At 42.1% G+C, this 60,948-nt stretch overlaps 5 protein-coding genes across 5 annotated transcripts; 1 reads left to right on the top strand and 4 right to left on the bottom strand.

Annotated features, from left to right (window-relative positions):
• Positions 1–1,507: 1,507 nt before the first annotated feature.
• On the bottom strand, positions 1,508–8,877 carry LOC133019425 (T-complex protein 1 subunit theta-like). The gene is made up of 15 exons (XM_061085909.1): positions 8,827–8,877; positions 8,300–8,390; positions 8,123–8,202; positions 7,890–8,039; positions 6,553–6,733; positions 6,091–6,152; positions 5,871–6,009; positions 5,410–5,587; positions 4,958–5,024; positions 4,790–4,877; positions 4,567–4,682; positions 2,329–2,400; positions 2,052–2,216; positions 1,716–1,835; positions 1,508–1,615 (listed from the first exon to the last, which is right to left on the bottom strand). Exons 1-15 carry the CDS (start codon positions 8,845–8,847, stop codon positions 1,508–1,510), a joined length of 1,638 nt encoding a protein of 545 aa, XP_060941892.1. The 5' UTR covers positions 8,848–8,877.
• A 2,586-nt stretch (positions 8,878–11,463) lies between these two features.
• Positions 11,464–16,211, bottom strand: LOC133019693 (uncharacterized). The gene is made up of 5 exons (XM_061086251.1): positions 16,152–16,211; positions 14,491–14,809; positions 14,037–14,344; positions 13,829–13,924; positions 11,464–12,494 (listed from the first exon to the last, which is right to left on the bottom strand). The coding sequence occupies exons 2-5, from the start codon at positions 14,797–14,799 to the stop codon at positions 12,335–12,337; spliced, it is 873 nt and encodes a 290-aa protein (XP_060942234.1). The 5' UTR covers positions 14,800–14,809; positions 16,152–16,211; the 3' UTR covers positions 11,464–12,334.
• A 2,314-nt stretch (positions 16,212–18,525) lies between these two features.
• On the bottom strand, positions 18,526–25,774 carry tmigd1 (transmembrane and immunoglobulin domain containing 1). Its single transcript, XM_061085437.1, has 6 exons — positions 25,741–25,774; positions 20,809–20,893; positions 20,383–20,673; positions 19,335–19,622; positions 19,136–19,239; positions 18,526–19,044 (listed from the first exon to the last, which is right to left on the bottom strand). The coding sequence occupies exons 2-6, from the start codon at positions 20,870–20,872 to the stop codon at positions 19,033–19,035; spliced, it is 759 nt and encodes a 252-aa protein (XP_060941420.1). The 5' UTR covers positions 20,873–20,893; positions 25,741–25,774; the 3' UTR covers positions 18,526–19,032.
• Positions 25,775–25,786: 12 nt separating this feature from the next.
• slc47a1 (solute carrier family 47 member 1) lies at positions 25,787–37,617 on the top strand. The gene is made up of 17 exons (XM_061085435.1): positions 25,787–26,068; positions 26,416–26,517; positions 29,743–29,811; positions 29,902–30,050; positions 30,494–30,536; positions 31,480–31,524; positions 32,012–32,109; positions 32,629–32,726; positions 32,902–33,015; positions 33,163–33,230; positions 33,472–33,580; positions 34,113–34,188; positions 34,270–34,339; positions 34,449–34,581; positions 34,732–34,826; positions 35,262–35,366; positions 35,466–37,617. The coding sequence occupies exons 1-17, from the start codon at positions 25,862–25,864 to the stop codon at positions 35,838–35,840; spliced, it is 1,956 nt and encodes a 651-aa protein (XP_060941418.1). The 5' UTR covers positions 25,787–25,861; the 3' UTR covers positions 35,841–37,617.
• Positions 37,618–38,340: 723 nt separating this feature from the next.
• Positions 38,341–45,934, bottom strand: LOC133019079 (multidrug and toxin extrusion protein 1-like). The gene is made up of 16 exons (XM_061085436.1): positions 45,737–45,934; positions 44,598–44,699; positions 44,349–44,417; positions 44,033–44,181; positions 43,854–43,896; positions 43,709–43,753; positions 43,444–43,541; positions 41,712–41,809; positions 41,012–41,193; positions 40,762–40,870; positions 40,493–40,568; positions 40,220–40,289; positions 39,985–40,117; positions 39,795–39,889; positions 38,961–39,024; positions 38,341–38,864 (listed from the first exon to the last, which is right to left on the bottom strand). Exons 1-16 carry the CDS (start codon positions 45,932–45,934, stop codon positions 38,623–38,625), a joined length of 1,773 nt encoding a protein of 590 aa, XP_060941419.1. The 3' UTR covers positions 38,341–38,622.
• Between the last annotated feature and the right edge of the window lie 15,014 nt (positions 45,935–60,948).

Genomic DNA, 60,948 nt, shown 5'->3' with positions numbered 1-60,948 from the left:
TCTAAACAAAATAAACCGAACTGTTGAACTTTAAATAAACAAGTAGAAAAGGGGTTTGTGAATCCACGTGGAAGCAATAAGGGTCAAAAGGTGCATCAGCTGGACGTCGTCTGCTTTTAAGGCCGGCGCATGCTTCTGCGTTTTCACAGGCCCGGAAGCGTAAGAGCCCTTCCGGGCCCCTTAAGTACTTTCTTACGTGCTGACGTGTGTCGCCCAATTTTTCTAACTAGACGGCAAAGCTCACATCTCCGGTTCATGCCCAATAATACCGGCGGAAACCACGGAAGATTTAGAAGGAACAAATATGGACCAAATAGAAGAGCGCTTGGCAGAAGAGATCCGAAACTATGACCACTAGTATAACCCGTCACTGACCGGCGGATTTGTCCGCCAGAAAAAGGCTCTGAGGAGCCGCTGTGGCGATGTAAATAAACCGCTCTTCTTCGTGCCACACACGAAGAAGAGCCGACTTCGACAAAAAACATTACTCCGCCTATTGTTCTGGTGGGGAGTTGCATGGCAACACGCGCAACGCTTGGAAAACCATGAATGACAACGAGTCCTGCGTCACAACTACGTGAAAAGCCGCAGACGCCGTTGCAGAAGCATGACATCAATGACTCAGTTTAGCTAATATGACGAATGAGTTTTTCATTTGATAAGAAAATGTTTGCACACAAAAAAAAAGAAGAAAAAAAGGCGTTCACTATATTCAAAAGTAAAATAGGTGATTTAAACCCCTGGGGATTCCATTAAAGGCCATTTATGGCGATGAAATATACATGAGCACATATAAGAATTTGCTCCACAAGGAAAAATTATGCAGCACAGGCAATTCAAGTATTTACAGGGGGTAAAAAAGGGGCGATCGGACGGCTATTTTCAGTGATGAACTAACAGCACTTTCAGTATATATTAGAAAATCTATGACAAAGTTATGAATCCAGGAACAACCTTCATTTTCACTGATGCTGAAAAAAATGGATGGAAACACCACTGAGGCCTTCAATGTAACCAGAGCAGCTTTAAAGCTCCTCAGTTAGAAAGCAGGGGACAGGCAGTGGAAGCTCTGGTAGAGGGACGATAGTTTATAAATAAGAAATACTTTCATCCAGGAAGATGAATGTGGTTTTAATAATCTCAGATTCTACTGGTATCTCGAGACATGGGCTGCGATCCAAACAGTACAGATTACTAACGAACTAAACTAAAAGGCCACCTCAGCCTCCGAAGCGCCGCATTTCATCTTATTAACATGCTCTCTTCAATTTCACATGCAGCCTGAGGACGTTCACTGTAAGGAAAAGTGTTCATCAGTGCATGCAGCATGCCAACACACCACACTGTATCCACTCGGTGCAGGTTTAGTTTGCCGTTGGTGACACGCTTTGTATTAATAATAAAAACACACGTGAACTGAAGTGAGGGCATCCGTGTGAGTTTTTCCAAGTCAAAAATCGCACACGCATTCCAGGACCTACTGACAGAGGGCGTGTGTGTGCACCCTTTAATGGTGAGTTTCAAAATTCTCTGGTGCCTCGTCCAAATCGTCTTTGTCCCAATGGCCGCTCTGCTTGGGAGCCTTGGGTCCCCCTGCAGCCTTTGCCATGATGATCTGGTTCGTACATATGTACACACACACAAACATTAACTACCTGAGCTTTAAATACATGTAAATGTAAATGTAATGAGTATTTGTGTGCTGGTGTACGTACCTGGTCAACTCTCAGTACTGTTATGGCAGCGTTGGTGGCCAGTTTGATGCCCCAGTATTTGACCAGGTAAGGCTCCAGGATGCCGGCTTCCAGCATGTCTTTGATTGCGGGGCCTTCTCCCTGAAGTCATCACATATGTACATGCCATTAGTCATCAGATCAAGACATGCTGCCTAACAAGAACATTAACATTGCTCTGCAGATTTGATTCTAACTTGACTGTTATGCTAAAGCCTGCTAGAAAAACATAATTAATTTAAGATATATTTTGTGGACAACACACCTGTTGAATATGTTATTAAATGTGATGCAGGCATTTTTTGTATCCATACTGACCTCAATGTCAAAGCCCATGTTTTTGTTTCCCTTGTGATGTGCAGCGTACAACTTGGAGATGAGCTCGCTCCCCTTCACACCGGAGTTCTCAGCCAGTGCACGGGGCAGCGTCTCGAAGGCTTCACCAAACTTCTTAATGGAGTACTGCTCCAGACCAGGGCAGGACTACAGAGGGGAAGTCAAGAAGTCATGACTCTGCTAATTGTAAGCCAGTGAGCAGCAAAACCAAGGAGACAGTCTTAAACCCGTCTCATATAATGTAGTATAATCTGCATACCTCTCCATATGAAGTGAGCTGCTTGGCCAGTTCGATCTCAGTGGCTCCTGCTCCTGGTAGCAGTCGCTTGTCCTAGAGAGGGAATCACAAAGAAACGTCAGCTGTTGTGCAGGATAAGCAGTAAAAGGGGAAAAAAGTTCTCAGCTTTAACTCCTTTTTTTTTTTTTTTTTTTTATGAAATTCTCTTTTTATTTAGAAATGCACATTTCCATCACATACATTAAATACAGCTGATTTTGTTCATACTGCCTTTCTGGGTTTTGTTTTATGGACCTAAACTACTCAATGTAGGAACAATAACAGAGGTAAAGAGAACACAACCGGGGAGCGCACTTCACATCAAAAAGAAAAAAGTAGGATCAGACAAAACACAAGTATATTCAAATAAAATCAGATCTAACTGGTTTAACATACTCAGTCCATTTGGTCCAGGTCTTATAAAAAATGTCTTTCTCGACCTTGAGGGAAAAAGAGATCTTTTCCATAACATAAATCTCATACACAATTTCAATCCATTCATCACTGGTGGCAGGGTCCGCTTTTAACCATTCCCTCGTGACACATTTCTTACTAGCTGCCAACAGTATAGCGAGCAGTTTTTTGTCTTTTATGTTCCACGTTTCAAACAATATATTGCCCAAAAACTTTCACATTTTAATGGGATGTTCACATTAAATACATTGTTAATATGTTTGTGGATCTCTTCCCAGTAAGACCTCATTGCTTGGCAGTCCCAGAAAATATGGAAGTGGTTGGCTCCAATAGATCCACAGAGCCTCCAACAGGCGTCTCCGCTGCCTTGGTGTCGTTTTTGTATGGGTGTATTAAAAAATCTTGTTATATTTTTCCAGCAGAACTCCTGCCATGTATTTGACCCGGTCGAGAGCCAATGTAGTTGACATATTTTCTCCCAGCTCTCCTGTGAGATCTTTAACACTATTTCCTTTTCCCATTTCCTCTTTATGAATTCTGTATTCTCTTGTAATAATAATAATAATAATAATAATTGTATGGCGGTATATAATTTGGAGATAATGTTATTGCATGTTCTAGATTTAGTCAATGCTAAAAATAACTCCATGAACCCTGGCTCATCTTTTCCTTACGCCTCTTTAATATTTTTGTTAAAGTAATGTCTTTAACTCATAGTTTTATGTTAATTTTATGTTTAGAACAAACCACCTTTTCCTTCCAACATATAAATATTATTGATTTAAGTATCAGTAATCTTCAACGTCTGTATTGGAAAAATTAATTAAGTGTGGTTGAAACTATTTTGTATTTGGAAAGAAGTATTTTGCAGCTCTGTCTAAAGACTTTTATAACCTGAGCTGTTTTATGATCTGAACTGTTTATGACCTGACAACTGTCAGAGCCTTTTGCCACTTGTTTACCCCCCACAGGAAGGAGTGCATGTCTGCTTATCACCTTAAGAAACACATGTGATCAGCTGTTTTCTGTTAAGATTCCTCTCCTTCCCGCACCTACGGAACCAGTCTGGATTGGTTCAGAGCAGGGCCGGGTCTAGACAGGCATGTATGAGGGGGCAGCAACAAATCTTGAGGGGGCATTGTGCTTTATTATATTATTACTATTATAAATTGGGATTTAGTTTGAGGGGGCACAACATTTATTTGAGGGGGCCAGGCCCCCTCTTGCCCCTGCCTAGACCCGGCCCTGGTTCAGAGAGACAGCCCTCAGTCGTCCCATATAAGATCCTTGTATTTGACTGTTCTCTATCTTCACTCTGAGATCCTTGTGACTCCCTGTGTTGATCCTTTCTACAGAAAGCCCCTAATTAAATACACGTAGATAACTTTGGTGTTTCCAGCCTCTTGTATTTCCAGATTTTCTGTACCACAACGTTTCTTATTAGTTTTATTCAAGTTATAAATTAGAATGGCCCTCAGTAGAACTCATACCTCCGCAAGGAACCAACAGATCCCTCAATTAAATTCAATTCAAATGTCACTGCCTAAAACATGCCAGATTTAGTTGATCAATATCCATAAATCATTCCCTGGGAAATGAGCCAAATATTAGAAAAAGCTCTAACACGCAAGGTTTAAGTAGGGGGGAAGAAATCCTGGCCCTGCCCCCAAAACTAATGGGGTTTGTGTAAATCTGTTCAGTTATTTTTGTGCAATCTTGCTTGCCTGTTTAATCAACAAACAAACAGACAGGAGTGAAAACCGGCAGAGGTAGAAAAAACTTTAGGAGTTGATTGTGCTGACTCACCCTGACCAGAACCTTGAAGGTGTTCACTCCATCATCTACGGCCCTCTCAATGTCGTCCAGCAGGTTGTCAGTGGAGCCTCTGATCACCACTGTTGAGATGGCACATTCTTCTTTCTCTGTTTGAAACAACCAAGACCAAACAGTGTTAATCCTACAACGCAACGTGGAAAGAAACACTGAATTAAAATGAAAATTCACAAAACTGGCGCAAACAGTGATTTACCATGTTTGAAGACCACCACCTGTGTGTCGGCCACCTCGTTCAGGTACACATTTTCACAGTGACCCATCTCCTCGGGGGTTGGAGGGACCTAGGAACAATAATTTTATAGATGACACATATAACAACTGTCTCATTTATGTGACCTGATTAAAACATGTCTGCACTCACCAGCCTGGGAAGTGCAATAGCTCCCACAGTCTTGCATAACCTCCTGAGGTCCCATTTGGAATAAAGCCTGGGGGGGGAAAGGAAGATTTAAGGTCGGGAAGAACACTGTGAGAAACAGTACAATACTAAGAAAAGAAAGACAACATTAAAAACAATTGTTCATCATAAATGAATAACATGAGGAACCCATACACTATGTTGACAATATCTGATAATAGTATTCAGGACATTTTATTACAAGGACTGACAAAATATCTAGATCTCACTTCATCTGAAGGTTTTACACAAAAGAGAAAGCCAAAGAATGAATATCCCGCAGATTTTCCAGTGTGTTAGATGCTGAAATCTCTCCCTATGTCCTTCAATCTATTGTGATCATTTAAAATATGCAAACCATCCTGAATTCAAGTCAGTAACTGGGATGGGATAATCACAAGTCTTCCCTGTCTTACCTCACCACCATGAGCTTGTACTTGTTGGCATAGTGCAGCGCCATGTCGGCCACCTTCCCTCCAGTGACCACTAGGTTGGCACCAGAGGCCTTGATGGCCTTCACCTGCTCCTCCATCATATCCTCCTCTCCCTTACTGAAGTCCATGAGCTCCTTAGCACTGTTGATCAGCACGGTGAGACACACAAGATCAATGTCAGCACAACTACAATGATAATTTCTTCTCTTTTCTTATACACCCTGAAATGTGGCTCACACACCTGTTCTTAGTTGCATGATGTTTTAATGAATACATCATACATCATAACACATACATATTACAAATTAATACTTTGCTATCAAGATAACACTATAAACCGATTCACATCATGCGACACTGGCCAAAATGAACTGGAAATTATAGCATGCCAGAGAATAAAATTCCTGATGTCCTTAAGAATCTGTTCAGTACTGCATTCATTACCTTGGTCTCTGTCACCATGGAGTCAAAAGGACAGGAGTAGACAGCAATCTTTGCATCTTTGACAGATGTGACATCTCCCTCCGCCTCCCTCTTGAAAACCATGCCATGTAGCATGGTGGACGCCGTCACTCCACAACCCTGAAAACACCAAAGACATCAATTTAGACAAAAGCCAACACACTCACAGAAAGAATCTAGTTGACTGAGAAGGCTGCTTACCAAAATCTTGCAGACTCTGACGCAATCAACATTGAAATTGCCGGTCTCTGTGAAGATGGACACTGTGGCACATAATGGTAAAGAAAAGACATTTAAAGAAAGGAAAAGTTAATATTGTAATCAAGTGGATTCTTTTTGACAGCTGAAAGGCTCAATAATAAAACGCTTTCATTTGAAAATAAACTGCTACACCTGGTGTCCACACTACAAAAGAATTATAGAGCTGCTAAATCTGGAAGTTTGGAAATGCTTCCTGTTTACACCGGGACGCCCCGTGTACCCGAGTAGCCACCTCATATGTGTTTTCAGGCTTGTTACTTTGGGTGGGGATTAAAACTGTTACGGAGCCAAAACGCTTGTGTGGATCGGGATTCTTTTAGTTTGCAAATGCTGTTTACAAATAAGAACAGGGTTATGGACATAGCCTCAGTTTGGTTTAGGTAGCCTAGACTGCTGACTCACCGCAGGCATCAGAGATGAGGCCGCCGAGGAAGTCTTCATTGCCGTACTGTTTGCTCATGACTGCTGTACGGATCAGTGACGTGGCCTTCTTCACATCGTGGAGGTCTTTGGCTGAGGAGCATACGCATTCTGGGAGGATCTCCAGCGCCTTCTTGCACGCCATCTCATAGCCTTCAATCACCTGTGGCAAAGACACATGTACACTGAGGCCGACTGCAACCAGCTCTCAACATTTCTGAAAGATCTGCCCAACGTAAAGGGGACGATGACGAGCAGTGATCACGTGTGTTTTGTTGAGATTTCTAATTTTAGTTTCTCTCTGTGTCTGACCGAACTCTAAACAATAAAGATAGGTTGGGACAGAAGTAGTTTTAGCTATATATTAGGCATTCATACAAATGATTTTAATAATAACCTTTCCTTCCTAGGGTTTAATCTACAAATTAAGAATGGATGTTTCACTTGTTTTTCATTTCTAACTTCTGATATTAAAGCGTTATTCCCTCAGATTCATTAAACTCACATAGAGTTCCAGGAGCTGTCTGATAAGTCTCGAGGTTGGACAGAGCGACTTTGTTGACTTCATTTTGTGACATTGTTCAGTTTGTTCCGAATGTTTACACAGTCAGGATTGTTTCGATGAAGCGGAAAACACAATAATAGTTTCTCCAATTACAATGGCACTCACTCTTTGCAATAAAGGCGGGAGGGGAGGTAGGAGCAGTTTGAGTCAGGTATAATCCTTATACAAATCATTATTTTAAACCTTTCTCTTAAATCTTTTTAATATTTGGAATTTGCTAGCAATGTGTGTCACAACGATGGTCAGTCTCACAGCTGTCCTGATAGGAGAGTCTAGAGAGAGTTTCTATGGCTCACATGCTGCAGCCGAGATGGCCAGAGCAGGACATTTTCTACTCAAGGCTAAATTACAACAACATCAGACTGTCAGGGTAGGGAGAGTTGCCCTAGCAACCGGCAGAGTAGCATAGAAGCATGACGGAGAGCGGCTCCCTGTCACTTCCTGGATTCGGTGACAAGAGGCGTGGGACTGCGGCTGGACCAATAAGGGAGATCCAAAGTGATTTGCGGTGACACCCCTCCAAATTTTTCATAACCAATCACATCAAATCTACTGTTATAATTATACCAAACCCCTGCTGTTCGGGGCCATTATTAACTTCCTACTGCTAACTTAATTAGCATAGGCTGTGATAATTGTCCATAGCTATGAATAACAGTTCATTGTATCTTTAAATAAAACACTTTATTGAACCAAAACCTTGGATCGGCTCCTCTCATATTTTAGGATAAACGAACACGTTCTGACAGTTTACCTCGGACACGGACAGGCCCATCCTGAGCAGCTCTTCAGCCAGGCCCAGCAGAGCTCCGGCAAACACCAGCACAAAGTTAGTGCCGTCCCCGACCTCCTGCTCTTGCATGTGGGATGCCATCACAATCATTTTTGCTGCTGGATGTTGCACCTTTGAGAAAATAAAGCGGTTAATTTCCATCATGTGCATAGTATTCCAGTTTCCAGTATATTTTCTTTACGGTTAGCCCTCACCTCAAGCTCTCTGAGAATCGTTGCTGCGTCATTGGTGACAAACAGCTTCTCCAAGTGGTTGATGACCATTTTGTTCATACCTGAAAGGCAACAATGTGGAAGTTTAGCGCTCACTGATTACTCTGGAAAAAGGATTTAATAAAAAAACATATTGCTAGTGGGAGGGGTGGTGCTTACCATTGGGCCCATAGGCGGTGCGAGTGGTCTGAGACAGCTCCTTACAGGCTTTGATGTTACGGTAGACAGCCTCTTCAAGCCCAGAGTAGTGCTGCAAACATCAGAATTATAATTCAATATTCAACTTCAAGTAAAGCAAAAAAAAATCCCATCAGAAAATGTGATGGATTTATCAGGGCATGTGTGCGTAGGAAACAGGAACCAGCATCATCATCATCCATGAGCTCTGGTGGCCATCAAAACCTCTGACAGTTAGCTCAATGCTAACTAAGTGCGACAGTTATCACTTTCTTATATATAGAGTGGGACTTGGCGCTGTAGTGGACATTTAAAGATGCAGATCCGTTATGTGGTCCATGCGAGCAGCCGCGGCTCCAGCCCCTGCGACCGGCCTGATGCTTCTAGAACTCTCCCACATGACTGCGAATAAACGTGCTAATGCTAGCTAGCATGCTAGCTAGCATGCTAACTCCACATTGCTTCACCCGGGGCTAGCAAAGTAGCCGGACGCGCTGGTTGATTCTCACCTTGGCGCCATCCTTCAACATTTGGGCAAAGCCCGGTGCTTTGGGGACGTGGAGAGCGCGTATCGAGGCTTGTGTTGATGACGTTTCTGAATGATCATCAAAGCCGAGGATCATTCATCAAAGCCTTGGCTTTGAACGTCATCACATACGTCTCTTTCAAAATCCATATGATTAGAGCAGGGGTCTTCAACGTTTTTCAGGCCAAGGACCCCCAAACAGGTGGAGAGATGGAGCAGGGACCCCCTACTATATATATTGTATAAAATTGTGTTTTATATTACATTGGGCCTAGTGCCATGTATAAACATAACTACCCTGATATTGTGCATTCAATACTAAGCTATTCAAATATTACACAGGTTCATATATTCATGTTTTTAATTTAAACATGTGCAAGGTACAGGGTGGCCATGCCACTGCCATTTATAAACATACAGTGGGTACGGAAAGTATTCAGACCCCTTTAAATTTTTCACTCTGTTTCATTGCAGCCATTTGCTAAAATCAAAAAAGTTCATTTTATTTCTCATCAATGTACACTTAGCACCCCATCTTGACAGAAAAAAACAGAAATGTAGACATTTTTTCAAATTTATTAAAAAAGAAAAACTGAAATATCACATGGTCATAAGTATTCAGACCCTTCGATCAGTATTGAGTAGAAGCACCCTTTTGAGCTAGTTCAGCCATGAGTCTTCTTGGGAATGATGCAACAAGTTTTTCACACCTGGATTTGGGGATCCTCTGCCATTCTTCCTTGCAGATCCTCTCCAGTTCCGTCAGGTTGGATGGTGAACGTTGGTGGACAGACATTTCCAGGTCTCTCCAGAGATGCTCAATTGGGTTAGGTCAGGGCTCTGGCTGGGCCAGTCAAGAATGGTCACAGAGTTGTTCCGAAGCCACTCCTTTGGTATTTTAGCTGTCTGCTTAGGGTCATTGCCGTGTTGGAAGGTGAACCTTCAGCCCAGTCTGAGGTCCAGAGGTTTTCTTCAAGGATATCTCTGTACTTGGCCGCATTCATCATCCTTCAATTGCAACCAGTCGTCCTGTCCCTGCAGCTGAAAAACATCCCCATAGCATGATGCTGCCACCACCATGTTTCACTGTTAGGATTGTATTGGGCAGGTGATGAGCAGTGCCTGGTTTTCTCCACACATACCGCTGAGAATTAACGCCAACAAGTTCAATCTTGGTCTCATCAGACCAGAGAATCTTATTTCTCATAGTTTGGGAGTCCTTCATGTGTTTTTTGGCAAACTCTATGCAGGCTTTCATATGTCTTGCACTGAGGAGAGGCTTCCGTCAGGCCACTCTGCCATAAAGCCCCGACTGGTGGAGGGCTGCAGTGATAGTTGACTTTGTGGAACTTTCTCCCTTCTCCCTACTGCATCTCTGGAGCTCAGCCACAGTGATCTTTGGGTTCTTCTTTACCTCTCTCACCAAGGCTCTTCTCCCACGATTGCTCAGTTTGGCTGGACGGCCAGGTCTAGGAAGAGTTCTGGTGGTCCCAAACCTCTTCCATTTAAGGATTATGGAGGCCACTGTGCTCTTAGGAACCTTGAGTGCTGCAGAAATTATTTTGTAACCTTGGCCAGATCTGTGCCTTGCCACAATTCTGTCTCTGAGCTCCTTGGGCAGTTCCTTCGACCTCATGATTCTCATTTGCTCTGACATGCACTGTGAGCTGTAAGGTCTTATATAGACAGGTGTGTGCCTTTCCTAATCAAGTCCAATCAGTTTAATTAAACACAGCTGGACTCCAATGAAGGAGTAGAACCATCTCAAGGAGGATCAGAAGAAATGGACAGCATGTGAGTTAAATATGAGTGTCACAGCAAAGGGTCTGAATACTTATGACCATGTGATATTTCAGTTTTTCTTTTTTAATAAATTTGCAAAAATTTCAATATGGGGTGCTGAGTGTACATTGATGAGAAATAAAATGAACTTTTTTGATTTTTGCAAATTGCTGCAATGAAACAAAGAGTGAAATATTTAAAGGGGTCTGAATACTTTCCGTACCCACTGTACATCTTGCATACAACACGGAGCTATTCAAGTAATTCACAGATATATGTTTTTATTTTTAACATACATGTAGAAGAGACAGTGAATCCTCAAGTTATCTGTGGATGGCACACATAGTCCCACATTAGTGAGATGTCGGACCCTGATGGGTAGCACACAACTTATCTAACCTTGGATGGATGGAGGTTGTCAGGCAGAGGGTCAAATCAGCCTCACCATATGTTGGATGCATGTTAATGTGTATTGAAAGACATTTTAATTCGTGAAAAAAAAAAAAAAATTATACATTTTTTTAAAAATTGTCTAATCAACCAAAGATTTCGCAACAACAAGAACAAGAAACAAAAACGTTGTTTCCAGGGCCTGGACAGATGTGTCCGGCAATGATTAGGGCAGCAGTTTAAATGCACTATAGAGTTTATTGATATCAATGCATCATATATTTCATGTTCTCCATTCATGTGCTTAAATATTAAATGAAAACGTGTGTGTCATCAGTTTGAGACAAAAATACCAAGAGTTACATCAGCAATGCTGTTGACAGGAATTGTGTAAATGGCTCATATTACAGGTGTTGCGATAAAGAAAATTAGGGCATTCACATTTAGGTTGATGGAAGATTACAGATTTTATTTTCTTTTTCACATTAAAACACTGTCTCTCTGACAGAAGAGACGTTTTGCTTCACTTGAGGCTGTTTGCTTGACAGTCTCTACATAATTGACCTGCTGGATATGGCTTCATAACATCATCATCATCAGATAATGAGCCATTACATCTTTCTTATCGCATTACAAGATGATTTATGCGAATACTGTTGGTGCATGAATCATCTACAGGCCACCAATAGTGTGGAACTCTACCTCAAGGAAAGAATATAAAAGGAAAAGAAACATACAATTCAAATATGTCTATGCTTGTATACAATGTCCCCTTTCATAGAAAATACACTTCACAATTTGATATAATCCAATGAGATATAAAAAAGGCATAACAAATGTTAGTAACATCATTGCATATGTATAAAGTACAGGAAAGGGTATCTTCCCTCAGTCAGTGAATTTAGTTTGTTCTGCAGATACAAATTTGGTCTCATACAGCGTTTCTTTAAAATAGATTTCAGGAACTAGAAAAAAGTTTCGATGCAGAGTGTGAACACAAATGACATTAGTAGTTTAGTGAAAATGTAACTAAGACATTTGGTTGTAGCAGCTATGACACTTACATACACAAAATAAAGAAATCTCTTTGGTAGCTACAATGAGGATTATTCACCCACAGCTAGCTAACCTGAGACATGTAAACTCAAGAATTGCATACTATAGATATACTGTAGATACAAAAGGTGCTGCTAACTACACACAGCTTAAATATAAAAAGAGGCCATGTAACAATCTCCCAGTATCATGACAAAAAGATAAATGTGTAACATGGCTTCGAAAGGTCCTGTGTTTTACGTACACACACACACACACACAGCTTAGTTGGGTTTGCGAATGGTGTTCACAGCTGTGTGGGCCCAACCTCCCAGTGTGTCTGAGAGGTTGCTGGCTCGACGGTTGAGGTTTGAGCAGCTGAGTTTACCACTCGGGTCCAACTTTCTCATCAGCACTCCTCCACTGCGTCCCTGTGGACCGGTACTGCAGAGAGAGACAGAGAGAGACAGAGAGAGGGTGAGGGGACTATTTATTATACATTAATACCAATGTGAAATGAAAACATGCACTTCTCTCCTACTGTAAAATGTATCAAATTATTTCATCGCTGTTTAATCAGTCTACTCTTTCCTTTTGGTTTATGGTTTGTTATATAACTGCCATGGACTTTTAGCCAGAAAAGATTCTCGTGTATAGAAAGTTGCTATATTAAGTTAAAACAATAAATGAAACATAATAAATTATTGTAAGTGTACGTTGTGTATTCCTTTTTAGCTATGAGCAGTGAATGAAAAACATGTGATGAACAGTGAAACACATTGTGTTTGCACAATGCATTATATTGATACATGTTGAACTTTCTTTATTTTGCTATGAGCTGGCAAGGTAACACGAGTCGTTACCTAAAGCAAACGGAATTAGAGGAAGAAGGAAATGTGAGCCTGGCAGAGGAGAAAAGCATCCTTCGATTGGACAAAGCCAGTTATTCATCATTCAGAAAAGCTTTTCATCTGAAAGGGTCAGAGGTTTTAACGGTTTCATACGAACAGAAGTTCATGCATCAGGCCAACCACTTCATGCCACAAAACTTGTTAGACTCAGAACATATACTTCCATATCGCACATTTGTGTTGATGTTTGCATTTACCTTGGTCCCTACTCCACAATATGTGAATAGTTGAACTGCCTGTTGTAGGAGGAAAACAAACTTGTCTATAAATACCCAGGAGATAAGGTGTGGATACAGTGAGGGAAGCATGTGGCTTCAAGTTTTTCCGACTGATAACAGACAAGGCCGCTGTTCATGAGCCTTCCTGCCTTTAGCATAGTATCTCATTCCTTATTGATTCATGAACATTTTAAACGTCAACACAGGAAGTGATGCAACTACCCACGAGCTCGCCCAGTACATATTTGTCATTTCATCTGGCTCAAGTTCCCACACCCTTTCCCTCTCCCTGTCTTCGCCCCCCGCTCGCTCCCTCTTCATCCAAATACCAGAAACACGGACCCAGTTTTAAACCGAGGCGGGAAGAATGTGTTTCGGGGGGAGGGGAGCCTGCAGACCCACAAGCTGCACAGCAGAGTGGGATTCTTTGGGTGGGAGGGTGAGGAGGCAGTTGGATTCTGTGGTGGCCTCTATGCAGAATATACTTGAACGACAGGATACGGCCCAGTGGCTTCCTCAAACACAGTACTTATCATGCATTTACTACAACAAAAACACACACAAACAACACTTCTGAGAAGTACAAGAAACCGACACAGCTATGTTAAACGACTACATGTCTTTCCATACATCACGAGGATGCATTTACCTGTTGTCTCTGCCAATCATGTCATCAAAGGCCTTAGACAGACGTTTGAGCCTCCGGAGTCCACTGGACACAGACTCCAAGTCCTGGTCAAATGCTCTATTACAACAGAGAAAACAAACGCTCAGAGCAGGGAAATCTGCTAAGAATTAAAGCTACAACAATATGAATAAATGTGACTTTGCAGCAGCTAAATAATAAAAGGACTCACTGCCTCTGATTCTGTGTGTTTGGGGAGGCAAAGGGACTCCGTAACGCAGCCATCCGGACCAGCTGCCTCCGGCCTCTGACCGCCTTCACCCCACGAACAGCAGCCTCAGGGGTCTTTCTCCCTTTAGAGCCTGGAGTGCGCCCAGGGGTGGCTGATGCCCTGGGGGTGCGTTTGGGGGTCGCACCCCTGCGAGGGGTACGCCTGGGAGTGCGAGAATTTGACACACCAGCCTCTTCTTCGATGCAGGACTGACCAGGCGTTGAAACCAAACACTCCTCCCTTGAAAACTCCTTAGTCCTCTGCAGCCTCTGGGAGGGAGAGAAATAGGACACAAAGGAATGATGATAATGAGGAGGAGGCAAATGACTGTTAACAGCTGTTGATCCACAATACATCAAAAATGAGGACAACACAATTGATTGCCGGGGATCTTAAACACACAAAACCCATGTACCTGGTACACGTCGGTGATGGAGTTCCGGGCACTGCGAGTAAGCTTGCGGACCGTGCCGGTTTTTGGCAGCTCCTTCAGGGCTTCACACGTGGGTTTCTCCGGGAGGGAGCTGGCCTGGACAGTATGTAGCGGGAGCCGCTTGCGCAGAGACATCCGCAGAGAGTTGAGTGAAGAAGAGGACCGGAGCTTGCGGAAGCGGTCCGGCACATCGGGGGAGCCCTCTGCCTCGTCAGACTCATCCAGGACTGTGTGTGCACGCCACACCCCCACCACGGCTCTACCGACTCCATCCATCACCGAGGACGACATGCTGACTGAACTGAAGCACACAAATAGATAAAACAATAGAGTCTATGACAGTGTATTTGAAAGGATTAATGTGTTTCTCAATTTACTTGAATAGACGTTCCAGCAATTACACCTTCAGAGATATTTGAAGATATTTGGTTTCTCTCTGTTTATCATTAGACTGAATATCTTTAACAGTTTTTAGGGATTCAACCCCCCAAATAGTATAATAAAAGTGAAGGGGGTATTGATTTGTGCTCATGCCGCAACATATTATATGGTGCTATAATGAACCTGTTATGTTATGACTCATTTGTACTAATCTAATTTGTGTGGTTTTAGCTCAAAGTGAACTCCCTTTTTAAGCTTTTGTAACAGTTATGGCTGAACAGAAGGATCCGTTGCAAAGCTACTGAGGGACACACGTGTAAGAGAAAAGGGAGTGGGCACAAAGCAAAGTGTTTGCAGTGGTTTGTTTACAAGGTTTCAGTGGTAGACCTTCATCAGGCAAACATCCCAAATAAATCACAGACAGTAAAAAAGTATGGCTAAAACTAAAAATTTTCTATTTGGCTTTAATTTAGGAAAATCATTTGACAGCCCCTCCTCTTTGCATTGCGACCCCTAGTTTTGGGAGCCACCATTTCAAAACCTCACATTCCAATCCTGATGCAACGATAGATTCATCAGTGATAATTATGGTGAGTTGCAGCTATAAATGAAACAATAACTCCAAAATGCATTTGGGGTTTGGGGTTAATACAAATTGACAGGTTTTTTTCTTTTTCTATTGAAATAACAAGTAACAGTGAATCAACGAAAACGATTCAAAGACATATTATTGATGCGTTTGCCACAGCGTTGCACACCACTGAAGGAACTATTGAAATGAAATGAGCTAAATGTGATTTATAAAAGTATCGGTGTTTAAACACGAGATGATAACACGTCACACTACATGTAAAGACGTTGATTCAAAGCAGAAACAGCTAAATATTAAGAAAGATACAAAACAGAATTAATTATTTATTGTCCCTCGGGATTAATAAAGTATCCATCTATCTATCTATTGTTAGATGAGGTTTTCATGCTCTTCCCGTTTGAACTTAACTGACTCCATTGAAAACCCCGAGAGTAGCAGTGATTTAACGGTATTAAGGAACTTAAATCACATTAAGCAATAACGACGTTTTACGGCAGCAAATGAAAAGAACTTCGATAAACAAACGGAGGCTTGTTCCTGAGGAAACACGACGATCACAAGTAACGACGTTAGCTCCTTGACGGTAACGCGAAATTGGATTAACGTTGAATAAGTGGAAATAAGAGAAATAAACGCGGTTAAATAACAGCGTGGCGTGTCGTTAGTTCACCTGGAAGTTATGATGCTCGGCTGTTCTTCTTCTTCTTCTTCTTCTCCTGCTCCTTCTGCCTGCTGCTCTTCCTTTCTTTCTCTATTTGAATTTGGCGGCGGACACACAAACACAGACGCAAAACCACACACACGCACACACACACACTAGCATTGACCACGCCCGTCACGCAGAGGCACCCAAAGTGACGTCATACGCTACGTCTCTCGGAGGCACCATGAGGACAAGTTCCTTAAAATTGTTTGATTATATAATGTGATTAAACTCATTTTGTTCTCTAATTTAAACATTATAAACTAACTAAATTCACTGACTGAGGGAAGATACACTTTCCTGTATTTGATAAGCACGCAATGATCTTACTAACCTTTCCCCCTCATTTGATTATAACAAAATTAATTCCAAGAATGTAATGAGGCGACATGTTCTTATTTTGGACAAACAATTTTATCGTGTCAATGAATTTGTGCGTCTTAAATGAAAACAAAAATCTTCAAACAGTCCAGCAATAAAGCTTATCATTGGGAAGTTTATAATGTGGCATCTTTATTGGCTTGACGTGAGAAACATGTTGATTCAAATTGGTTTGAGGCCAAATAATTCTGTTTTTGAATTTCAGCTTACTGAGAATGTGTACAATTCATAAGGGAGACACAATGTGGCAAACACAATCTCACATGGTCCAACATAGCAGGGTCACCATGTCAAGATGTTAATTTCAATTGTTTCTATTTAACTGTGTGGGATTGTCCTAATTATTTTTCCACTTATTTATCATATTACTTTCCTTTTATTTAAAACAAAAACATATGAAATCACCAAATCCATATCACATTTAGTCACATTTATACTGATGTCATCAACGATAAGTTAATATTTCATCATGTCTCTATATTGTCTATTGTCTTACTCTATCTCCCTCTCTTATCATGGCACTCACTATAAAATCATTAAATAGAGAAAGAGACAGCCATGCTCATAGGTTACATCATTTACATAGAAAATATATTATTTGTCTATTGTCACAGACAGTGAAGCTTTGTCATTCACTCGCATTCATATTTAATAATGTCTCTGCACATTTACACTAAAATGTCATCACCATGGACAGGAAAGGATTTAAAGTAAAGTGTCCAGCAGATGTCACTGTAGACCTGCACATGAACCGCTTCAGAGAACAAGTGCATTGAGAACTGGTCTGTGTCCTCTTTTTTGTTTTAGTCTGAGGTACTTTAACATAAAAAAAAACGTTAATAAACCTACGTTTTCACTCTTCATACATTTTGAATCTAAGTGTTTTCGTCTTGTGAAAATCATGATGACCCTGGGTCTGGAAAACAACTTTCAACTTGACAAAATGGGCGGCTACATTGCTGTTAGACAGTGTTAAACATTTCCCCAGCATGACAGCAGAGCTACATGACACATAGCAAAGATCTGTGTATTGAGAAGGATAAAGACGGACATTTTCTCCATGTCTGCACATTCATTAGTTTGAGTTTATTCAAAAAAGTAATTTGTCAAACCTTCTTATCCTCATTTTGTCGTATTATTCCACTGCAGGTGTGTTTTACAGCTGCAGGCATTACCTGGCAGCTTCTTTATTTTCACAATAAAAGCTGTGACTCAGACAATAAGCCCGACTTCATACTGACTTAACATCTGCAATCCTGTCAAATGTGCTCTCATCCCTGATGGGAATTGCTCTGTTTTATGTGTTTTCATTTTATTGCTTAAGAACCTCGACCTTGACCTTCACGACTTGGTAGTCACGGTCCTTTTTGTCTCATTAAGAGTAAATGTATAACACGATTTTAACGAGCCTTGATTGTATTGTTGAGTCAGGAGCTAAAGTTCAGATGTGAAAACTAGACACAGAGTTTTTGACTCTCAGTCCTTTCTTTGATTAACATGCATAAGACAAAACTTACTTCTTCTGTTGTAACAGTTTGAGAGATATGTCTCTGAAACCTGCACCTACTTTTACAATGAAAGTTCTTATTCTTTTAAAAGAGAAACTACTATTCTTTTGGCTTATAATATGAGTTAAGCTAGATTTAGGTACAGCAGACAGACACAGAATGTGGACAAAAACGACCAACATTCTTGGGCAGGATATATGCATCTATTATACATTAGCAATCAGAAAACAGCAGTGTTGAATATGTATGTCAATCTGTAAATTAAACCCCTAAATTAAAATAAGCCTTGATGGCTACAGTAACACCACATATCCTGCCAAGTGTCAGGTAATGTTGCTCTGCCATTTTAATTCACTGCCGTCAAATTATATCCTTAATATCTGAAATCACTGCTTTTCTGTTCCCAGTGGGGTCCCTACATTGTCAGGGAGCTTTCAAGCTTGGTGTGGGAACAAAAATACCTTTATTGCAAAGATATGAATAAGGATACAGGTGATGGAGTCTTATAAGCTCACTTCTGCATCACAGGGTCAGGAAGCATCACAGTATGACAAGTAACCAGCACAAAAGAATCATGTCAAGGCTCACTGTGGAACGTTTCCTGGATTCCGCTGCCATTATTAATGATTTCATGACAAACATGGTTACAGTTGACAGCATCACTTATCAACACGTCATATCTCTTGTTTGAAAACCACTCATGGTTTTAATGGGGATTTCTTCTCGACACAGCCTTCCTAGCTGTTTCCCTTTGATTCCAGTCTTTAGGCTTCCAAACTTTCAGCAAGAAAGAAAATAAGTGCTTTTCCTATGATGTTCAACCTTTCCTCTAACAATGTTATTGTTGACAACATAATCCAAAATTAAATACAAGGCCTACGTAAATGGTTATTTGCGGAGAGGTGCGACGTCTTCAGGGCCTCATTTGGTGAAGTCGAGAAGAGCAGCTGTTTTGGACACTACTTGCAGCACTGTCAAGAGATAACACATATTAGTGGGTTAGGTTTGTAATGAGGCACGAGCCGATCACTGAGTCATGAGTCTATGTGTTTTGTTTGTTACCTGTCTGATTTTTCTCCATCGTGCAACCACAGCAAGAATGGCTGTGAGGCACACAACCACCAACCCCGCTATAATGGGCATCAGCGGGAACTTCATGAGCTTGTCTGCAGATGAGGAATCATCAGGAGATCATCAGCCCACTTTTGGTCGAATTCATAATTTCAGTAAAATAACATCATTATTGACTGTGTGAACGGACCTGTTACTGTGACTTGGAAGTTCTTCTCGAACTCTCCATAGAGGGGAGAATTCGCCAGGCACCGATACGAGGCCGCGTGCAGGCTTCTGTCCACGCTGTTGGCAATCAGTTGGCTCCTAACGCCGTCATTGGTCAACGTGAAGCCGCCGGTCAATAGATCCACTGTGCTTCCATTCACTGTCCACACCAAGGAGGAGACTTGTGGATTGGCCAGGATGTCACACTGCAGGACGAGCACTGACTCCTCTTCCACGACAAGCTCCTCTGCCCCCATGATCGGCGGGGGGTCTGAAGAGGAACATAACAGAGAAAAGGTAAATACAGATAAAGTGCGGTTTTAGAAACACTTTGGATTATAGTTTTGTTTTTAAAGATAAGTGAAGGTGTTTCTTGTAACATTTTTAGACGCTAATGGCATGGCTCCACGTGCTGGTATATCTTATGTCTGTTGGTCCACAACTTTGGTGCAGACTGGAATATCTCGGTTTACCATCAAAAATTGACATTAACACTTATGTCTTTACAACAATTTGCAACAATCCATCTAAATGTTGTTGAGATATTTACTCAAGTGGTGCAATGACCAACATGGTCACAGTGGCTGATCTAGGATTCTCCTCAGTCAGGAGCCATGAAGGGGCAATGACTGACACAGAGAGACCAAATATACATCCACCATCCATTCACAACTCCTGATTCATTAAGATGCACATTTAAGTCCTTCCCTGTTTGCTCTGTAGCTTTGAGCAAAGCCACACATACTTTGAAAATTGTTCAAGCACATTTTGTACTTCCAAAAAAAGTTCAGAAAATACTAATTCTTAGCTAATTGTTGCATTAACGTTTTGTAATGTAAGTGAGTGACTATTTTTTTTTTTTTTTTAAAGCCTACTGACAGGGGCTAATCAGATTGCAGCTGGGGCCAGTGCCCCCCTGGCCCCACCCCTGGATCCGCCCCTGCATTGACACCCTTGCATGGCAACAAATCAGTTAACCATAAATGTGTTATTTAAATGATTAATCTCTGCATTTATTTAAAGGGACTCACATGTGACGTTCAGGGTGACTGAGTCACTAATGGAGGCATTGCTGCTCAGGTGGCAGGTGAACGTGGCGGCGTTATCTTCTTGGAGGACAGGTGTCACACATACTCGGCTGCCATTCTTTTTATTTTCTGCCATCAAGCTGACCATGGCGCCATTCCTCAGCCACACCAGGTCTTCATCGGGCTCAGTCTCAGAGTTGCCGTCAGACAGGCAGAGCAGAGACACAGTCCCCTCCAGCTCGATCTGAATCAAACCCTCACTGCCAACGACTGAGTCAGACTGAATCCTGACGCCTTTGCAGTGATGGAAGTTTAAAAGGTCATTACGTGAAGCAGTAAAATCGCAATTTATACAAAAGGACTGGAAATAATTTAAATGAGATTCAGATGAATTGTAGGTGACCTGAATCACAAATCAGAAACAGTTACCTAATGTCTGCGTTGCACAGAAGAGGAGGAAATGGAAAAGATGGGGTGTGGACATCAGCTTCATTTTACTGTTGTGCGGATGAACCTGTTAATAAAGCACAGATGATCAGAAAGAGCTTTCATACAGATTTAATGTCAAATTCTCATTACCTCCGCCAAGGAAGTTATGTCTTCCCCCCCGTCCGTTTGTTGGTTTGTTCATGAGCAAGAAAAGGCAAAAACTACTGGAAGGTTTTCCACAAAACTTGCTGGAAATTCGAAATTATGTTTCACTTTCTTTCTAACATTGCGAGATAGTCCGTTTCAAAATTATCAATGATTTTTACCAGGGAATAAGTTTTCTTTCATCTGAAATTCGTCAGAATTAATAAACTATATTTATCTTTCAGTGTATCGAAGTTGAGCCCAACCTTAATCGTGTGCCTTCCTTTTATGCCCTAAGCAATGGAATAGGTTTGCAAAAAATAAAAAAGGCTACCATTCTTCTTCTGTATTTAAAATATTCAAAGTATGACAAAAGATATGTCAAGAATACCAAACAGCAGTTAAAAACCACAGGTTTTGTGACAATCCTTGTCATTGAGATTTTTGTGCAGAGTCCTAACGATTAAATTCTCCCCAGTGTTTCAATTAATTCAGACATTTGGAGAAGTCTGTTTTTCTACGAAGACACAGTTTGTATTCTACAGACAGACTCTTATTACTGATAGATAATAGCAGTTGTCAAAATAACAGGTGTTTTCTTTAAGATATCATTCGAGTAACTTGTTCCTCTTTTATACGTTTTATTTAACAGCACACTGCCAACGCTCTGCGCTCATAAATGCGCTACATTCATAAAACTACTCTATAAAAAGTACCTATAAAACTAATGATATAAGACACCTTATTTGTATTCATATATAAAGATTATACATTTTTTGAATTGGCTGAGAGGTTCTTACCTGACAGTGTTACTCTTTCCTTATTCTTCTCTGCGTTTTATGCCTGACGTCCCCTCAGTGTGAATATGAAAATGTGGAGGACTTTCTACGTCTTGAGCCGCTCTTATATGCTTCACAAGTCGATGAGGACACTTTTATAACCTCCCTCGCTCATTGTTAAATGGCCTTCTCATCATTCCAGTTGCCCGTCCCTGTCAACACCCTTTTAATCTTCCCACGTCCCGTCTCCCAGTTTAATGTGTGAACACAAGGAAACGTTTTTTAGGGGCTGTAGTCATAATAATGGTAGTAAAATGTCTTGGATGTTGAGGAAAGGATGATTGTATAATGCATTGATAATTTTGGCTCAAATGATATGTGCTTTTAAATTAGCATTTTATATATTTAGAGTGTTAACTCTCTTTAACGTTTAACGTATTTTCTTTCTTGCTGAAAGTTTGGAAGCCTGGAATCAAAGGGAAACAGCTAGGAAGGCTGTGTCAAGAAGAAATACCCATTAAAACCATGAGTGGTTTTCAAACAAGAGATATGACGTGTTGATAAGTGATGCTGTCAACTGTAACCATGTTTGTCATGAAATCATTAATAATGGCAGCGGAATCCAGGAAACGTTCCACAGTGAGCCTTGACATGATTCTTTTGTGTTGGTTACTTGTCATACTGTGATGCTTCCTGACCCTGTGATGCAGAAGTGAGCTTATAAGACTCCATCACCTGTATACTTATTCATATCTTTGCAATAAAGGTGCGTTTGTTCCCACACCAAGCTTGAAAGCTCCCTGACAATGTGGGGACCCCACTGGGAACAGAAAAGCAGTGATTTCAGATATTAAGGATATCATTTGACGGTAGGGAATTAAAATGGCAGAGCAAAATTACCCGACACTTGGCAGGATATGTGGTGTTACTGTAGCCATAAAGGCTTATTTTAATTTAGGGGTTTAGTTTACAGATTGACATACATATTCAACACTGCTGTTTTCTGATTGCTAATGTATAATAGATGCATATATCCTGCCCAAGTATGTTGGTCGTTTTTGTCCACATTCTGTGTCTGTCTGCTGTACCTAAATCTAGCTTAACTCATATTATAAGCCAAAAGAATAGTAGTTTCTCTTTTAAAAGAATAAGAACTTTCATTGTAAAAGTAGGTGCAGGTTTCAGAGACATATCTCTTAAACGTAAAGATTATTCTATTTGATAACACAACTGAAAAATTACGACCCAAAGCCCAATAATGACCCATGTCAATATTGGTAGAATTGTGGTATTAAGAAATACATAATTAATACACTGTCCTCCGGTTGTCCACTGGTTCAGATTGTTATGCTTCAAGTGACATGGAAGCAATATCCTACACCTACAGCTTTTAGAATGAGGTTTAAATGATCATAGGAATACATCTGAGCAAATTTAATGGATTATAAAAATATAATTATAGTCAGATCTGCTCATGTCGTTAATGGGGCAGTGATATTAAAAGCCTATTAACTATTGGGCATCCCCACATGGTCTGCTATTTATTCATTTGTGTTTTACTTTTCCAGATGTCCCTCCAGCTGCCGCTGATGCATTTAGACTTAAGATTATTTCCGTTTGTCTAATGTAGTTTGTTCATCGTTTGTGACGCCGTTCTGCTGTCGGTGTGTGAATGTGGGATTGTGTATATTTGGTATGTTTTAATGAAGCCAGATAATGAAAAGTTAACCTGGGTTGATTTGGCCTTGAAGCCCACTGGGGCAGTGCTTTGCCTCCTTACAACCCAAACCCACATGTCAGATCAGCTCAGTCCCCTTCTGCATAATATCAGCAGCTGTCGACACCGTGGTACGAAAAACTATCAGACACTGTCTCACTCTGGCCAAATGTGGATTAAACCAGCAGTAGCAAGACGCGGCATCATTATCTTACCAAACCTTATTAACCTCAAAAGTTTCCCTGCAGAGCAAAGGAGCGAGCTGCCTCCCACAGATATGATCACTGATCAGTAGGAATGTAATGACTGTGTACAACAGCCGTCCCTCTCTCCCCCACTAGAGAGAGACGTTGATCAAGTGAAAACGGTTTCTTCAGCTGCAGTCACGTATAGGTTCAGAGTGTAAGATTTAGGTGAAAGGGACCTATTGGGAGAAATTGAATATGTTTTCACCAATGTGTAATCATCTAAATTTGTACGAACGGTTGTTGTCTTTACTCTAGAACGGGCCCATTGTATTTAAATACTTGTTTATTATTATTATTATTATTATAAAACTAAACACCATTTGAGCTTTTATGACTTCTGAGAGCTTCCACAGTTTCTCCTTCATATTTGGAAGGGGAGGGTGAGGTGAGGGGTATTCGACGTGCAACTTCACCACTAGATGTCCCTGAATTCTATAGGCTGCACCTTTAATGAGTCTCACAAGTTATGATTCTAATCATTCATGCTTCAGCGTATCTCGGTGTGATGTATACTCATACCCTTTATTTCATTAATTTAGTTATTTAATATCTGCTGTATGTGTGTGCAAGTGAGCCCATCTGAGAATACAGCAGGGGAACGTCTGTGAAATTCACAGCGAGTGAGTGGGAACGTTGATCACATTATAACAGACATTGACATATGTGAAAATGTCCAGACCGAATTCTCTGGATTCTTGCAGAGCTCGTGTCTGAAAATGGCTTTAAAATGTTAGGCCTGTACCTGCCTTCCCCGATTTCAGTCTTTATCAGCTTCTTATACCTGCTCTCTTAACTGAGCATAGGGCTCCTTCAAAAGTGCATTTTAAGGCATTAGAAGCAGTGGATCTAAAAAAAAGTTGGGTAGTAATATTCAGCCATTGACAGCTTCTTCTAACTGCTCTTTAAAAGATCAGTGGGATCAAAGATTAAAGGTTTGCAGCTATTGCAGCACATGTAGGAAGAATGTGTTCCTTATGATGTTGCACAAGTGTCGAGCTTGTAACCCCGCCCCTCCACACACACACACCTAAAGTGTCTTCAGCTATACTATCTACGCTGATCGCTGCTTGTGACGTCCCTTATACTAAAGGTCAACAAGTGTTTGATCGCCTTGTCTTTACAACTGAATTAGACTGACGGGGAATTGGGCCAATGCTGTTTTTCCAAATGATACATGATCAACTCTGCGCTTCCTGGTCCTGCCTTTTTTCTGAGAAGCTACAGCGAAGTACATTGTAGATAAATGAATAAATGTCTAAGTTACTACGCTCTGTTGCAGGAAAACATTTTTGCGAATGCAGCTGGTGAGCATGTGACCGTGTTGAGGATGGCAACCCCATGTCAGTGGTCAAAGTACACTGAGAGGCAGATATGATAAGTGGATACTAAGTGTGCACACACAAACACAAAAATGTATATAAAACCCGTAGGTATTTATCAAAGCCTTTATAGTGTTGATGCCAGAGCTGCTTGTGTACAGCGTGCAAACAGGCATTCCTCGTCAGATTACTGCTGAGCCCTGCACACACACACACAACTATCCTTATTAGGATTTTGCCTTGACTTTCATTGCTGTGGACAGCCTAACTTAAACCTTAACCTCAACCTCAACCATCACCAATTCATGACTTTCCCTAACCTTAAAAACTCTTACCTAGCACACACCCACAAACACACGCATGAATCATGTTAAAAAATCACTTTCATTCACTCACTCACTCACTCACTCACTCACTCACTCACTCACTCACTCACTCACTCACTCACTCACTCACTCACTCACTCACTCACTCACTCCCTCCCTCACTCCCTCCCTCCCTCCCTCACTCACTCACTGACTCACTCACTAATTCACTCACTCACCCTATGTGTCCCCCTTGTCTCATATCAACAAACATTCATCCTGTGTGGACCCCCTTTTGTCCCCTCCTGTATTCATTCTCTCAACCCCCCCCCCCCCCCAAACCACATAATTTAATCAATAACACTGCAGAAGTGCATGTGTTGTGTTTCTAAACCCAGACAGGCCGACTGACCCTCTTACCCTTGCTCTCTCTGTTCCCTCTCGCTCCCTCCTTCCCTCCCTCCCTCCCTCCGTCCTTCACTCCCCATGTCCCGTAGTTTTTCTCCCTTCTCACTCAGCTGTCTTCTTTCTCTGTGATTAAATGGAGAAGCTGGGTTCCCCGGACCCTGCACCACCCTCGCCGGGTGCAGAGCCCGTCGCTGGGCTTTCTGCTGCCAAGACGGCCGACGCTGAGGGAGACGAGGCAGCAGCCAGTTCCAAACTTTGTCAGTTGGCATGGGTGAAAAGGTGGCTGCCACTGGAATACAGAGTGGAACTCTACCACCTCTTACACCTCACGGGCCCACTGGTGAGTAGGGGAAAGTTGAAGCTCTGGTGGGGGGATTGGTATGTTTGTGCCTCAACTCTAAAACAACTGTATTTGTTGCAGAGTTTCTGTTGAATGTGCACTATTACATAATATAATCAGTTCGATCATTTAGCAAGTCTGAAATGTTTATGCAGTATGCAAAAGCTGAAATAACATGGTTTCTATATGCTGCATGTCAGTCAGCGCTGATTGCACAACACTGCTCTTTAACTTACGTTAACAGATAAGCTGTTTGAACACAGTTATCAGCTCTACTTTGCTGATTCGATCAGCTTCTCCTGATCAAAGATGTGCTGTTTGGAAACAATCTCTGTTTGTTTCTACAGCTTCTGTCTCGGATTCTCAGCTTCCTCCTGATGTTTGTCACCACCATATTCTGTGGTCACATTGGCAATGCAGAACTGGCAGGATTTGCACTGGCCTCAGCGGTATGACCTATACTTCTTTGCAGCATATAGACAAATTGTAATTATAAGTATATGAATTCTCCTGCATATAAAACCACTACTTCTACATCAACTAACAGTTGCTATCGATAGTATACTGAGATCACAGATCTTCAATAACTGATCATACCTCATCATACATATACAATACTCACTAACTGTTATGCAATAGATGTACAAGCAGAATGAAAGTATTTTAACTCAGCACACATTTTCTCAATTAAACCTATAAATAAAATGAAACACTTATTCAAACCTCCTCTCAGAAGTCCAGAGTATTAAAACAGGACCAGATGTCTATACGAAACAAAATGGAGGATACTCCGTTGTTGATATGCCACATTTGGCTGTCCTAACCAATCAGCAACCTTCCAGCGACACACAAACTGAGGCAATGGTTGTGAAGAGCAGCTACCTCAAGCGTTAACGAGGTGTATCTATCTACTTTTGCTTGGTAACTAATTACTGTGTAGCAGAACAAAAACAACATCTTCAAGCTGTTTATATAATGTGACTGCAAGGTTACGGCTAGCACCTTGGAATGATGTGTTAATGGCCAAATAAAAAGTCTGGCTCCATTTTCCCTGCCTCAGGCTGCTTATGGTTTGGTACATACATCAATGTCAGTGTGTTTGATTGTTGGATTTGTTCCTATTCCTCGTAGCATTGGAGCTCACAATTAACGGCCACCACTTGTGATTTGGCAAAGAGTCGCCAAAGTACACATCCTGAAAACAAAGTAACATGAAGGTCCTTTTCCCAATTGTCACTTATATTTTTAATTGTAGTTTCTAGTAAAGTAGGTTTTTTCATTACGATTGAAATGGAAATTTCTCTTATGCGAGACCCAAGAATGGCAGCAGAAACATGTAGAGCAAAAGGACATGACAACAATGTAATTCAATTGAGTTGAGACAGATTCAAACAATAGAAGAAGAAAAAGAAGCAGAAGCGTTTCTCAGGATTGCTCACAGTCTTAGTCTCCAATATATAACGTTTAATCAAGAAGGACTTTCATTTGGCACATTTAAACTAGTGTTGAGTACTGTACCTGACTTTGGTGATGCTGGTGTTACTTATAGAATCAGACACAGACAAACCAATCAAAGTCAAGTAAAGTCAAAGCAACCCACGTAGGTGATAATGACAGAACGTACGTATGTCACACAAAGTCCTAAGTCCCGCCCCTAGATTGGAATGGAAAATCAAAACTAACTGGAGCAGGTGAAAACAATGTAACAAAGACAATAACCTTGGTTGGGACCTTGTTTGGGACTTTCTGGTGTGAAAACTCCCTAAAACCCCACACTAATGATGCACATGGACTTTGTCAGCCCCAGTTTGGTTGGCCATCTTTGTCTGTCTTTGGCAAAGTACACCACATGTTGAACTCTTCTCAGCAGAAGCTATTATACTTTGGCTATCTTCCATTCGGCATTGGAAAGATGGCATAACATTTGCTAGTGTGAGCATTTGTTTTGGCGGTGGGTGCCGACAGTTCACATGAGGGAATTGTGAGAGCAGAACATAACATATAGTGAGGTTCAAATGTCTGAGACGTATGGTCCCCACCTGAAAATCAAATCAGTGAGTTTAAAATTGCAACAAGCTGCAGTGTGGGGATGTTGACTCCCAGCAGAATGGAGTGTATCAACCCTTTCACATTAAAGGTGCAAAATTAAACACGGACTACCCGAATGAGCAGACCTAGAATAAGAGCAACACATTCGGCAGATTAAACTAACAGACAGGGTGGCAGCCCCAGTGTGTCTGTACACTCTCTGCTGAACCTGTGCTTGACTGAAGCTTAACAACCATCCAGTCTATACTGAACAATCAAATCGTGTGTGGCAATCTGAGCTTATCGCATAACAAGCCATTGAACTTGAAATGCTGAACAAATTATGCAATTTCCCCCTAGCTGTCTGCATGTAACCGCGCCACCTTTTACTTTGACAAGGTGTTTACCCTCAGGGGTATTTAAGTCATGTACAGGGAAAGAATCAATTCAGTAATCTCCTTTCCATATCTCTGAGGTATTTTATGCCTTTCTTAGAAATTTGAGTCACAGGCAGGAAAGGCTGTGAGAAATGAAAATGTAATAAAGTTCTAAATGTGGGATGTTGTGATGTATGGTCAAGCTGCTAAACCCCGACACCACTTCATGACTGCAAAAGTCTTAATTATCTCTCCCATGGCAACATAAGAGCATAATGAGCTGAGCCTGAGGGGTGCACAGTTTGCACAACATCTGTAGACAAGCTCTGACGTACTGCCTGGTCACTGTCTACAGAACCCCTCAAAGACTGAACCATGTAGGCTAGCCTGGATTGCCACAACAGCAGTTTATGACAGTCATGCCTGAATGCTGGAAGATTTGAGTAAGTGAATACAGATAAGAGGCCTTGCTGACATGGTGTCTCTTACCTCCAACTGGCTGTAAACTCTTATCTGGTCAGGTGACGGACCAATTGAGATTTGTGAAGAATGGCAAATACAGTAGATTTAGACATGATATTCAGGAAAAGTTGGTCTGAGCTTCTTCCTGGACTTCCCAGAGTGTGACATCCATGTCCACTTGTAAGAGCATGATGGTCTGAGGTCAGACACACTGACAGTGGAGTAAATAAGCTAGCCAAAAAGCCCTGTATGCAGGGGATGGATCCAGGGGTGAGGCGTTTTTTGAGGAACACAATGTGCTCACGTAAACAAACTATAGCCCCTATTTTAGAAAGATTCTAGACCTGCTACTGCCTGTCCAGGCCATACATTACTTAAAAGCTTGTGCTCAGCCAGGAAAATACCAAATATACTGTTTCAGCCAAGAAAAAAAAAACTTACACAGCATTCCACTCCCATCATCAAAGTGAAGCCCATCACACTGTATGTCAGAATAGGTAAAACATAATGGGCAGACAGAGTATCTTCCTGCTTTGCTTTTATGGCAGCATATCACCACCATGCACAGCTATAGCCCCTTGTATTTTCCTGCCGTATAGCATTGATGTGTGTGAACATAATGCCTGCTGGACTATTCTGCCTGAAATCCTTCACATTAGCTGCAGAAACAGCGGCGGTGTAAAAAAGCTGGGTGTGTAGCAATAACATAAATGTATGTATGGACAAAAAAGGAGAATGAGGAAATCTATTGTTACAACTAAAACCTAATGTACAGTTTTTGTTTGTGTCTGATTTCCCGCATGTCAGACCATTAACGTGACCACCACTTCAACAGGCTATGGCCTTTCCCTGGCTTGTGACACGCTGATTTCTCAGGTGAGTAAACCGCCGTATCTCCACCTTATTATTTTTTGTTGTGTATTGGAAAATATGCAATCAGATTTAATTGTGGTTTGTGCTTTGCAGACATTTGGTGGCAAGAACATGAAACGTGTGGGAGTAATCCTACAGAGGGGTTCAATCATCCTGCTGCTGTTTTGTCTGCCCTGCTGGGCCATTCTCATCAACTCTCACAACTTACTACTCATCATGCACCAAGAGGCCGAAGTGGTGAGGTACACTGATCACATCGTCTTCCTAATCCATTGAGGGCAAACTGTTGTTTGTTTAAGGATTCAAAAAAAAGCTCATCATTACCTTTATCTTTAGTGCCTTGGCTTTCATTATCTAATTAACTGTATCACTGTCACCTAGGTTAGTCCAGGTTAGTGTTTACAGAGGTATGGTGTTTGGATGTGTATAAGTTCAGCTATGTATCGGCATTTATAAATGTATATGTAAACATCCATAACATGCATTGCATTTGTAGTTTCAATACATTTACAAATATGTGAATATTACACATGCATCTCCAGGGAGTAACATTTTATTCATGCCATTGTATGTATTTCATATTGAGGGAACAAAGTAAGGTAGATACAAAGCTTTCATATAGACTTGTAGACCGATTGTCAAAGTTTTCACTGCACTAAATCAATGTTGCTTCCTTTTCCTTCAGAATTGCCCAGCTCTACGTGATGGCCTTTTTACCAGCTGTTCCAGTAAGTGCACTAAACTAAAACACTCCAGGAAATTGTTGTTCTCCCAGGGGATCATAACTTCTATTGCCGTATGCAATACATGGTGTATAATGTTATATTTCTGCAGTTACTTGAGCCACAGCATTTGCATATTTGAATCAGTCGGAGGTTTAGTACTAAGCGTAGAAATGCAAATAACGTTAAGGTGTAAAGAGAATCCTAGAATATGCAAAGTGGCGAATGAGGCAAGGAATCAACTCCGATCAAGTCTTTAAGGTCATCAAAAAACGGATGTGTGTGCCATTGTTGTTCAGCTAAGATACCAAAACACAAAACTCCCTGGCCTCCTATCAAACCATGCACTCTCTCACCCGACCACTGTTAATAATCTAACCAATGTTTGCTTAAAGCTTTGATGTGACCCAAGTTCAACTATAACCTGAATTTAAAACCCGTTTCGGCTGTTGTGTAAAGGATGTGAGGCAGCTAAGCCAATATATCTTTGGAACTGCAGCATAAATACAGAAACACAAAATAATGGCATGACTAAATTTGAATCCTGTTGAATTCAGTTCTCTCTATAAGCAATAATGGAAAAATGTGAGCAACTGTATCTCTGCAATGCAGGGCATAAAAACAGCTGTAGATAAGTGTGTTGAGTCGTGAAATGTTTAATTCTTGTAATCCAATGAAGTTGTATGAATGCCAGAGTGATTCAAAATCAACACGAGTAATCCATCATGTTGTATTTATTCCAATTACTGCCTTCATTCGACCCAGATAATCTAGTAAAAGTCAGGTGGCGTAATTGAAAATTCCACATTAATATTTTCATCATGTTGTGAGCATGTTAACCCGATTTACACACAACATATCAATTATTGGACATGTATACAGTCGTGGTATCTGAGAGTTGTGCCATTTCTTTTCTTTAAACTGTTCCCTTTGTGTCTCCCTGCTCCAGGCCATGTTACTTTATAACCTGCAGGTTACCTACCTACAAAACCAAGTAAGTCCACGAAACCGCTGCACTGAATTTCAGTAAAGGCTCTCTTGCTTTGTTATATGTTATATGTCATATGTTATATGTTATATGTTATATGTTATATGTTATATGTTATATGTTATATGTTATATGTTATATGTTATATGTTATATGTTATATGTTATATGTTATATGTTATATGTTATATGTTCTATGTTAGAGGTTATATGTTATGTTATTTTTTTTAATTTTGTAAAGCCCTTGTCCCATGTCCCATGGCAGGCAGCATGGTGCATGTGACAATAAACCATGATTTGATTTTGATTTGATTTAAAAATAATTAAAAAAAAAGACTGTTCAATCTCTGTACCTCAGAACATCATAGTTCAACAAGGTGCTAGCACGACTGTGTTTGTCTTGTTATTGTAACTTTTTCCTGGAATAATACAAATCAAGTTAAGTTTCAGTTTGTTGTTCATGCAGTTGATCATGTGTCCTTTTTGTTTGGCAGGGGATTATTCTTCCTCAGATGTACACCGCAGCAGCAGCAAACATTTTAAACCTGGGGGCCAATTACGTCTTAATCTTCAGCCTCCAGTTGGGCGTCATGTAAGTGCTGCCTCTCTGCTGACCAATGAAATCTAGTAGTTAAGTCTTTGAAAACAAAAACTCTGTCGCTCCTCTGATCATTTCACTGTTGTTCAGAGAGGAGAGGTCCTGTGGGTGGGTTCGGAGAGAAGGGGACAGGAGGTCACGGCGCTCATTAGACTTGAAAGTTGATCTGAAAAAAATCTGATAAAATTGAGTCAGTTCAACACTGATGTTTATTATCTTAACTTTATTTAGAGAGGGAGCCCGAGTAAAGAAAGGAGGGTGAGCTTTGACAGGAGTGGATCCAAGTCCAGCTGGACAAACATTTGATTCATTGGTTTTTCCTCTTAGTCTTCAAGGATAAGACCCTCAGACATGAAGTGTGCTCAAACCACAATAACTTCAACTGTCTCCGTGCTGATGTACTATGACTCCTTCCTCCCCCTGTCTTTGCCTGAAGAGAGGGTTGGAGTCACAGTTAGACGTCAGCAGACACCTCTCCAGTATGTAAAGATGTTCTGCCGTGTGTGTTTGCAGAGGATCGGCGATCGCCAACAGCCTCTCTCAAATCACCCTCTGCCTGCTGTTGTATGGCTACATCAGATGGAAGAAGCTCCATCTGCAGACGTGGGGAGGTGAAGATATACACACAAACGTGAATATCAAATCCTTAATGACCACGTCAGAATTTACATTTATAGAAATTCATCTAGGCCAAAAGGCATAAGAAACGTGTAAGCAGTCTTCAGTCATCTGCCGTCCTCTACAGGCCATATTGAGTATGTTTTCTCTCTGTGAAACCATCTGCAGGCTGGACCACTGACTGTTTGCAGGAATGGGGCTCCTACATGAAGCTGGCTATTCCCAGTGTGTTTATGATCTGCTTTGAATGGTGGATCTGGGAAATTGGCTCTTTCCTTTCAGGTCAGTGTTTCTTCCATCATCAGATTAATAAACCAAATTCCTAGGTGCAGTTTGCTTCCTGTGTTTGATCAATTTCTTCCTGAAGCGTAGGCATGATACTAAAGTCTTTGTTCATTTCTCTTGTTAATTTGACCTTTATCATACCAGGTGTACTTGGTGAGGTGGATCTTGCTGCCCAGCATATTATATTGGAAATAGGAACCATAACATATATGGTATGTATCACCTATTAGTCATATAATTTACCAATTACTTGCAATTATTTACTAAAAAGTTTTACTCCTGTAAGGAGCCAGTCAATTTATCTTAGCTTAAAACTTTATAAAATTTCTGTTTGTTTGAAGATTTATTCACATGGCTTGACAATAGTGTTGATAAACACTCTCTACAAGAATAAGCATTTCTAGCAAACAGTTTCCTGAATGTGTAAATGACACTGAAGCCGGGTCTTTGCAGTTCCCTCTGGGTATTCAAACAGCCACCTGTGTACGAGTTGGCAATGCTCTGGGGGCCGGACACACCGCCAGGGCCGTAGTCACCTGCAAAGTGGCCCTGGTTCTAGCAGGTATGAAGAGACACAATTGTATTATGGCCAGGTGTATAATTTTTAATAATACACGCTAGAGTGCTTTCAGACATGCATTGAATTCCAAACATTTTGCCCAAATTTTCTCCAGTGGATGAGTGTGAGAACGCGGAAGATTGAATCAGTTGCTCTGGACATTTTCCAGAACTTGTCCTGCCAGCACCTGAATAAAATGTTTGGAAAATGTCAGAGTGAGCTCATTTGAGAATACAGCAGGAAATGGGCCTGAAATATATTTTCTAAGAGTACAAAAATATCAGGATGACAAAGAGTTGCCACACACGCCATCCTTCGCCTGAATGTTCCTGTTGTTGTGAACACGTCTGACCCGGACCATCTCCTGCTGTGTTCTTCACATGTGAAAGAAGCTGATCTTGACACAATTTTCTGGACTTCATGTCTGAAAATGGCTTTAGTTAAAGATCTCAGATACAGTGCACACCAATGCAACCAGATCTGTTTAACGTGAATCTAAAGGTCTTACATATCGTATCCTATGTCTTTGCGGCAGGACTGCTTGCCGTGCTTCAGGGTATCGTCCTTGCTGGCTGTAAGCCCTACCTTGGCTACATATTTACCTCTGACGAGTGAGTTTCACACCAACATCCATTCAGCTCTGCACCATGTGATGACAACTCTGTTTTCTAATGATCTTCTACTGTTTGTAGGAACATCGTGAAGCTTGTCTCAGGGAGCCTCACGGTCCAAACATTTCTACAATTCTTTGATGCGATCCTGGTACGTTATTACAAAACAGAACAGCCCATCTTGTCTAAATACTGAACCCTCATGTTGAGTAGAACGCATACAGCTCTATACTTCTTTGTTTCATTGTGTGTTTTTTCAGTGCGTCTGCTCAGGGATTCTTGTCGGATCTGGGATGCAGAAAATTGCTGCCTTGTCCCACCTGGTGGGCTACTACATCATCGCTCTGCCAGTAGGAATAGCTCTGATGTTTGCTGCCGAGCTCAGAATATTAGGTAATATTCACTCTGTCTGTATCTTGGAGCTTTTTAAACAAAATACTATGTATATTTTCTCTTGTTATCAAGTTTTTACTTGTATTTATGATATGAAAACACTGGAGATATTTACTCAAATCATCTGTATTTGTGTGCTTCTCCTGTTAGGCTTCTGGCTGGGTCTCCTAATATGTCTTGTCTTTGAGACGGGTTTGTTCCTCGCTCTCATCTTCAAACTAAATTGGAAGAAAGTCACACAAAAGGTAGGATCTTCGTATCATCCTGTAAACCAAAGTATTGAAACATTCTAGACAGACAGGACTGACTATAGGAGTGTAAATGTGATCAACTGAAATGTCTTATCAGGTACATTTTCTGCGGCCACTAGGCGGCAGTCCCATCACTACATTGTCACGTCCTGACAGCACTTTCCCTGTAGCAACTGAATTTGTCAGAGCTTTGGTTTTGAAACATTTTCTACAACATTATTATTGATCTAAAGTCTTTTGTTTATATGATTTGTATACAGGCACACACACACACACATCAAACTTGTCACAAATGAATCTTAATAAAGGCTTTTGAAAGGAAAAGCGGATGTTATTAGTGACAAATCTGAAACCTCTGATAGAGATTTGATTGTTTTTTCTACCGGAATAAAAATGGGTTTCATGAATTTCCCTTTAATGTGATTTCAGGCTCAACAGCGAGCTGGAAGGAAAATGCTGGTGATACCAAAACGCCCTGTGAGTACAGTACTGGGTGAAGCGATGATGCCTCATGTCCCTGACGTCCCTAACAAAGTAAGAGCACATGTAGATTGTTCTCACTTCTTTGTATGTGTGTGTTTTATCACACACCACATGCACACTGAGTAACAGCAACACCTTTTCACCCTGAAGGCCCAGTCGGACGGAGAAGTCGTTAAGGAGTCAGATGGCTACAGTCTGGTTAACACCCAGGATCAGGAGCTGAAAGCAGGTCACAAGGCCGAGAGCAACAACACCAGCACGCGGGGCGCTGGTGGCGATGCCGAGCAGAGCAAACACACTACAAACACCAAAACTCAAGAGCTACTTTCCGTCACTCAGCTGATCTTGCGACGGGGACTCGTAGTCTCGGCTATGGTTCTTATTCTGGCCGTAGGTGTTGCTTTCTACATCGTGTTCCCTGCTCCAGAGCCCTCCACTCAGAGCATGTCCAACTTCACCCTGAACTGGGCCAATGTTTCCACTCCCACCCCATCGGCTCCTCTGGACCTGACCCAGACCCTCTGAGCCGAGTTTCAACTCCTACTGTAGCAGCTGAATACAGTTCTGACAAACTGGCAATTCACAACTAGAGAGAAAAAGTGTTGAATTTTGCCCAAGATGTCAACTCATGTTGAAAAAAGCTCAGGTTGTCATTTTGTAAAACATCAGCTCCACAGGGGCTGCTTCCTCTTTTACACACAGAGAAAAAGATGTGTCCGTTCTGCACTGCTGAGAAATACCACAGAAGTAGCCGAGGAAATATCAAGAGAGACTGAAAGTGACAGTTTGAACAAAGGTCTTGTCACAAAGATCATGTTTTAACCTGCTCAGCCTGAGATGCTCAACTGGGACAAGAGGACACATTAGTTATAAACCTGTCTCTAAGAGACCATGTGGGAATCAAGGAACAAATGTTTTTCCACTGACACTCTGATTTTTTGTAGCTATTCTTGTCTAGATTTAAATATTGCACCGTGACATATATTCTCTTAAATCATTTTCTCGTGTTTTAACTTTTGACTGATTGTAAATAGGCAACGTAAAATTGACATATTTACATGTAAATATGTAAAACTCTATATGAGTGAGCTATATGCTACTTTTCTTTTGTCAATTTTATATTTCCATAACACAGGTGTTTGATAATAATAAGAGTTCTTTTTTACTGTATATTTAGGGCCAATGATGGAATTCACTTTGATTGCAATCAATAAAAATGATTTTTTTGAAGTATGGGAAAATATAAAGAATACACAGGATGATTAAAAAGTGCAACCACAAATTATTGTGGACTTGCTGTTGACGTCATATATGTGTCCAATATCCAATGGCATTAAATGCAAATATTTTATTTTAACTGCAGCCATAACTTGATTAAATTCCAGTTGTCATTGTACCACGTAGCAACAAAACCCAGAAGTTAATATGCGATTCCTTGACTGTATCACAAGTTGTCGTTGTATAACAGTGACAGGAGATCTTTACACAGTTACTTGTTAATGACGCCACAGCATGTTACTGATTGCAGCCTCTGGAGGTGAGCAGGCCAAGATTACAGTCTCTGTGAGGAGCCGGTCTCTGTGAGTCAGTGTCTCCACTGATGAGCAAGACTGAGGCTCAGACAACGATTTAACCATGTATGAATCAAGCCTGATTTACATATGATAATGATAAATTCATACGCAGCTTCTTATGTGACTGCTGCCGACATCAATCTGTTGCAATCCAGTGCTGGTGTCGGTTTGGGGTAGGAGAGCAGTGGCTTCTGGGTGCACTTGCTTAAAAACCTTTATGGAAACAGACCTATAAAGCTGTTGAAATGAATAAATCAGAAGATGCCTTACAAAGGTTATTGTGCATTCACCTGCTCCTTGAACTTTAATGTGCTTGGAAGTTGGAATGTTGAAAAAAAAATAGAGATGTGCAAATGTGTTTTTTTAGAGTGTTTAAACCACATCTCGACACCTCTTTCCAATATTTAACATAGAAATGAAGAGCAAAGGTATAACAGGCATATAAATAATTTAAAAAGTTAATGTTTGCAATGAACAGTGATGTTAGGCGATAAGTGATGACGTCAGCGATCTTTGGGAAATAAACTCATTTGCTTTCTGGTTAGAGTTAGATGTGATTTCTACTATTCTGTTAGCTTAGCTAGGACTGCAGGAAGCAGCTAGCCTGAAAGCCTTTAGAGATACAAGCCAACAGTTTCCCCAGGAAATAACCCGAGGGTATTGGTCTGAAAATGTAGTTATATTTTGATTGTGTAAAATTTGGTTTGATTAAATTATAAAGGACTGTTTGGAGTTTCTAGTTTTTGTGTTAAGATAAGCAAATCCAATTAACTGATAAATAGAAAATGGGATCGATCTCTTTATATAATTGCCCAGAAGAAAACCAATGAGCATATTTCTCAAACTATAAAGTTTGCTCTTTTGCAGGATTGAATTCTCTATTTCCGAGTGAGCAATAGGAGGCTGATTGGCTCGGTCTGACGTTTCTCCATCCAGCAGGCTTGTTGCAGTGGGAGAGCACAGACATTTCATTATAACCAAAAATGGCGACGTAGATCAAAGCAAAAGAAAAATAAACCGAAGGAAAAGAGCAGCTCTTCTGTGCTGGATGATGAAAACACACCCACAGACGCGCTGTAGCCTAAATATAGCATTTAATCATCCTAATTCTAATTGTGGCATCTATTCCGTCTATATTCTGCAGGAAGAGGACTTATATTCTGTCAGTGTCTTGACTGGAGAGACCGTCGTACGCAGAATGTCTCTTTTTTCTAAAGGAGACATGTCTTTACAGCATTTGTTCAGTTCAGCTCGTGCTTTGTTTCTTTAGATCTTCGAAAAGATGACAAATGGAACAGCTGCAAAAGTGAGTGGGTTGAACTGTTGAAAAGATGCATTTATAGATTTAGAAATATGAATCAGGGAAAGAGTGAATGAACTTTTCAAGTTCCCAAAAATGAAGATTCCAGTCATTTAATACAATAAAATTATATTTATTTACTTTACATCATTCTAATGCCAGCTATTACTTTATATCTATTATAACACATCTGACATTTTGTATGGAATATATTTTTTTCCTTAGAGGTTGCTTTAGATAGGGCTATAGTAAGCTGTGATTCTTGCTACACACAAACAAGGACTTGTTGTGTTACACTCCTGACTGTTGATTCGCTCACTGCATGTGTTCCTAAATTTCCCTTAAATGCTTTACTGCTAAACAAGAACATTCTGTACGTCTGTAATCTGGAAGGCAGAACCGCGGCGCTTTGATTGGTGCTGCATGTATGTGGTCACTCGTCTAATTGGAGCAGTCTGACGAGCATCTCACTGATGCAGACTCCAGCAGCGAGGATGATGAACATGAACAGTACGGTGAGCCCACGTCGCACCACCAGCTGCCTGACTGACAGAGCCACGTTGTCATGTGAGGTTTGCTGACCTGCATCGAGCGCCTCCAGCCTCCCCTCTCCTGGACTCAGAGAACTGGATCCACACGTCTCTATGTGGGTCTGTTTCTCACCAGAGTCCTGGGCTGTGAGGCAGAGATTTAAAAAAAATGGTAAAGGCTGTTTGTGGAATAGTTTTCACGAAGAATTTCACACGTTATCTGTTGGTAGCTTGTGTTCACCATTATTTTCTATCCCAAAGATCTGGTTCCGCTCTGTAATGTCGACTCCTGCTCTTACCAGCGCCTGGTCAGAGACATTTAAAACAACTTTATCATTTTAATCAGTCATTTAAAAAAAACAAATATAAGAATGTGTGGGATATTATGTGTGATTACATGGACAACAATGTTCTGATAGTAACCAGATTAGTACAGTCTGAACGAGACACTGCCCTGTAAACAGCATATTCTATATATACCATATGTATGTGTTTAAACCTACTTGGCAATAAACCCTGATTCTGATTCTAATCACATTAAGACATGTGGAGTATTCCCACCTTAGTCGTTAAGCCCTGAGGTGCAAAACACATCCACAAGTAAAAAAGAAACAGCAGCAAATAAGAAAGCACGACGACGGATACAAAAACTGAATAACAAATAAGAAAAAATAGCAGCAAAGAAGTAAACATGAGAAATGACCAAACAGAACAGCATACACTTCTAATGGAGAAGGGGGGGCACTTATTATGGACAAAGCTCATCGCTGATTGGACGGACGCATGGTCTGTATTTAGGACTTAACAGATTTGCCATTGTGCGTTATAATTTGTTGTTGTGTTTTCTTTTGCTTTCGTGATTTGATGACATGAGTCATAATCAAACCGGCTCTGTCACACATAAACAGGAATATGAATGGAATATTCTATTAGCAACACATGTAAACATCATAATCAAAATAATGAATAATAAACAGAATGAGGTCAATAGACAGAATATTGCTGTCCATGTGAACATTGTCTATAAATATATCGATATCTGGCTATTCATTGAACCAGATGCAGAGTTACTCACCTCCTCAGTGGCTTTCTTCCAGTTTAGTTTGCACAGGAAAACTAGAAAGAATAAGGACTGTATCACGACACAGATTAAAAACCCTGACCACAACCCTGCAACACAGACACAAAGAGGAAAGTGTATTAGCTCAAAGGGACAAAATACAGTGAGACTCTGACTTACTAAACAATGACTCAACTTGTCTCACCTACTATCCCCATTTTGACAGGGAACATTAAAGACACTCCAATAGGGAACCCAATGAAGTAGAAACCCACCAGGTTACACAGAGCACCAATCTTTTGCTTCCCTGCTCCCCTGACAATACCTCCTGTCACACACTGTGGAGGCAAAACAAGGAGAAATCTCAAATCTGTGCTGAGAAGTCAGGTTTCTGTTGCTCAGAGGTGGGATAACATGACCTTTACAGCCGAGAGCCTCACCGAAAAGGCCTCAGCAACATGGATGAAACTGTACATCAGCATGACATCAGCCACCCTTTGAATAATGTCTCTGAAAGTAAAAATACAGGTATAAGAATCAAATACCAACCTAGACCAGGGAGTAACTTGCATATCTCAATCGAAGACGGTGACAGAACAAACTCCGAGCTTACCTCGCGGGTTAATATTAAACAAGGCTGTTAGTTATTGTTTTTTTAAGCTAAGACTGCGCAAACCTACGAATGTTACACAAGTGTCAGAATCGGCACGTACTTCTCTGTTGTGAAAATGTAACCGATCACATCCTTAGACGCAGCAACACAGGCTCCAATGAAACATGAGGTGATGGCTGGGCATTGGGAACACAGCGTGTTATTCAGGAACGGTGGAAAACAGGCAGAATATTTTTAAAAGAAAAAAGAAAGAGAAAAGAAACGATTTTTGGTGAATCGGGTAGTAGATCAGAACAAATGAGGAAAACCACATCACTTGACACTTTTGGTTCACTGCGGTGATTGTCAAGCTACATATTAGGTTCATACATGCACAGATGACGGAGACCTTGCTGGACAGCTTGGCTAGTTCTGTGTTCCCAGAGCCGAGAGCATTTCCAACCCGAACACTGGCAGCAACAGAGAAACCCAGTGGAAACTGTGGGACAGGAGGATGTCAACGAAAACACCGTCACTTCCAGGACAAAACCCACAAATCTCACTTGAGCACGATCCACAGAAAACAAGAAAAAGGCTTAAACTAAAATGAAGTTTCAGAAGAATAATGTGGAGGAGTTACCATGTAAGCGATGACAGCCACTTCATAAACTATAGACTGAGCCCCTAACTCAACCTCACTGATGATGCCTGCCAGGAACCCTGCAATCTCATAGAGCCACCACTCCAGACACTGCATCAACATGCTGGGAATGGCCAGGCGGAGGAAAGACCCCCACTCCTGCAGACAGTCTAGGGACCAACCTGGGAGATTATAGGAAGTATGAGGGATTCAGCAAAATATGGTTGTCACCATTAAGAAAGGTGATGCTGCCATTTCAGTGGGAGGATTACAAATATTTACCCTAACGCTTAACTTAACAGACCTGAATTGCTTTTTAGTTTTTCGGGGGAAATTTCCTCAGCAATTGGCCATTATAGATTAAATAAAATAGAGATAGTTATAATATCTGTAAGTTCCGTTAAGTATAATTAATTACAAAGCTAGGGAGTCTTTTGTTAAATGCAGCTGAACGTCATGAAATCTGAATTTCATCTACAGGCAGGTGGAAAATTTAAGACGTCAGAAGACTAAAGACTCACATCTATAAATTGCATCTCAGATTTAATACAAAAGTCCAATAATAAACTCTGCATTCATGAGGGTTATCACTACAGTGCATTATACGGATATTTATTTCTGCCAATTTTTTGATATAATGCAGTGGACAAAATAAAAGAGTAGGGATGACTAGTACAGTAGGTTAATACAGTAAACTTACCGTCCCATGTAGTTTTGTGCAGGCCTCTGGCGCACATATACACAAACAAGAACACAGCCAAGGAATACTGAGAGATGGCATTGGCAGCTGCGGATCCACTTTAGTGGAGTAAAGAGGATTAAACAAGAAGTAGAACATTAAAAACTGAACTCATATAAATGAATCAGTTCAGTTGACTTTTTAAATTGATAATCAACAGAATGATCCAACAGTATGAAAGTCACAGAGTAAAAAATTATAAAAATGACAATACAGATAATAATATTCATAGACATCATGCGAGAAAGGCTTTTCTATAGAGATGTGCCTAAAAGGGATAGTTCACCTAAAAATGAAAATTCACTCATTATCTACTAACCACTATGCCAATGGAAGGGTGGGGGAAGTGTTTGAGTCCACAAAACCCTTTTGGAGTTTCAGCTGTAAACAGAGTTGCAGCAAGAACTATCTTTAGACGTAAAGAAACAACAGAAACAAACATAACATGCCTCCATACTGCTCGTGTGGTCTCATACGATTGTCCGGAAGCCCCAACAATCAAATTAAACTCCAATCGGCATCATTTACACCAAGTTTTGAGCCTAAATGTCCGCTGATCTTCCTACGAGGTGCGATCAGGGACCGTTGGAAATGCTAACGTCTGCTAGCTTCGCCACTTCTGTCGGACTTTAAGGCTTAAAACACGGCGGAAATTACTTCGTTTTGAGTCGAATTTGAAAGACTTGCAGACACACTTATGACAAAACGGGAGCAGTATGGGTTTAATTTTTTTTTTCTGTTATTTTCATACGTTTGAAGATTTGGTCACCAATTACTTCAATTGTATTAGATTCGGCTGCGACGCTGTTTAACCCTGAAACTCCAAAAGGTTTTTGTGGACTCAAACACTTCTACCCCCCCTCCATCGGCATAGTGGTGAGAAGATAATAAGTGAATTTTTCATTTCTGGGTGAACTATCCATTTAAGAAGTGAGATTAAACAGGTAACCGATTCTGCTCGTCTAATCTCCTCTGGCAGATCATTCCAAAGTGTAGCGGCCTTCATGGCAGAGGCTTAAGGCCGGCGCATGCTTCTGCGTTTTCACGGGAACGGAGACGCAAGAGCCCTTCCGGGCCCCTCACGGCCCTTTCTACGTCCTTACGTGCGTCGGCCAATTTTTCTAACTAGACGGCAAAGCCCCGCAAGCGTCACCCGGCCGCGAGGGCTGTGATTTGTCTGCTGACTACATCATTTCCGGAGTCGCATTTCCGGTTCATGCCCGGAAACCACGGAAGATTTAGAAGAACGAATATGGACCAGATAGAAGAGCACTTGGCAGAAGGGATCCGACAATATGTCCACTAATATAACCCGTCACTAACCGGCGGATTTTTCCGCCAGAAAAAGGCTCTGCGGAGCCGCCGTGGCGATGTAAATAAATCGCTCTTCTTCGTGCAACACACGAAGAAGAGCCGACTTCGACAAAAAACATTACTGCGCCTAGTGTTCTGGCGGGGAATTGCATGGCAACACGCGCAACGGTTGGAGAACCATGAATGACAACTAGTCCTGCGTTACAGCTGCGTGCCTGCGGGCCCCTGACGACGCAGAAGCATGCGCCGGCCTTTAGTCTCGTTTGGTTTCAAACCTAGATTTTTGGAATGGCAACATGGGTCCTAGATTGTATAGGGGTATAAAAGGTCTGGGATATAGGGAATGTAATGATAGGTTCTGTTATGGATCCATACTCACAAGACCCCCAGGTCTAGAAGATTGAGGAAGACGTAGTTGATTACTACATTTAAAACATTGCCCACGGCTCCACATATCACCTGTGGCCACATGATGCCCTGTGAACCAGAGCGAGATGTTTCAAACCCAACAGTGCACCTGCTGTTTGTTCCTTTCTCACTGTTTCCAACACACACACACACACGCTCAAAATGATCTATTTACAGACAAACTTTCAGTCATTACTTGGTTTCACACTGATGGTCTTACACACGTGCTAACGCACCTGATTCTGAAGATACCTCCCCTGCAGCTGGTACATGAAGGCAGCCTGCAGAAACCAACACGATGCAGTGAATGGGATTGATTAGATTAATAATGCCATTCACTACAGATACAAAAGAATGAAACGTGGAGGAAGCTGAACTCACTGGCAGAGCCGGCATGAAGATCTTCACATACATCTGTGAGAGTCTTTACGTCAGATAGGAAAAAGGAACATGATAAATAAGTGCAAAAAAAGAACTGAGGAGCTCATGAGCAATAAGTGTAAATGAAGCATCTGAAGTAGCATCTGTGACGCAGTGATGTGGAAGAGGGAAGCGATCACCTGGCGACTTCTGGGCTCTGCCTGACAGCCAGCAGAATGGGCTGAGTGTTAATGAGCACGGCCCAGCAGGGGAAACAGGCCAAGAGCAGAATCAACACTCCCCGCTGGACTATCACCCCTACACGCTTCAGGTTACCGCTCCCATAGGTCTGCAAGAAACGGGTCAGAGGAACAGGAAGGTAAAGTAATACCTGCTCATGTGCAAGAAACAAAGAGCAACACTGGCCCAGGGAAACAGATGTGAAAGAACATATTGTGAAAACAGCAGCATCTGGTCGGGTCTGACCTGGTTGTATAAATAAGACGAGTGGAATACCTGAGATATGAGTGTATCGCATGTTGACGCCAAACCACTGCCAATGGAAATACCGGTGACATTTATCACCTGTAGTGAGATTAAATATCCATATTATGATACATATTCATGTAGTAAAGACAGAAAATCAAACACACTCAAATAAGTAAATGTTTGAATGAAACAAATGGTGACATTTAAAAGCAGTGCTTTATGGAAGAGAATGAGCAGTGGTCCTGGCAAATTAAAAAAAAAGCAGGACTCGCTCACCGCTATCGCTAAGGCCACGCCGGCCAGCTCGGTTTTCCCCAGGTGACCACAGAACACCATGCTGACGAAGCCGATCAGGAAGCTCATCAACTGGGAAATAAACTGGGAAACACAAACATGCTCCGTGTATCTAATAACCGTGAAGCCATGAATGAACTTCAACAAACATGAATGCAACTTAACACGTTTGCACAAGTTGCTATTCATAAAAACTATTGAAAAACATTGTTTCAAAAGGCCTTGAGATAAGAACATTTTTTTTATTTGCTGTGGCAGCTGACGTGTTCTGCTTTGGTGTTTCTCTGCGGCTCCTTTGTATTTCTTAACATCTTCACTACTTCTCTTTTCTTCTAGTAATTACGGGTGTAGGTTTTTGACAGCCTTATCAAGCATTTCCCACAAAAGGAAACTTGCACAAACATAGAGGTTTCTGTTGAGGAGACACTCACAAATACACCTTATTTCTGAGGAATATTGGAAAAAAACTAGTTTGAGATAATATTTGGTCAACAAAAATTGACATTGAAGTGTATAATTGGGAGATTATGAGAGAAATCTGATATTCAACTGTGATTTGATTAATTTGGACATAAGTTAGATTCATTTCTTAAATGTCTAGGTTTTTACAGAACACTTTCAAACGCTAATAGAGTGCGACTAAACAATTTTCTGCTCTGTTACCCAACATATCGCATTGTGATTGTCTGGCGCAGCCTCAAGGCCTTCATCATGGCAACATATCCTGACCATTAAACATTTGTATCTATTACTTTTCTAATTCATCCCAGTTTGGAAATATTGATCTGTTAACTGCTGTTAAAATACATGTTGATAATAATTGGCACATTGCAAAGAATTACTGGAATATACACAGAAATGTAAGCCTTTCAAATTTAAAGCAACTCGCAATGATTTGCTTTTATTTTGGTACTAAATGGCATACATGGCAAACTACTTGTAACTATTGCTGGTTGCAGAAAAACGCAGTCCTTACATCCTTGATGAGAAAATATTTTCCATGTTCCCATGTCTAAATTTATATCGCAGCAGACTGACAACCCCCAGCTTTGAAAATGTGAAGTCTGTTGGAGTCAAATCTCGCTCAACTTGTCAACTTTCTTATCCAAAAACAATCTTACCACAGGTCCTGCCAGTTTTAAAACGTGAACAGTCTCATTCTGGTAGTCCACAGGGATCCAGAGCTTGATCCTTCTCAGGCAGGATCCGCAGCATGAGTCAACCCTGGGAGCAGCCGCAGCCGCAGCGGGAGGTGATTTGTCTTTTTGGGACTGTCCATTTACTCCCTTACTTGACTTTTCTGTCGCTAAATCTTCCATTCTGAAATGAGCTTTTGGAGGAAAACAGAACTCAGTCCTGAAAACTGAGTGATGTTCGTACAGTACAAACCCCACAGACACAGGACAAAAAGGCTGGGAGTAATCAATAACCAATTACCTGGGTAATAATGAATAACCAAGGCCTGCCGAGCCTGCCCACTGAGCTCTCTGTCTGTGAGAGTGGGCCGATACAGTACGACGGGACACTGCTGTAAGTCAGATCTCGCCCCCCCCCCCCCCAACCCACCAATGAGCTGCGCACTGTAAACGCTGCCAAAACAGAGCTGGTCGTTTTTCTCTCGGCTGCCAAAATGTAAAAGGATTGAATGTTTTCAGTAGAAGTGTAAAAAAAAAATCTGCAGTCAATACAAAACTGTACGAGCAGCAGCACTTTCATACTGACATTAACAGGGCATTGATGGGAGGTGGGAAGTTATGATGGTGACAATTTACTGCTGCGGAGGGGAAAGGAGTTAAAAGGGGATCTCCATAACTCTCCTCAAAGTCTCTCACTGATTCAAAGTTACATTTTGCTTCTGGTCTTTAAAGCTCTAAATGGCCCGGGCCCCCGGAATGTGCCCTATGTCTGAAATACTCTGGCAGATCCCCCCCCGGTCCCAGGACAACCCTCCTCTCCAAACTGCAATAGATCATTTCAAACCAGGCGGCGCAGCATTCATTGCCTGGCTTTAAAAGAGAATGGAAGATGGCAGGCTGGATGCTTTATTGCATGTTAGGCCCATATCACACCCGGGATCAAGTAAAAGATTGTGAATCTGTGGCACGGTGGCATGTTTTTCTGCTGTCAAACAAGCAGCGGTGGATTTGAAAGCATAGTACTTGCACCTCAGGCCATGCAGTTAGACCCCCCCCCCCCCCCCCCCCACATTGAGGTAAATCACTGTAAAACAACACACACGCTCATATCCACTGCTTCCCTCAGTGATGTGCTCCTCTCTGCTGTGGCTATGAGAAGCTCCCATCGAGTGGTGCTGTTTTGCTCCTGTTGAAATACAAAATGCTGCTTCATTTAAGTTTGACCAGCTTCCCCATCGCAAACATCTCCTTCTCCTTCCGTGCAAAACTGCGACACGCCGTAGAACATACTGTCTAACGCTCGGTTGATTTCTGCAGTTTTCACCTGTATCGATCGCCTCGGGGTCAGCGGGACAAGAGGAGAACAGGAAGGAGAAAGGGAAATGAACGGAGGCCAACAGGAGAGGACAGCGGTGACACCTAGTGTAGGCTCTCATTCATTTTGCTGGTTCATTGATGCAGCAAGGCCCCACCGGGTCCACCCACCCACCAAATTGTATTCTCCTGGCTCCCCCATCCCAAACACACACACACACACACATACACCCACACGTCCACGTAAATATGTTCCACCAACCAGAGGGGCTGGCGTGCGCCGTGACGTCACACTGCAGTTCTTCTCGGGCTCCACTGGATGACAGTGGCAAGTCACCGCTCACACATGACGAGCCGTCATTCTCTTAACGGCGACTGCTTCAAGAGTGTGTGTGTGTGGACGTGAGTGCATCTGTTTGTGCGTTTGTGTCAGTGTGCGTGTGCACCTGGGTGGGGTTCGCGCCGGATGGGCAGTGATGGGGTATTGAGGAGGTGGAGAGGGCTTACTGGAGGGGGGGGGGGGGTAGGCTAGTTGATGGAGGTGTAGGCGGCGGGGGCGGGCAGTAAAAAAATCGCAAATGAGAGGAAATTGTTTTGAGTCACAGCAGATTTGGTGGAGTGAGATAAGGGCTGATGACGGTGGCGGTGGTGTGATTAGGATTAGGGTGGGTGGGTGGGTGGGTTGGGGGGGGGGGTTAAGGGTTTGGAGAGCGTAGAAGGTGGTGATGATGGTGGCGGGGGTGGGCGGTGAGGGGGGTGAGCATGTGCGTGGAAGAAGGTTTTGGGGAGGGGTGAGAGTATTTTCAAGCATAGTAACACAGTGTGTGTGTGTCGGTGTGTGTGTGTTGGGTGTGCGTTTATCTGTGTGTTTGTGTGTGTGCGTGTGTGTGTGTAGGTTGTGAATCTCTTTTCCTGACTACGAGAGTGGGGAATTGAAAGAAAGATGAGGAGATGGGTGGTTTAGATAATGGCGGCCGGCGAGAGAGAGCAGACGAGGGCAGAGCGTGTCACGCGGGAAAAGATAGAGTGCGATGGCACAAGGGAACAAGAGTGGATGAGACAAAAGAAGTGAACATTTGATAGAGAGGCAAAAAAAAAAGGGGATGAGAGGATGGATGGATTGGAGGTTGGAGGGGGGGGGGGGGGGGTATGGGCTGAAAGAGAGCCAGGGTTGATTTTTCGACGTGTTTCTCTCCCCTCCTTTGTTGGTTACGTTGAGGGTTGCGTTTGGCCGGCGAGCGCTTTAGGGGGTTCTGGAGGGAACAATGACGCATAGGCACACGTCGCATCTGCTCCAGCTGATAATGATGATGTCTAAAAACGATAACAACACTAAGCAGCGTCTCGTGGAACCCTTAAAAAACCCACTGGCACGTGACGCGCACGTCAGAGATTATCACACATGACACACTGCACTGGACACACAGACACGGCTATCTCACGTTGGCAGCGTGTGTGTGTGTGTGTGTGAGGGTGGTCAGGGCGAGACACAAAGAGAGACAGAGGTGGAAATACAGAGGGGAGGGGGGGGGGAGGAGAAGGAGGAGGAGGAGGAAAATGGATTATGCCGGGAGTCCTTGTGACCTGCAATTGCGGTGCCTTCACATACGGGGACGAACGTATGCGCTGTGAGCTGAAGTCCAACAAAAGGAAACGCATTCATAGCAATTGTATGTGAGCAATTTGGTGTAATTTTTGCTTTTATCACCACGGAGAGAGAGAGAATAAATAAATAAATCAAAGGCAGCCACTCAGGAAAAGACGAGCCCTACTGAGAAGGATTATTTTTGAAACGTGGCAAAAAAAACCTGAATGAGCAGGATGGCGGGAGGGGTGGGGCGGGGGGTTGGGGGGGTGGAGGTGGGAGCGTGCGTGTGGGACGAGTGGGCGGGTGACTCGGTGTCAAACACATTTTCTGTTTAAAAATCCACAACGTCGAGGCCTTGGTTTTGAATATTGGAAGTGTGGACTCATCTCGCCAAAACTGACGATGTCGATTAAAAGTAATTCAGGCATGACTAAAGCGGGAGCGGGGGGGGGGGGGGGGGGGATCTGCAGTCTGCTCTTTTGATGTTGTGCGATGCTTTTGATTCTCGTCGGTGAGTCATATAGAAATTTACTTGAAATAGTCACAGCGATGCCGCGCTCACATTGTGTACTAGGTGCTATAAATACGCTTTAACTTCATCGGGGGGTTTTTTTTTTTTTGGGGCGAGGAGAGATAGACGGCGGAGGAGAGATATTCTTCTTCTTCTTCCACAACAAATCGCAAGCGTGACACGCAACATGTAAATGTCGCGTCTCTCAGGTTGTTAGGATAGATTATGCCTTAATAAATCCCTTGTCTGATCTGCCGAAACAGGCGTCGTGGGAGCGCGGCGCAAATTCCATTGTTAGTTGAACAGAGCTGCCCTAATGCGATGGGCGAGCCTTCTCAAATGCCACCAACCCCGATTCGTCTTCCATGACTCATCCAGCCTCTAAAACAATGCGGCACGGCGCTGTTCCGTCCCTCATGACACACTGTCCTTTCCCTTGCACCCTTGGTGAAGCTGCGGGTTGGTCCGCGGGAGTAAACGCGAGCAGACAGCACCAAAGGGCGTCTCAGGGAGCGCTCGCAAGGACACGAGCAGGGGGAAAAAATCCGGGAGAATATGGTAAATACACAGGTGTTTGAGGAGGTCTTGTATGACTCAGCCTGCCATTACGCTTGCGGTGTTATTGTGTGTGACCGTGTGTTCTGGTGTGGCGTGATGGGGGTCACAGGACAGCATTATACATGACAAACTCCTTCCTGGAAGTGATTCCGTGCTCGGTTGACTCAGAGGGAAGAGGCTCATTGATGTGGCGGCTGGTTGACCTTGGAGAGAAGGCAACCTGTTCCTCTCACTTTCACTTTTTACCCTCGGGAGGTTTTTTCCGCTGCTTTCCTTTGTTGTCGGAGGAGGAAGTGAAGCAGGAGATTTACAATCCGACATGAGAGTCACAGGAGAGGGAGCGAGACCGGGGCTCACCCACAGTGCAGCAGGCCCCACACACAACAGCAGCTGGGGACACTTTGAAAGTCCCTCAGCTCTTAATATCGATCCTTTCTTGCCCTGACGAGAAGCTGGAGATAACCTGATCTGGTTTTAGAAATCGATTAAAAACGAAGGAATTATTAGATCGACTCCATCTACACACTTAGCAAAGGACAATACAGTACGGGTCAAGATGTACCGGTTTTAATTACATTTTACTGCTTGAAACCGGACTGTAAACTTCGGATTAAATTCTGCATTAAATCCTTCATTTACATGAACACAAACAAAAAGCTGGGAGGGCAAATCCATACCTGAAGAGTAGATATGACATTTAAGATACTGAAGTGTATTCTGGTCAGCCGAGAGGTTGATGTGGTTGTAGAAGTTGATGATGAAGGAAAGGAAACCGCGGACCCAGAACTTGCAGTATAACAGAGTTTATTACACAGAAGTTTCACAGGTCAGGACGAGCTCTAGAACTCGGAGAAATCACACAGCCAAATGGTGAAGTCTGAAGTCTCCCTGCAGGGCAAGAAGTTTTATAGGTTGGAGGTTGGACCCCAAACCTAAAGATAACATGACATCACACAACAGGGCTTCAGCCTAAATAAGGAGTTGTTTTGCACATGAAGATGAAAATGCATTGGTCAAGGACCGTCCCTTTTCTGGTCAGAGGTCATTCCCTAGGTAAAAGGTCTTTCCAAAGAGGGACAGACCTCCTTGAATAAAGATCTGGAGGATTCTCTGGGAATGTCTGAGAGTCACGAAGATAAGCATCATATATATCAGCCTGTCATTGTATTTAAGCACATGCTAAAGTCATTAACTCTAGTGAATACACGACAATACATAATTTACACATAAATTACTGTTGTCTGCACTGTTTCAGATCCAGATTCAGCTCGACTACAAACACAGAACTTCTATAAACCCTAACTGATCAACGACCAATCTAAAAAGAATTATGAAACTATATGTTTAAATATATTCATGAACATTTCCAAATCACAATTTTTCCAGTTTCCAGTTTCCAAAGCAGCAAGAGTGAGTTTTTGATTCTCCATCTATTACAAAATAATGGCGTTTTTTTAAGTCTTGGTATGAAATCAAATATGATATTTTTCATATTTCAAATATTTTTGAGCCCTTCAACTCATCGCCCTTTATGATTCATATACTGCATCAACGTGAGTAAACATTTATAGATTTCACTGCTGTGAGGCAGCCGTTACTCTAAAGCATTAAACTTAATATCCAGCCTTCACGGCTGTCGAAGTTTCCTGGATTTTACTGTCACAGTTTCTTCATTAGAAGGAAGCATGTGGCAAAACAACGTAATTAAAAATAAAAGAGGTGGAGAGCTCAAATATGACATCAGCAGAGTGTCACTGCAGCCAGAGGATATTAACATACTGGATGAGCGAGGAGGATGATGATGATGACGGTAGTTAATAGAGATAAAGAGCACATAATAGTCGCTCTGTTTGAGTGTTTGTTTAGTTTTTTTCATTCTGTGATTTAAAAACCTTTATATTACATAAAACATCACTTAAGTGATGCAAATATGTCCAAAATATTGAACAGTGTAAAATATCTGCTGCTCGCGTTGGACCCTTTTTCTGTGAAAGTTACACATCTAAGAAGTGAAAGCACAAAGGATGAAATTCCTTCAGGAGGATGAATCTTTTTGCTTTGTTTAGTCACTCCTCACACATTCCTGCAGACGACATAACATTTTAAATCTCTCTGACAGACTGAGAAGTAATCACATCTATAACAGAACAATGTGATGCTTCAAGAAACCACTGCATCATTCTTATTTATTTTTTACTCCTTTTTTCGTACTCACACAAGGACATGAGGGAGAGGACTAATAACCACCTTTCAGCAGGTTGATGTTTTCTCATTGATTTATCTCCACTACTCACATTTGAATTTACACAATTGTACCGGGGCCAGGGCAGGACTAGCTCTAGTGTGGATGTTTGCCGTTGAGTTACACGTTGTATTTGAACAGAGTTTGGTCAAATATGTGGTCGGACTCAGTTAAAGGTCACAAACCACAGAGTACGAAAAAAAAGTGTTGTCGCCAGGTCATTCACTGACGACCTAAAAAAAAAGAGGCCTGGACAGAAACGGATTCCACTCGTCTCTCGTTGCCCTCTCAACAGAACAAACTTTCCCGACTCAAGTGGCTGCAAAAAATATGAATAATCACTACGTCTCTCATTGACACCGTTGCCATGGCAACAACATTGAAAAAAGCAAATACCTACTCTCCGGGATCTTTCCCATCTGAAATGTTTCCCGTCGCCTGAAAGTTGACTAAAGCACTTCACAGGAAAACGTTCCCGAAAACGACGCCTGTGGAGGGAGTGGCGGGAAGGGTTTGTGTACATGTGGGCAGAGGCACACGGCTGCGTACACACACATTTGCAGAGGCAGCAGCGTGACAACACACCAGTGAGGCGCACGCCGTGCAGGGAGATGGACGACGAGGAGCGGCTGCCTCTGCAGACAGAGAGATTTCCGGCTTCGTTAGGGAACCTTAAAGGCAGCACGACCAGCCACTCCTAATACAAATAGACTGAATTAACGTCCTTCCTGTTCGGGGCGGGGGGGGGGGGGGGGGGGGGGACATGAAAGAGGATGGAGAGAAATTGGGAAGGAGGGGTGGGGGAGTGGGATGGTTGGTGGGGCGCCGTGAGTTGGTGATGAGGCTTGAAAAGAGATGAGGCTGGGAGGGAGGGCGGGGGAGGACAAGGGGGAGGACTGGAGAGTGTGAGTTAAATGCACGGAGAATTAGAATGAATGATGACAAGATCGGCTCCCGGTTTCCCGTGGTTCTGTCCTCATTGTGGGATTCAGGCAGACGGAGGGGAGAGAAAGCAGCAGCGTCTTCTCCCGACGTGAGCACATGTAACGTTGTGCTGCTTCTTAGGGGTGAAGTGACATTTGAAAAATAAATGGAATGGTGTTGTTTTGCGAGCTGACCTGACTGTCTGACAGGCGGCAGCAGAAACCGGGCTGTGTTTTTGTTTTACAGTAACCTTGTGTTATCTGACAGCCGGTGAATAATGGGTCAGTTTTGAAATGTTGCCTCGCTGCAAAGTCAAAGGAAGGAACATGCGGAAGATGAAGCAGAATTTCTGTGGGCAAGGAATCAACGCATTCAATATTAAATCCAAGCAAAAGTTTGATCACACAGTGCAGCAGAAGCATGGATTGATTTTTTCTCTCCAAGCTGTTAAATCGACTTTACAAAACCAAAATTGACAATATACAAGCACAAAAACATCCAAGATAATCTATATTACTTCACTGTACAGTGTAGAAGGTAATGTTCTGGTGAATAAACATATTTTCTTAGCAATTTCCTACAGTTTCTATCCTGATGAAACGTGTGATTTGATGGACTTTGCTGGTATTTATTGGTTTTCTTGGTTAAAATCCCTGTAACAGTGATGCTAAAGTGATTTACATCAGATGCTATTTTTCTTTTCTTTGTGACCTTTTACGGTTTGGTTCTTTTCTCTGTGGCATTTCACTTTTTTTTCCTGTCTCCCAGTTGGTCTGTCTGCGTCTTTGTTTTTTTGCACCGAGCTGTTTGATAAAAGTCTCACATGGGCTGACATGGGACAGTTAGGGAGGTAAATATAGAAGAATGAACCTTTCAGTTTAGTAAAAAAGCTTTTTTAAACAACTTTTGGAGCTGTTAGAGGGAGCTAGTTAATTAATTAGCTGACTGAAAAGTAATTAAAATACCAACAATTTTGATCATCAATTAATTGTGGTTTTCACAAGTGAAGGTTTGCTGCTTTTCTTGGTTTTACAGGATATTAAAATATATATTTAAGTCGTTTTTTTAAAGTTGATGACCGATTTGAACCTTTTCTCTGACCTTGTATTAACCAATGTATTATGATTGCTGTAAGCCCAGCAAATTGTGCTTGATTTTAAGGGCGCCTGTATTACGTTGGCGACAAAATTATTCACACAAAGCAGTTCATTCATATTCCTCCATTCAAATGGAAAGTCTGCCCTTTTTCCATGCACTTTATTCAATAAAGTTAGTTCATACACAAGCTGAATTGTCAATACAATGAAAGACGTGAACCCGTCTACAAACCAATCAATGTCATGTGTAGGCAGACGTCCACAGGTGATGACGACAGGACGTACCGATGTCCTTTAGTCATGAACCTTAGTTCTGGTCAAAAAAACGCCTTGTGTCAATAATAGAAACAAGCACTGGTCCTGAAAACGTTATAGTGTATATCTGCTGTGTTTGATCATTCAACGCAGCCTTTTCCAAAGTGACCAAACAGCAGAGGAGCAGAAGGACAGAAGGAGGACATGTGTATGGATGCAGGAGACAGCTGGTTGATTCAGTCCATGGATTCCATTTGAAATAATTACAACAAGCATCTACACACTGATTCCTCTCTTTCATTAACATTTAGTCAAAGCGTTTATGTTAATCATCAGGTCAATGGCTTTGATCCTGACCAGGGAGCCTGGAAAAGGTGGAATCATTTGGTCGTTTTTCTTTTGATCTTAAATTCAGTCTTTTTTACACTGTCCCTTGTTCATTCAGCACAAGATTTGACAATGCAACGCTGCCAGTGAATGCAGTTTATGAGACAATATGGCATTGTAACTACACAGCTGTGGGCTGTGATTGCAAAGCCTGTCTCTTTTGGATTTGTGTGTATATGTGTGTGTGTGTGTGTGTGTGTGTGTGTGTGTGTGTGTGTGTGTGTGTGTGTGTGTGTGTGTGTGTGTGTGTGTGTGTTGCCTACAGGTGACTCATCGCACTGCAGATGACCACAATGTTTTTCTCCTGCTCGAGCCTTCATGGCTCTCTTTCTACCTTTCTACCCCTCCTATGATTCTCATTTTTCTCACTCCCCATTCCCCCTCCTTCGCTTCTATTTTATTCTTTACACTCTCTTCACTATCTCTTCCAATCGGCCCCTTCTTTCCCCAGATTACATAACCGGCCCTGGCTTGTCCAAATCTGTCTGCACGCTGCCAAAACGAGATGCAACAAATGAAGAGACAAAAGGACGCAGGACGTGTACGTTGGAGAACATGTCATACGTGGCTTTTCTGTTTTGTGTGGCCCGCTGCGCCTGAGAGGGCTGGTCACCAGCAGCAGCAGCAGCACACCCGTCATCCAGCCCAGGTATAATGAGCCATAATGTCATGTTACCATCTGATTGGCAGAGAGGGGCGGGAAAGGAAGCTGGTGACAGAGGGAGTAAGAGAAAGAGAGGGAGAGGAGGGGGGGAATAATGATGATGATGATGGGCCATGAGGCGAAACAAAGAAAAAAAAAGAGGTGAGGATCAATTTGTGCCTGCCACCTCATTTTCTAACTCCCCTCTCCCCCCTTACCTCTCACTCCCAGCGTAAAACTCACATCAATCATACAGCCATTTACAGCCTCTCTCTCTCTCTCTCTCTCTCTCTCTCTCTCTCTCTCTCTCTCTCAATTACACTCTCTCCTCCATTTCTTGTCCTCTGCTTTCCTGTCATCTGCATCCACAGTCACAGTCAGTGCCACCGATTGTGAATGTTTGACATCATTTCAAATGCGTTTTCTCTCCAAGAGCAGGTGGCGATAAAATTAACAGAGCAGGAGCTGAAGCTTAAGTCGGACGATAAAAATCTTTCTAAGAGGTGATGCAGAGCAAACACATGCACAAACCCTCATTTGCACTCACGTGAGCTTTGCAGAGTTTTACTGGGAACTTGTATCCGTGCACTTTGCTGCCCAGAATAATTGATTCGAAGAATTTGGGTTCAAAATGGGTTGATTTGAGTTTTGTTGATTTGATTCAAAAGGTATTGTTATGAAAATATAAAGAAATTCGTTTCCTTTGTTATATTTCGTGCTTGTGCTTTTACATTTCGTCCATTACTGTTTTAACACCTACATAAAATCACAAAAAATCTGCTGAAAAACAACATTATTGTCATTATTTATATTTACAGTTGCTAATTTCGATACCTCAGTATGTATTATGCTGAGGAGAGCTATGGAAAATAACATGATATGTTCTAAATCCATGCACCGTATCAGGGTCATATCTGTTAACATGCATAAAATTATTCATTTAGCTGCAAAGAAATTCTATATTCATTGATTTCCAGAGCCGGCATAATCAAAACTTGCTTGAAAAAAGTGTCAGATTGTAGATAAACCTAATCTTGGACCTGCACATGGGGGCGTACACACACACACACACACACACACACACACACACACACACACACACACACACACACACACACACACACACACACACACACACACACACACACACACAGCATTTACATTGTAATTACCCCTGAGCCTCTCTCCAAGTCCCTGTGGGGCCTCAGGCTGAAGATGGTCTCAGAAGAGTCCCAGTTGTCCCATTGAGGAGATCATTAGCCTGGTTAGAGTAATCCACAACAATCTGTCTGTGTGTGTGTGCACAGGCATACATATGTATGTGGGTGTGTGTGTCACTTGTGTGTTCATGCGTTAACTGGCTGTTAAATGGACTCCACGGCCTTTAGTGTCCGTGGACATTAGCTTTATTGGTGTGATCTGAAAAGTTATTTAGTGACAGCTGGGATTTCCCTCCCCAGGGACGGAGCCACTGACGACTCATAATAGCCGACATGAATGAGAAGGGAAATAGGCGTTAAATTGAAAGACCTGGGAAACTGCAGGGTAAAGAAACACCCATGAATTAATTTAAAAAAATAAAGCATCCACAAATATTGTTTGTAAATCTTTTAGTCTTAAATCCTTGTTGTTTCTTTATTTTATGAATCTACAAAACTGATTAATGTTGTCTTGTTTTATCAATTTGTAATGAAACGTGAGATTCTTTTATTTTGAAGGTTAATGAAATTACACCGTAATAAACAAAATAATTTGTGCATCTTATTTAGTCTTTATGAACAAGTGGAAGCACATTAGTTCAGACATTTCTAAAGTCAGAAATGAAAGAAAGCCACCAGCCTTTGTTTGTGTGTAAATATAATGTGAAGACTTTTGTAAAAGCAGACGCTCTCCATCAGCTTCTTGCTGCAGGATCATATTGTGTGTTGTTGTGTATTTAACGGTTTAGAGGATCCGTGTCAAGGGTTATGAAGCAGCTGTGTGTTTGCCTGTCTCGGCTTAAGACAGCAAACATCTGCATGCGGTGTGGTATTGTCACATAGGCCTCTAGTCTCTCTGTACCGACGTGACCCGGCCAATCAGTGGCCCCTCTCTCTTCCTTTATCTCTCTCTGCCTCTCCTCTTCCCCCCTCCCTCTGCCATTTCCCTCCCCACGCCGTTGTTTGGAAAAATTATCTTCCCTTTGCACTCTCCACTGGAGGAGAGTGTGGCTTAAAGGGGGGGGGGGGGGGGGGGAGGGCAACTGATTGCTCCTATTGTTTAAGAGTGAGGCTTGCAGCCTCGCAGGGGATAATTGGCACACAAGGAGGGTAATGTGTTCGAATAGGGACAGGAAGTCAAAGAAAGAGAAATTAAAAGAGAGAGGTGGTAAAAGGGCACATGGGGAGGGATGCTGTGGATCATTTGAATGTGAACATTTGAAGAGACCAACATGCTCTGAAATCAAGCCTGTGTTTAAATTCTGTTTTATTTGATTTATATGCTGTTTCCTGGAGCTATTTTATAGTCAAATCAATTGCAAATTCTGCTCTTGAAATCTAACAACCCTTCAGTTTCCTAAAATAAAACAACACCATATAGAATGTGATTACACACAAATCAGACTGCACTGCATGTAAATAAAAACCTGCAAAGGAAAGCTGATTGCAAGAGTAGTATTACAGGAAATTGAAAAAAGTAAATAACCCGTTTGTGTAATGTTGCATTTTGAGGCCTGTCTGGATTTAACACATTGGATTTTTACACAGGTTAGTAAATCATCAAAAATAATCACTTATACTGAATAAAACATAAATGCATGTGAGAAAACTTTATTTAAAAGCCTAATTCAATGATTTATTAGTTGATCATGCGAGAGTCACAACTAATCCTATATAAATTCCATATATATGACATTTCACTGCTTGTAATTGCATCCATCAAAATAAACCTAATGTTTTGAATACTGTAAACATGGACTGAATTTGAAACGGCAGATTAAGAAATAGTAAATCATATTGGAAGCCTGCAAAGCAAACATATATTTTCATTTTACATTTAGCTCGGGGTCATGTGGAAAGTATCTATACATTTTACTGCCTGAAATACACACGGCCCAAAATACACACAGCCATCACGGTCTAATACAGCTGTCACACTTTCTTTTGTTCCTCTTTTTGGAGCGCGAGCTCTGCCATCATTTCCTGGCACTCATGATGTTTCTTACCCTCAGTTTTATCTGCATGTGTCCTTTCTTCCCAGTCAGACGCTTTGAGCGAGCACTTGACAGGAAGCAGGTGTTAAAAGTGCTTTTTAAATAAACTTGACTCGACTTGAGGAGAAGTAATTTCAGAAGAAGCAGGGAAACAGGGAGCTGAGTTTAAAGGGATATCGTGCCACAGGGATAAATCTGGAACAACTTCCACGGCCAGATGAGGTATTTTGAAATCACAAGCCTTGCATGTCATATTCAAAGCCATACGAGCATCAATAATCAGTACAACACAAAGACAGGTGATGCGGAAACCCTGCTCCGACGAGGATGACCTTTAACCAGCGGGATGACATCACGTGGCACAGGTTGTATTGTCCAAACTCTTGATCGTGAGCAATAATCCGACAGCAGAGTTTTGCTTTACTGCGTCATCAAAGCGAGTCCTGCACGTCCCTCTGTATGTCTGTGCCTCTGTTTCATATTCCAGTCACAAGCCTCGTGGTGCAACTTCTCAAACCGTGCGATTTGGTATTTTGGAATTCTTTTTTTGGGGGGGGGGGAGCTTGATAAGTTTTGTGCCTCGAGGTGTGTCTGGGATGGGATGGATGCACTCGCAGAGCATGCAAGCTCAACCGGCTCGTGCTCACAAGCGTTTTCAGCTCGATGCCCGCGATGAGAGAAAAGGATAAAAAAAAAAAAGAAAAAAAAAGAATAGAAACATTTACATTCAGTTTGCAAGTATGCCCGAGACGCTGCAAACATGTCTGAGTGCTCGCAGCCTGCACCTCAGTCCCTGCATGTCCAAACACTTGTGTACGTGTGATGCAAATTAGTGTACTTGTAAGACTATTATTTGTGATATTATTTCGCTTGAGTGTGTGTCTGTGTGTGTGCGTGCGTGTGTGTGTGTACAGTGTGTCTAAATTGGAAGGCTGTAATTAAATGCGTAGACCTCTCCACTATCTCCTCCTCCAGCCAGCGCCAGTGACGCACAAACCGCAGCACAGCCATGAGTCATCGGGCCCCCAGGATCACCACCCCTCCTTCTATCTCTCCATCCCTGCCTCCATCCACCTCTACACGGCTCTCTATAACCCTCTCTGCCTCTCACTACACATTCCTATGTCCCACTCTTTCTAAATTACCCACCATCCTTCTCACCCCCCCCTACGGCACGCACACCATGCAAGCGGCCGCCTTTTCCCTTCTATACACTCCTTGAGATTCGTGCTCAATTTCCACCTCGATCCGACACGCTGCCGTTTATCTGTCCACATCTGGCCATCGCTCTCTCTCTCTCTCTCTCTCACTCTCTCTACAGCAGTCCCCCTACCAGCGCCACCACGCCACCTTCCCTCTTCACTCCATCTGTCTTTACCCTTTTTATCTCCCCCCTGTTAACCTCTCCAAGCCCCCCCGTGAACCGGCGGGTTATTAAGCTCGCCACGGTCGCGATGGCGTTAGGGAAACAAACGGTGACATCAGGAGGCAAAGGAGGAGACGGCGACGCAGAGGAGCGGGATTGACAGTGTATGCGGTGCGAGGAGTGGAGGAGAAGTGAGAGGAAAACAAGAGGAAAAAGAGATGGAGAGACACAGAGAGAGAGAGAGAGAGAGCATGATTTCAGACATTTGCCACCTGGCGTCCTGAATCATTACCTGACTCATGCTAATCTCTTATCTCCTCAGCCATACACACAAGCCCGCACTCGGACACACCATACACACTGTATACACACCACCAATACTGCAAAAGAACATTAGCACAAGCAGCATGTTTGAGTACCAGACAGCGGAAGAGAAGAGGAGTCGGGGGGCACAGGAGGGTAAGGATGAGAAACACTTAAAGGAAAAGAGAGGAGAGAATCTCCCTCGACCGTTTGACAAAGTCGTCAACGTGGTTGCAGAGGGGAAAAAACAGGGGGATTTTTCATTTTCCCATCTCCCTGAGTGTTTATGATATGAGTAGGACTGGAGAGCACATTAAATGTATGACTCATAAATGTGTGTGTGCCTCTGTGCCCCACCAACGCCCTGCGGAGAGGGTTGCATCCACAGCTGCAGGAGGGATAAAAAAAAAAAAGAAGAGGCAATTTCGTGCTTTACTTGGTGTGGTTATCCAATTAGTTACACAAAACATGTGGCTAAGCGGATGTGTGCCAATATGCTTGTGTTTCTCATAGATGTTTTATCCACGCGAGAGCCCTCGCAAATACGTGGCAAAGCTGACTGATGAAATATTACATTTCGAGTGCAATAGTTTTTGTATTTGGCTTCAGTTGTTTGGGTTTGACAGAGGGGATCATGCACTAATATCCTCTGAGCCGACAGTGATAATTCAAGGTATTCTGCTCACAGATGCCGTAAGCTCTGTGTTCATTAACAAAGCCGCGTGGCTTGATTGTTCAAGGGTTTCCCAAAGTGTACGTATTATTTTTATCTTATTCCAACATGAGCATGTTAAACATCCTGGACGTTCCTGATAA

The sequence above is a fragment of the Limanda limanda genome, chromosome 14 (genome assembly GCF_963576545.1).
Source record: "Limanda limanda chromosome 14, fLimLim1.1, whole genome shotgun sequence".
In the NCBI taxonomy this organism is placed as follows: domain Eukaryota; kingdom Metazoa; phylum Chordata; class Actinopteri; order Pleuronectiformes; family Pleuronectidae; genus Limanda; species Limanda limanda.
The sequence above is the reverse complement of the archived record's forward strand: the minus strand, read 5'-3'. Positions and strand labels throughout refer to the sequence as shown.

Excerpts from the sequence above, each read along its gene's own strand:
- LOC133019693 (XM_061086251.1), bottom strand. The coding sequence starts at position 14,799 with ATGTCGTCCTCGGTGATGGATGGAGTCGGTAGAGCCGTGGTGGGGGTG. Across the intron at positions 14,345-14,490 it reads CCATCACCGACGTGTACCAG|AGGCTGCAGAGGACTAAGGA; the intron begins GTACATGGGTTT and ends TCTCCCTCCCAG. Across the intron at positions 13,925-14,036 it reads AACACACAGAATCAGAGGCA|AGCATTTGACCAGGACTTGG; the intron begins GTGAGTCCTTTT and ends CTGTTGTAATAG.
- LOC133019425 (XM_061085909.1), bottom strand. The coding sequence starts at position 8,847 with ATGTTGAAGGATGGCGCCAAG. Across the intron at positions 6,734-7,889 it reads TGGGCCTGTCCGTGTCCGAG|GTGATTGAAGGCTATGAGAT; the intron begins GTAAACTGTCAG and ends TCTTTGCCACAG. Across the intron at positions 2,217-2,328 it reads AGCTCACTTCATATGGAGAG|TCCTGCCCTGGTCTGGAGCA; the intron begins GTATGCAGATTA and ends TCCCCTCTGTAG.
- slc47a1 (XM_061085435.1), top strand. The coding sequence starts at position 25,862 with ATGGAGAAGCTGGGTTCCCCGGACCCTGCACCACCCTCGCCGGGTGCA. Across the intron at positions 32,727-32,901 it reads CCATCTGCAGACGTGGGGAG|GCTGGACCACTGACTGTTTG; the intron begins GTGAAGATATAC and ends AACCATCTGCAG. Across the intron at positions 33,016-33,162 it reads AATTGGCTCTTTCCTTTCAG|GTGTACTTGGTGAGGTGGAT; the intron begins GTCAGTGTTTCT and ends TTATCATACCAG.
- LOC133019079 (XM_061085436.1), bottom strand. The coding sequence starts at position 45,934 with ATGGAAGATTTAGCGACAGAAAAGTCAAGTAAGGGAGTAAATGGACAG. Across the intron at positions 44,182-44,348 it reads GCGATACACTCATATCTCAG|ACCTATGGGAGCGGTAACCT; the intron begins GTATTCCACTCG and ends CGTTTCTTGCAG. Across the intron at positions 41,810-43,443 it reads CTTCTAGACCTGGGGGTCTT|TGGATCCGCAGCTGCCAATG; the intron begins GTGAGTATGGAT and ends ACTCCACTAAAG.
- tmigd1 (XM_061085437.1), bottom strand. The coding sequence starts at position 20,872 with ATGAAGCTGATGTCCACACCCCATCTTTTCCATTTCCTCCTCTTCTGT. Across the intron at positions 19,623-20,382 it reads AGTCACCCTGAACGTCACAT|ACCCCCCGCCGATCATGGGG; the intron begins GTGAGTCCCTTT and ends GTTCCTCTTCAG. Across the intron at positions 19,240-19,334 it reads CTTCCAAGTCACAGTAACAG|ACAAGCTCATGAAGTTCCCG; the intron begins GTCCGTTCACAC and ends CCTCATCTGCAG.